This window comes from Aotus nancymaae, unplaced genomic scaffold (assembly GCF_030222135.1).
Source record: "Aotus nancymaae isolate 86718 unplaced genomic scaffold, 86718_ANA_hifiasm-v0.15.2.pri h1tg000040l, whole genome shotgun sequence".
Lineage (NCBI taxonomy): Eukaryota > Metazoa > Chordata > Mammalia > Primates > Aotidae > Aotus > Aotus nancymaae.
The window spans coordinates 128548829-128609776 of NW_026988454.1; the positions used below are offsets into that span (position 1 = coordinate 128548829).

The window sequence follows — 60948 nt, forward strand, 5'->3', positions numbered from 1 at the left end:
GCTGGTCCAGCCTCCACAGCTGGGGCACTGACAGCGATGGAATGTGGGTGGAGATGTTTGGGAAGAGGGCGAAGGGCTGTGGCTCCGGGCGAGGCCTGTTGAAGTGTTAATGGGCCCATCTCCAGGTGAGAGAATTAGCCCCACGGAGCAGCCACATGTACAAAGCCTGGGAACTGAGAAAGTGCTGCCCTGGCGGAGGCAGGACGAGAGAGCTCCGGATGCTGAGCTGAGTGGGGAGCCCTGGCGGAGGCAGGACGGGAGAGCTCTGGATGCTGAGCTGAGTGGGGAGAAGCACATTCTGGACCTTGTCTGGCACGGGCAGCAGGGAGCCCTGCCGCTGCACTCAGATGCTGGCTCTCACCGCTCCCCTCGAGGCCTTGGTGAGCTCCCAGATGGCCATCTCCGCAGACCCTGCAGGGCAGGTGGCAGGAGGGTGATACTGAGATCCGTGCCTCTTTCAGCAAGCAGCAGAGACAGGAGAAAGTTACTTCGGCTGCAGGGGCAGGGGCAGGGGCAGGTGTGAGCTGGCAGCTCCATAAGGAGACTCCAGGCAGAGAGGAGGCTGAAGGACCCACTGGGCAGTGTAGGCCGAGAGCCCACTGTGTGAGACACCGTGCTCCCTCCTCACCCGCTCCAGCCCGAGCTCTGGGAAGCCTGGTTTGCAGGAGAAGGCTGGGAGAGCCAGCCTGTGGAGCCCCAGCCCTGCAGGGCACCTGGCCAGCCCAAGCCAGCTTCATTCATTCCTCCACCCCACAAGTACCCGCTGAGTAGTTAAAGCAAACAGGCAAAAATCCCTCCTCTGAAGGAGTCTACATTCTAGTGAGGGGAGAAATACATTAAACAAAATAAACAGAATGACATTGGTGCTAAACGCCACAGAGAAAAATAAACAGAATGGGGGGTGGGGGTTGGAACGAACAGGAATACCGCTTTCTATGGCGTGGGCAGAAAAATCCCTCTGGACAGATGTGACTGGAGATGGAAGTGAAGAGAGGGCGGGAGCCTTGGGGACATCTACGGGAAGCTGCCTTCTGCTCAGCAGTGGTGCAAAGGCCCGGCCAGGATGGTCCCAGACTAACAGGCAGATCAGGGCTGGAGTAGAAGGGGGCAGTGAGCAAGAGGGAGGTGGGCGCGGGGAGGGAAGTGGTGTCCAACACACAGGGCTTTCTGGGCCATGGAAAGGACTTTGGCTTCCACTCTGAGTGGAAGAGGAACCTATAGAGGGTTTAAGCAGAAAGGTGTGACCTGTCTCCGGTTTTAACAGGAAGACAGCAGGGGCAAAGGGCAGGCGCCAGGGACGCTGTGAGAAAGCCATTGTCATCTCCAAGCAAAAGATGACAGTGGCCGGATTGTGGATATATTTAGATGGTAGAACTGATGAGATTTGCTGACAGATTGGATTCGGGATGCATTCTATTTATCTATTGCTATACAACAAACCACCCCCGGTCCTTGGTGGCTTAAAACGACCACAGGCATTTATTTTGCTCATGAATCTGCAAAATTTGGACAGGGCTCAGCGGGGAAGGCTCCTCTCTGCCCCACGTAATGTCACAGGGTGGCCTGGGAAGCCACTTGCAGGGTGGGTCCCTTACAGCTGGTGGGCGCGAGCTGATGGCTGCACCGTGGCTGGGCCTGGCCCACCCAAGGACCTCATCCACCCAAGGCCTCAGCCCTTCCTCGTGTGGGTCTCTCCTGGGGCTCCTGGGCTCCAAGAGCAAGCATCTCAGGAAGCCAAGGCAGAAGCTCCAGGGCTTCTTACCATCTAGCCTCGGAAACCCCACAACGTCACTTCCGCTGCCTTCTATTGGTCAAGTGAGTCGCCAAGGCTAACCTTGATCAAGGGGAGAGGAATAGACCCCATCTTCTCTCAGTGGGGGGAGATCAAAGAACCTGTGGCCATCACTATGCTGCCACACAGTGTGAAAGAGGTGAGGCGAGGGTGGCTCCAGGATTCTTGGCCTGAGCCACTTACGTCCTGGCATATGCCACTAGTGAGGCACCTGCTTCTTGCTCACCTTGCCCTCCTTGCCCTTGGGTGGGTGGCCAGGCAAAGCCCCGGAGCTGTGGGCCTCCTCCAAGGAGGAGGAGGTCCTTTCCCTCACAGGTCTTGTTTCTTCCTGTCAAATAAGGGGTTTGAATGGGAAGACAGCTGTCCCTTCCAGCCCCAGGACACCAGCCACAGGGCTAGGAGCAGCCTTCCCTTTGGGTCCCAGGAGACCAATGCTTTCTCCTCCCAGGAGGTGCTCTTAGAACTTCGGGTGGGAGTCCTGAGACAGGGCTGGGGTGGTTGGCTGGGAGGCACCACAGACAGGGGCCCGGCCTGCAGCCCTTCCCCTCAGTATCCTGTCTCTGCCTCTAGGCCAGAGCTACCAATGTGTCCTACTACACTCAGGAAAGAGGGGACAGGCCCTGCCCATGAATGCCAGGTTCTGGTTTCCAAGACTTTATCTCTCAGGGCATGGTCAGGAATCAGGAGACCCACAGACAATCAGCTGAGCACCTGCCCACTGTGGCCCCACTCTGAGCCAGGTAGCCTGGGTAGGGGACTCTGACATGCTTTTCTGGACACAGAAGAGGGCAGAAGACGGGGGTTGCTGCCCATGGCTGCGAGCACACAGCTCCACCCAGCTTGGCTCCATCAGGGAGATGGCTGAGGGGTATATGTCTCCCTCCTGCAGGCAAGACTAGCAGAATACAGACTCCTCACCCTGAAGAAAAGACTCTAGCATGAACTCTCATGTGCCCATGAATTTCCTGGTGGGGGCGGGGGGGGGGGGTGTTCTTAAAATACTGAAGCTGACTCAAAGGTTCTGCATTTCTACCTGGTCCCCAGGTGATGCTGACACTGCTGGGCCACAGGGCAAGGGGCTGGTCTGGCCAGACCTGCTGCTCCCCAGGGGACACACCAGGGGATTACAATACAGACAGCCTGGCTAGAGGGACCACTGTCCAGCCCCTCATCTCACAGAGCGGATGGACAGCAGCTGTGGCACGCCAAGCCAAGCCCCTACAATGCCACCGTCACCAGCTGGTCTCTGGAGCTAGAACGCCCAGGTGGATGGGCTCTGCAGCCTTGGGCAAGTTCCTTGCTCTCTCTGGGTCGCTTCGCTTATCTGCAAAATGGAAAGAAGGTGGAAAGTGGAAGAGATGCAAGGGTCGGGAGAAAGGGGTGAGGAGGGTTGGGAAGGAGTATTGTGCAGGAGACCCGGGGATCACTGAAAAGGAGAGGTGAAGGGAGGAGGGGACAGACAGAGAAGGGAGGGGAGGAGGCGGCAGGGCGAAGAGAGGCAGTCAGGGAACCTTGAAGACACGGGGACTCAGCCAGCGTCACAGCCGTGGGATGGTGGGAGAAGGAGCGACTGAGGACCAGGGAGGGGCCTGGGTGTCACGGAGGAGGTGGGCGGGGAGGGAGGGCCCGAGGGGGCTGCAGCGCTCTCTCTTCATCCCAGGCTCTCAGATATCAGACAGAAATGAGATTCTAGCTGCAACCCTTCTGGGAAACATCCTGCCTTTTCATTTATGGGGAATAAATAGAGAAATGACTGGAGGAGGTGCCACCACGTTATTATTATTATTTGGCAATTGCAGCAAAAACGTCTCCACTGGGAGCTTAAAGTCCATCAGGATGGGTATGTAATGGCCGGCCTCCTTCATCAGGCACAGTGCCCGCAAGCCTTCCTCCCTGGGGCCGTATTTCACCCTGGGGCCCTGCGGCCCAGACACGCCCGCAGCCCTGCAGTGAGCTGCAGGGTGGAGGCAAAACACCCGCCACTGGGCATCTCTCTGGCAAGCCTGGCCCTGGTTCCACCCAGCTCCACAACACAGCCCCAAGAAGAGACACTGAGGCACAGGAGACTTCTCAACCCCTCTCTGGACCACCAGATCCCTCATTTGTACTGGCTTTCCCCACCCACTCAGGGGTTTCCTGGGACCGGAGTTGACCTTGGGCTTGCGGAGTGACAGTTTCAGGGCCTCCTTGAAGAAGAGAGACATGGATATCCGTGCCTTCCTGTAGTCCACTCCCCCAATGAAAATGTTCTCTTTTGGTTTTTGTCTGAAATAGTTCTTTGGTGTCTAAGACTAGGAGGGGACAGAGGGGAGAGGGCGGTGGCAGTGGGAGGGGCCAGGGACCTTGCAGGGAACAGAGGAATGACGTCAACATGCTGCCAAGGGTAGAGGCTATCATCACTGGCCTTTACAAGGTGCACGGAAGTGAGGTGCAGGGTTACACAGGGTGCCGTTCATAAGGGCCTCCTGAGCTCAGCCCAGGGGCTGGGGTGGCCCATGCCCTCCTCCAAGGGGGAGCAGTCGCTGCCACCCTTGGCACACATGGTACCGTGACCTGGAGTGGCCTTTCCCTCCCGTGCAGTTGTGACCACTCATCCCTCAAGGCCCAGCCCAGATGCCACCTCCACTCGGAAGCCTGCTCTGAGCCTTCCAGCCCAGGTCTCCCGCCTTCCCTGCACCACCTGAAGCCCACTCAGAAACGACCTCCTGTGGTGGAAGAAGCCCTCCACGCCCTCTGACTCTGGCCTCCTTCTCCAAACACACTGGAAGCTCCTTAAGGGCAGAGCGGCCTTGTCCTGGCTCCTGTGAAGAGCCCTTGGCAGGTCCCTCTGTCCATTTCACAGGCGGAGCCTCACAACTCAGCGCTTTGCACCTGGCCTCTTGGCCCTGAGCACCCAGAGCCGCTGCCTCATTCCCCTTCTCGGCCCTTGGTCCCCCCGGCACTACATATTTTAGCTCTGTTTTGGTTTATTGTCTGTTTCTCCTGACTATAATGTAAACTCCATCGGGGTGACTATTTTTGTCTGTTTCCTTCTCTGCGGTATCCCCAGCATCTGGAACCGCGTCCAGCACAGAGTAGGTGCTTAGCAAATATTCATTACACTCAGCTCTTTACAGAGTGATTTATGCAGTAGAGTCTTTTCTTGCCTTGATCCACACACACACAGCAACCGAGGCGGGTGATTTGTTCTGCACTGGAAAGGGCAGGGGAGGAGGGAAGTCTTTCCTACCGCTTTGGGGCCTCGCCCTTTTCCTGGAAAATCTGGAAACTAGTAGCATCTCTCCGAAGAATTGTCTTTATCCAGAGCATAAGCCCTCAGAGAGCTCCAAAAACAAATATTTTTTGCTCACATCTTTTTTTGGAGAGCATTCAGAGAACACCCACCTTTCTGAGAGGAGAGAAGTAAGTAACTCCACCGATGTCACCATTCAGCAAGTCCGTGGTCCAGCCAGAGCCACCTGGGATGCCAGGCCAGGGTGCTGATGCTGGCTCTCTCTGCCACCTGCTGAGGCTGAGAGAGGCGAAAGACCAGGAAATGGGCTGACTTTGGAGTTTTGATCCAAAACTGAGGCTGGGGCTCTGAGGAAGGCCTCAGGCCCGGGAGCTTCTGCACAAATAGAACTGGTTCTCAGGCTGGAAACCAGACCACCTGGGCCAGCACTCTCACCTGGAGGCTTGTGAGCACCTCACCTCCTGGGCCCTGGGCATGGGGTTCAGTAGGAACCTGCATTCCTGACACATGCTGATGCTGCTGGGAGGAGGACCAGCTTTGAGAACCACTGGCCTAGAGAAAACACTGCCAGCTCTTCCTCGGCTCACACTGGGAATTAGACTGTGCGAGGGGCTTTGCTTTTTATTTATCCTCTTAGGCATCGTTACAAGCATTTAAAAACCTGTAGGGATTGTTTTTGTAATAGTTTTTAGAGTTTTAAAAGACAACGGACTATGCATGCATGGTGCGAATGGCAATTATCTACTCAACCTAACAAGCATTTATTATGTGCCTACTGTGTGCAGACCAAAATTTTCAGTGAATAAGAGGCAGTCCCCATTGTCCAGACACAGAGCCGTGATGGGGAGTGAGACAGATAACACAGCATTAATAGAAAGGAGAAGGAACCATGCTAGAGGTGTTTACAGATACAATGGGGACACAGGTGGCAATTAATTCCACCTGAAGAGTCAGGAAAAGCAGCCAGAGGAAACGTAGCATTTTTGCTCAGCCTTGAAGGACCCCAGCCAAGGAGAACAGCATGAACACAACCTGGAGAAAGGTGGGATCTGCATTTTTAAAGAACTGGACCAAAAACCTGGGGTGCTAGGTAGCCTCAGTGATGGGGGTTGGAAGACACTGGAGGTGGGCCAGAAAAAGCAGGTGGTAGGCAGGTGCTGAAAGTCCCTATCTAAGTGGCTGTGACTTCACAGAAAGCCCTCAAAGTCCTGAAGCAGAAAGAGGAGCCGTCAGGCATTCAGAAGCAAGGCTGAGAGTGGATGGGCTGGCAGGATGAGGATCAGGGAGGCTGGAGGCCAGGGAGAACACAGGTTTGGACATCGCAGAGAGCGGTGGGGGGTCCTGGGTTGGGGACAGTGGAGCAGCAGCACTAGGAACAGACATTATTGACTCCTGTCCTGAGGGAGGAGGAGGGGAGGCGTTGATGCGCCCTGAGCTTCCCGGCTCAGCCACAGGGACGTGCCAGCGCCAGGACCTGCATCATGTGGTCCCACCCTATTTCCCCAGCCACAGTGAGTTGGTCCATGTCCAGGCACCTAATCCAATTAGACGGCAAATGGGGGGAATGGCACTGAGATTCTGCCAGAGACCTACTCTAGAGGATTCTTTACGAAATATGTGTCACTAAGGCTTTAGCCTTGACACCTGCACCCTCTTGGTCCCAGCACAGGACTGGGGACTCAGCCTGGTAGTCAGAGGAAAGGAGGGCAGAAAGGGCTAGTGCAATCCAGGAGGACTGCCTAGAGGAGACAGCTGGATTTGGACAGGCAGAAGGAAGATCAGAAGCCATGCAGGAGCACAGGACCAGGCAGGCCCTCAAAGTCCATCTCTTCCTCTGCGGCTCTCTTGAGAGAGGAGCTCCAGTGCAGCCCAGCACCTCTGGGAAGGGGCTCCAAGTCCTTCCTCCTCACCCCTCTAGCCTGAGGTCCTGAGAGTAGCTCTGGTAGGGAGTGTGTGGCCTCTCAGCAGACGAGGAAACAAGCTCAGGGAGAGCAGTATCTTAGTTCCTTGTGTGTTGCTGTAACAGAATACCACAGACCGGGTGATTGATGAACAATAGAAGTTTATATGGATCACGGTTCTAGAGGCTGAGAAGTCCAATATCAAGGCGCTGGCATCCGATGAGGGTCTCCATGCTGTATCATCCCATAGCTGAAGATGGAAGGACGAGAGGACACAAGAGAGCAGAGTAAGGGGGGGCTGCCTTTATAACAAGCCCACTCCCAGAATCACTATACCCCTCCTTCGATAATGACATTAATCCATTCACGAGGGCAGAGCCTTTATGGCCTAAGCACCTCTTAAAGGTCCCACCTTTCAACACTGTTACACTGGTGATTAAGCTTCCAACACATGAACTTTGGGGAACACATTCAAACCCTAGCAAGCAGCAACTCACCTCAGGTCACACAGCCAGTTAGTGGTCCTGCAGGACCCCACATTCAGGTCTTTATCCTGGGGAGGTGGCCAGGCTGGGCAGATCTCCATGTGGCAAAATCTCCCAGCCTATATGGGACACAGAGGACTGGTCCAGAAACGCTGACTCAGAGCCCTGTGTGGACTTCCGCAGGCACCGAGTCTGAGAAGCCCTGCACTGCTTGTGTGCCCCTCCTAGAAACTCCTTCCGCTCCAGCCTGGGGTGGGGATCAGGAGATTAGCAGCACGGCAGTCTCAGCCTCGGACAACCTTCCTGCTCCCACATCCAGCTACCCCCCATCTGGCCTGGGGGTGGGTGAAGGTGTTCTCTAAATCCTCCTTCCAGAGTGCCAGGCACAAGCTGCCCAGAAACGTGGGGAAGAGGGAAAGTGGAGAGAAAAGAGGCTCTGCTCGTGCCAGGCCGGTGCCTGTAGACCGCTCCTTGGTGGCAGGGAGCCACGGCCGTGTCACAGTGGAAGTGACAGCGGTGACAGGGACCTAGTCTGATGCAGTGGGGTGCAGATGCATGGGAGCATGCTGCAGCAGAGGAGGACACAGATGCCCCTACAGCTGGAGTCTCCCTAGCTCAGGACCAGCCCCACTCAGTGCCTGGGTCACAGCGGGAAGCTCCATCTCCTCTGTTTCCTGCCTCCCTCTGTACCAAACTCTATTCTCCTTCCCACCACACACCTCGTCCTTCTTTATTTTCTCATCCTCCCATCTCTCTCCCACCTCCCTCAGTTCCCCTGCTTCCCTGTCCCTCCCCCGTTTCCCATGGATGTTTTTCCTTTGAGTTAAGCATTGCCCTCCCGCTGTGTCCTCTTTGTAAGTCCCCCTGGGGAAGTCCTCAGGTTGTTTCAGTAAGAAGGACACAAATGAGAACGCAAAATAGGGAGATGAGGAACATCTCCCTCCATTCTCCCATGTGGCCTCTTGAGCCCTGCCTTGGGACTGCAGCGACAGGAGAAGAAGCTAGAAAAAAGAAAGGGGAGGCTGGGAATCGGAGAAAGTGTCAGCACCTGCCCACAGGGAGGGGTGGGGACAGGCAGGGGGAAAACTGGGCTGACCCCAAATTTCAACCCAAGAAGTGCCCACAGCCCCACTCTGGCAGGGTCAGGGATCCAAAAGAGCCACCTTCCTCCACACCCCTGGCTCTCCTTGAGCCTGAAGAATATGTATCACCTGCCTAATGGGGCACAACAGGTGGAATGGGGTTACAAGGTGTCCATGGAGCCATTCCCCACCATGCACAGCAAGCAGATGTGGCAAGTCTGCGGCGGGAACTGGCCCACGATCCCTGTCACCACACCGTCCCCATCCTGGGGAGCCTGAGGCCACTGCTGTTCATTCCCCAAGGGCTGCTCTCACTGACACACCCAGCCCCAGCCGGCTCAGCTCAGAAACTGTCAAAGATCCCCTATGTCGCACGCCGGCTGAACGTGGCCTGCAGACTGTACGTACTGTCCCACACACTCGCACTGCCATTTTTCAGATGTCTAAAAATGCTCTTGTGATTAATAAACGCAAATGCATCCGAAACGTTGCTGAACCCATAGTGGATTTTTGTCATTGTGAATTTCCTACACAGTGACTGGTACTGAAAGCACAGTTCAAAGTTTTTATTTTCCAATAAAGTGATGCTGGGTTTTATTCTTCTTTGATTTGCTTTTTAACGTTTTATTCTGGAGAATTTAAACACACACACTCACAAACAAGAACAGAGAATTGGGGAGCCCCAGATACCCCTCGCCCAGCATCAGCAGCCCTCAGCTCCCGGCCGGTCTCTACACCCCAGCCACATCCTCTCCCTGGTTATTTTGAAGCAAACCCTGGACACCATGTCATTTCCTATTTCAATCTTCTACTGTACATCTCTAAAAGATAAAGACTTTATTTATTATTATTTTTAGATGGAGTTTCGCTCTTGTTGCCCAGGCTGGAGTGCAATGGCATGATCTCGGCTCACCGCAACCTCCGCCTCCCGGGTTTTAAGTGATTCTCCTGCCTTAGCCTCCCGAGTAGCTGGGATTAGGACATAGGCCACCACGCCTGGCTAATTTTTGTATTTTTGGTAGAGACAGGGTTTCTCCATGTTGGTCAGGCTGGTCTTGAACGCCTGACCTCAGGTGATCCACCTGCCTAGGCTTCCCAAAGTGCTGGGATTACTTTGGGAATCCCAAGGTGAGCCATTGCGCCTGGCCAGGACTTTATTTTTAAACAGAGTCAAAATACCATTATCCCACTTCAAAAAAAAAAATGCTTAATGGTAATTCTTTCACATCCAGTCAGTGTTCAAAGCGGTTGAGACTTTTTTGTCAACCATGGATGTTCATGCTTGAAAAGGCGGGAGCCACTGGCCTGTGTGTCCCTCTCATTTGGTTGTAACTGTGCCTGCCTCTGATTCCTCACCCAACCTTCTCCCATCGTGGGGTGTAGGAACAATCTTGGGCCAGAATCCGGGTCAGAATCCTCTTCCCTTCCAAACCCCCAGGACAGATGCGAGTCAGGGCCGCTGCAGTGGGTTCCACAGGGCTGTTCCATAAACGTGTTCCGTCTAATTGAGCTGCACTTTGATGCTGCAACACAGGTGTTGATCGAAGGCCTCAGCCCAGAGCACGGTGAACAGCAGTGAGCAACCCATTCCCAGCAGGAGCAGACACACAGGGAGAGAGGGTCCAGGTCCAGCCCCGGGGGTGGGGGCAGTCAGCTTCTCCCTCTAACTGTCCAGAACAAAGCCCACAGCCCCAGCTATTCTGCAGAAGGTCTTTGCCTGCCTGACCTCTGTGCCACTCCATCAGGTTCTGTGAAAAGCTGTGCCTAAACACCCTCTTCTCCACTCTGCATATAAATGCCACCTCCTCCAGGGAGCCCTCCTGGAGCCCATCTACCATGAAAGGCCCACTGACCTTTATCTTCTGTGGCCTGTGGACTTTGTCTGGCCCACCCTTTACTGAGGTTGTGAATCATTTGCTTCCCCTCTAATGTAACTACGAGCCCCTGAAGGGCAGGGACGGTGCCTTGTCCATCTCCATATTCCCCATGGAAAGCTCTCAGCAACTGCTTACAGCTGAACAAACAGCAGACCATCTTTCTACCTGGGGATGTGTCTTCCTTGCTGAGGTATTTCCACCCTTATTGATTTTTTCTACCCCTTTGATCATTTTCTTCCTTTTCAAGCCAGAGCTTCTCATCCACAAATCCATTTATTTTGCAAGCTCTTATTAAGCATCATCGTGTCCTAGGTGCAGGGCTACGCAGTCACTCCACTATTGATGAGGCCGGCAGGGGTGCGGTGATACGAACAGCGTCACACATGTGTAGTTATGGGTGCAGGCGGCTTCTCCAGACCCTCCACACATGGATTGGGTCCTGCAAAACCCTGGGTGCACACAACCCCAGGCCTGGCTCTGCTTCCCATCCAGGTGTTGGCAACTCAAACCTGAATCAGATGTGTGGTCCCATCCTTGGTGGAGATGACATTTAGGCTGAAGAAAGATTTTCACATCCATGTCTCACTCAATTCTCAGGTCAACCCAGGAAGTGAGGGATTGAGCGAGACTAACATGCCCGGTCATCAGAAGGTGAAAGTGAAACACAGAGAGGTTGTGCCTTGTCCAAGGGGCATACAGCGCCACAGGGAGCGAGAGCTCCTGGACCTGAATCCAGCTTCAACATATTTCAGGGTCCACGAAGCTGGCCTCCAGGAGACCCCATGTCCACAATGCTTGGTCTGGTCCCCTCCCAAGCCCTTTGTCATCACTCAGAAAACTCCCTCCTCCCTGTGTCTGGTGCTAAGAGAGTTGGGAGGGGCTTCCAAAGCTCCCAGAGTGGCCTACCCTTTCCTTATATTAATATTACAGTTGAGGTAACTGAGTCAAGATGGGGAAACAATCACCTGAGGTTGGGAGTTTGAGACCAGCCTGACCAACATGGAGAAACCCTGTCTCTATGTAAAATACAAAATTAGCTGGGCATGGTGGCACATGCCTATAATCCCAGCTACTCGGGAGGCTGAGGCAGGAGAATCGCTGGAAGCCGGGAAGTGGAGGTTGCGGTGAGCCGAGATCGCGCCATTGCACTCCAGCCTGGGTAACAAGAGCGAGACTCCGTCTCAAAAAAAAAAAAAAAAAAAAAAAAAAAAAAAAAAAAAAGATGGGGAAATGCCTCAGCATGAATTGAGCACCTACTAGACACACCGGGCTCTTGGCATCCATTGTTTATTTAATGCTCACCGTGCCCCAGCAAGGCAGACTTTGGCCCCATGATCTACATGAAAAGGGGCTCCTGCCAAGCCGAGTCCTAATATTTTTGCAACCTCATTGACCAGAAATGGGAACAGACTTCTGTGTCAAAGCTGTCAGCACTTCTCTGATTCGTTTTGTGGAAAGACAGCTCTTCTGTTCTGAGAAAAATAATTTAGCAGATTTTTTTGTGTAAACGTGCAGCTAAACTCCTCTTTTGGACTGGAGAGGGTGGATTTGATGAGAAGCACATGATTTTGGAGGCAATGTGGCCTCTCTCTCTCTCAGCTCAGCAGAGGTTGGGGATCTGGACCCTGGCTCACAGGGTTAGGGCCAAAGGCACTCTCACTATAGGTGTAAGTGGCCCTTTGGTATCGGTCCAACAGAAGGTGAGAGCCACCCAGCAGGAGAAGTGTTGGAGACGTGCCTGTGGAGGCAGGATCAGGGCACCTGCCAGCCAACATTTCTTTACACTGACTAAGCCCTAAGTAAAGCTTGTTTAAATCCCAGAGCCTGGTCTTTGCCAGGCTTTCCAAATTAAGGGAGTTAGGCTGTGTCCCAGCATGGAAGGAAGGGGTTGAGGAAGAAGGAATTGACCTGAAAATGCCCACAGTGAAGAGGTGGCAGACAGAGACCAGGAGCAGCTGTCAGTGGGAGCAAGATGCTGGCAGAGCTGCGACCACGGATTTTGGGAGACGTGCAAGAACTCCTTGGGGATCCCCAGAACTGCTTTGGAAAAGAACCTGGAAAAGACTGGACTTGCCACACAGCAGTAACGGGAGGAGCTCAGAGTATCATTGACCTGAAAATCGAAGCCCCCATAGACTGGAGAAGCTGGACACATCTGGGTCACTACTGATGAGAAAACTGAGGCCCCTGAGGCCAGATGCATTGCCCAAGACTCTCCCAAAGCCCTTGCTCTTTTGGTTGGAATAAGAAGGCAGCTCTCCTGCCTCAGCCCTGCCATTTCCTCAGGAGAACCAGTTTCCCCCAGGCTGAGTGGCTGGTTGGCCCAGTTCCCTTGGTCACCATCTCCTTGCTTCTCAATCAGAGGCTCCTCCACCAAAGGAAGGCATGGAGTTCTTAGCGGGGCAGCCCACCCTGACACGTGTGTTTGCCCTCCACCTTGGCTCTGATTGACTTTTTACTTCCCTGCCTGTCCAAGCAATAATTAGAAGTCCTTTTTCCATATTAAGCAGCTGCTGTCATCACCACTTCACAGCCCTCCTAATCACATTTCTTCTTCCTCTCTTCATCCTAGAGGCAGGTTTCTGACAAGTCCTGTTTCCATTCCCTGCAAAAAAAAAAAAAAAAAATTTAGAAGGATGTTGGAGATGGAGCCTGAAAAGGTGGGGATGGAGGTCGCAGATCTGGGGGTGGCTTTCTTAGAATATGAACAAGTCCAGCTCTGACTTCCAAGGCAGACTCAGCCTGAATGGAACAAAAGTCACATCCTGCAGAGGAACTAGGAGGGACCCTCATGACCCCATGGCCCCCAAACTTGCCTGTTCCGGATACCTGAATCTCCTCATTATAGATTTATCCTTTTGAATAGGGATTGTTAGAAATACAGATATTTTGGGGCCAGGCATGGTGGCTCACGCCTGTAACCCCAGCACTTTGGGAGGCTGAGGTAGGCAGATTTACCTGAGGTCAGGAGTTCAAAACCAGCCTGGCCAACATGGTGAAACCCCATCTCCACTAAAAATACAAAAATTAGCTGGGTATAGTAGCACACACCTGTAGTCCCAGCTACTAGGGAGGCTGAGTCAAGAGAATCACTTGAACCCAGGAGGTGGAGGTTGCAGTGAGCCAAGATTGTGCCACTACACTTCAGCCTGTTTGACAGAGCTGGATTCTGTCTCAAAAACAAAAATAAAAAATACAGATACTCCTGGAGGGAGACTCGTCAAACTTAGAATGATTTCTGGTGGCCCCTGTGCGGATCCTGTGTCCTTGCCCGCTTCACTGCTCTGCAATGGATCACAGGGGCACTGCCCCCACAAACTACATTTCCCAGACTCCCTGCCTGCTGGCTTCCTGTCAGATTAGACCAATGGAAGCCACAGGCTGGAGGCTGGTGGGAGGGAGAAGAGAAGAAGCCAGGATATTTCTTCCCCACTTCTCTGATCTGTGGTGTCTCTGCTAGTGGCTGTTTATTGGCTTTCAGAGTTTGTCCCTCCACAGTTCCAGTTCCAGTTCCACTCTGGAAGGCCCCTGGGCAGCCCCTTCTCTGCGTCCCAGCTCCCACTGGGCAGCCCAGCTCCCAGGCCATCCCTGTTCCTCCAACCTCGGGTGGAACAGGTTGCTGCCATTAGCAATCTTCAGGTCCTTCCCATCTCCTGCTCAGCTCCTCCAGCACCTCTGTAATTCTTTTTGCATATTATATTCCCTGGTTGAACTGCCTGGTGAAAGCTCTGTTTTCCTGCTTGGACTGTCACTGATAGAGCTTCTCACCATTAAAATATTCATCACGGAACTGTTGATGCTACCTCCCCTAACACGTGTCTCTTCCTCCGTTTTCTCCAGCTCAGTAAACACCACCACCATCCACACCACACTCAAGTAGAAACCTACACATCACCCTTGATTCTTTCATTACCAAATCTGCTTCCAAGTATATATTCTGAATCTTGGGTTTCCCTCATCACCATCCTCCCTCCCCTGGCCTGCAGCCCCCTGACGGGGGTCCCTGCTTCTCTTGTTTCCTCCCACAATCTGCTTTCCACGTGGTACCCCGACCCAGACCATGTCCTCTCCTCCCATCTAACGTCCCTGAGTGGCATCCCCTTCAAACTATCCAGGGTTAATCAGGATGTGTGCCCCCTGTGGAACACCCCCTGTTCCTGGCTATCTTAAGAAATGGGGGGGCTCAGAAGTGATGACAGGCGACTCTAGATTTGGAAAACAGTTAAGAGGCATTTATTGGTGGGAACAGCCTGAGCAGAACACCCCCAAAGTCTCCCCCATTACCACTGAGAAGGAACCTAACTTTTTTCCCATCTTTGGCCATTTGAGACTCAAAGTCCAGGGCAGCAGTGAGCAGTTGCCAAGCCAGGTTATATGGCAAATCCTAGCTGAGAGAGAGAGAAAGGATGAGTCCAGCCTCTCTGGCTCTCTCCTTCTCCCCCCAGCTGGGAGGAAGGGAGGCTGCAGATGGTCGGGGCATGGTAAGTGTCCTCATGTGGCCCTTGGGGCCTTGTGGGATCGCTTCTCTCTCTCCTCCCCACAGCTCATCCACCCACCCCACCCCTACCCCGGGCCCACTCCACACCACAAGGAATGTCAGTTTCTAGAACATGGCCAAACTCTTTCCTGCCTGTAGCTTCCCAGCAGGGCTGCTCCTGGTGGAGGAGTGGCGCCCGTGGCCCTGGCTGCCCACAGTCCTCTTGCTCACTCCACTGTCCCTGCTGGAGAGAGCAGTAGGGAGAGTGGGAGGGGCAGGACTTGCCGCAGTTGGCTGTGTGGGGTGACCCTGATCCAGCCTTCGGGCTAGCACACATGAGAACCCTCAGTGTTGTCAGGGCAGGTTAGGGCTCTGGCTGCCCCCGTCAAGAGAGTGTCCTCTGGTGCCAGCCACCTTTCCCCCAGGCCTGGGATCTATGGTCAGGGGGCTTCTCCCAGAGCAGCGCTCACCTCACTGAGTGTGAAAACCCTGTCCCTGTGTGTCCCATCTCCCAAACGCATCCTTTCCTGCCTCCCCCAACCTTCTTTACCACCAACAACTGCAGAATTTCAGCAGAGAGCATAAGAAACAGGTGCTTGTCTTTGCCTTTGTTCTTTTAAGAAGAAAAACAATGAAGAGACAAACCCTAGGAAATCAAGTGGGGGAAAAAATCCAATCCTGCCTTCTGAGGAAATGTTAAATCAGCGAATTGAAATGCTGACATGAAAGCAGGAAGGCCAGGGGAGCCTGTCACACCTGAGCCAGTGGGTGGGTGGTGGTGGGGTGGGGTGCAGCTGAGGAAGGGACTTCCAGCAGAACAGGCTGAGGCCCCAGAGTTCGTACTCCGTGGCATCCCTTTGGCTCTCTCTGGCCCCTGGGCTCTCATAGTCTCTCCTCTTCCAGCAGTACCGTGTGGTTTAGGGAGAACACTCTTGCTTCAGCCTCTCCCATCGCCAAAGTATACTCAAGTTCCCTGCCCGGCCCATCATGGAGGAGAGCGCTCCCTCCTGGTGGCCTCAGTGAGTTTGGCCTCCTTGGCCCCCCAGGATTGACCCCTCAGGCTGCACCTCCTGAGGGGAAGTGGCCCTGTTGCTCTCCGTCCCGTCCCCTCCACCCCCGCTGGAGAGTTAGCCCTTGAGGAGGGACTGCATTCCTGTTTCCTGGGCACCCACCGATGCTCAGCACCCTGGTCAGCACCTTTGGACCTTGGACCTGTTGGGCACAGGAGGGTTCTGAGTGAAGCACACAGCAGGCAGTGAGAAAGGAAAAAGTGGCTGGGGTCTGCAAAGAGGGCCCATCGGGGTAGCCACTCAGTACTAGGCTGTGGGATGGGGTGTGAAGGAGAGCAAAGGACACTTGGAGAGGAGAATAGCAACCAGGGAGGCAGCTCTGAGATGGAGCAGGAGCCTTGGGACGAAGAGGAGGCCAGGGCCTCCTCCCTGGTACCTGAGCTGGGCCCAGGCCTGAAGAGAGCATACAGAACCTCAGGGAGGGCAGCTTGGGGGCGGGAGGGTGAAGGGAAGCCCTGCTGCCCACTCTGGGTGGTTACTGCCATGCCCAGGCTGTTCAGTCCTCCAATGAGTCATCTCCTCCCCATGCAGCATTGGTCCATGTGGTTCTGTGTAGAGCCAGCCTCTGTGGGAGCCTCCACACACTAAACTAGCTGGGGGTCTTTTAGGAGTCCTTGGCCCTATCATCACGAGCTTTTTGGAAAAATACTGGGGGAACAAACTGGATCCCTGTACCAACCTGACAAGGCCAGTGGCTCAGGGGAGGGCTGGGTTTGCCTTTTCAGAGCCCCTCTCCCTAGGGAGCTAATAGCAAGCCCTCACTCACTGCCAGAGGCTGAGCCCGCCTACACTCCTCTCTCCAGCTTCCTGAATCTCTTGTTTTCCTGAGTACCCTTGAATGAGGGGTAATCATTCCAGAGACTTAGCAGGCAATGTTTGTCTGCCCTTAAGGAAAAGAGAAATATGTCCAAGTCTATTTGTTTAAATTATTCAGCCCTCGACGTTTCAAAGCTGAGTGAAGAGTGGCCAGGGCCATCAGCACCACGGACAGCGCACTCAGGCCCAAGTGGCCACCAGGTGCCTGTAGGCTGGAAGCTGGGGAGGGGCTGGCTTCTAGATCTAAGAAAACCTCACTCTCAAGGCCCTGAGAACATGTCCCTTTGACTGCAGCTTGAAGGGACATCGGATAAGGAATGTCACCGCCGGGCCCAGTTGCCTGGTAATCAACCATTTTCAGTGCCCTGCATGGAAAGGCAATTAAGGCAAGAATTAAAAAGCCATCGCATCATTTAAAATCCAATAACACGGCTGGCCTGAAATGTGTCCCCAGTCTCCAGGGAGGGTGGAGGTGGGGTGTGAGAGTTGCTGAGGGCAGAAGGATGCGACAGCGAGGGAAGAGAGAGGCGGAAGGGGAGAAGAGGATGGCATGGGCATGGAAGTTCCTGAGGCTGCACACCTTCCCACCACACGGCTGAAGTCTGCTCATCCACCCCTTCTTAAGAGCCTTTCTCGATGACTCTAGTCTTAAGGCTATTCTCTTCTCTGGGGTCCTTCAGAGTTGGCCGCCCATGCTAAGTGCCATCTCCTGGTATTCAGCATTGATTCCTAGCTGTTCATCTTTCCTTCTTGAGCAGAACAAGTGCTCCTGCAGGGCTGAGCTGTGCTTACACCATCCGTGTGCACATCCCAACCCAGTGCCAAGCACAGAGCTCAATACTAGGTAGTAATTACTCACCACTCACCAGTGGGTCCACTGCTGTGCCTTTTACGTACGGCTCTGAACTGAATGTAGTCCTACCCCACTCTGCATTACCTCTCTACAACCCAGCAAGGCCATCCCCCAAATGAAAATAATAAAACTTGTGGTCCTCACAAGTCTGTGTGTTAAACACGAAGTGAGTATGGCCATTTTCCCCTTTCATTTCCAGTGTCTAGAAAGGGTTCATGCACATTCCTTCACGTAAAAGCTCTGAATTCACTTCTCCCTCCTGAGAGAGCCAGAGAATTCTTAATCTACTAAGATGATGTTAACCCTTTTCACATCAAATAAAGCCCTCCTGCAAGTAATCTTCCTGTCACAAGCTGACTGCCTTGATGTGACTTAGAAGTGAGTAGGGATACTCCATTCCCTTTCATTTTCCATCCTCCCTAGTAAAACCTGAAAGCAGGAGGATTCAGGTTTGATTGGAGCTGTTCTTGCAATTTATGCCTTCTGTCCCTTGAGGGCTTACACGTGTCTATTTTAAATAAACTCCCCCTTTTTTCTCTCCTTTTTACAAAGAACAACTCAAATCTTCTCTGAGGAGAGCTTTACTTTCGGGTGGATTTCAGTTCTGACAGTCAAACATTCATGAGATAGGCCCTGGGTGAATAATGATTAAATGAATGATCTTTGTGATAGAGTCTTGCTTGAGAGCTGGGGATATTCTCTCAAAGTCCTGCAGTGTTTTTGGCTGTAATTTCCTAATAACTTGGTTGCTCCTTCAAGAAAAATCTTATTCTAAGAAGTGGAGAAGGAAGAAAAGGGGTGGCTGCTGTCAGGGGAGGGAAAGGTGAGCTCTCATGCCCCCTGTCTTCAGAACTGCTTTGGGCAGCTCTTTCTCATTCTAGATCTAGGTAAGAGGAGCTGAGGCTTGCCACTATCTAAACTGCCCTCTCCAAATTCATCCTGCCTGTGTCCTGGACACTGATGTGTGAACACAGGATCATGCCTCTGGCTCACCCTACTATCCTGCCTGAGATTTCGGGACCTGCCCATTTGGTGTGTATCTTAGTTAGATGTGGCACACCAGATACCACAGGGATTAGGAACGGAGGATTGTGGTCATTTATGGTGGCGGACCTGGTCTCTACTTAGCCAGACATCTGTGAAGGGCCTGGGGCCTGAGCTCCCCAGGGAATGGAAGGTGTGACTGGCCCCTTACACCAGATCTGACCAGCAAACAATTTCCCGCTCAATTCCTGGGCTAACTCACCCTCCTCCACCAGACTCTTACACTTCCCCAGATCTCACCCAGCCACCCAGCCCTATCCCTGGAACCCAGAGAAAACAGAATCCTCCCCTTTCTCCTGCCACTCCACAGTGGGCTGATGGAAGGAGACCCGTGTGACTGCCACCCACAGCTGTCAATGGTAGAGGCTGCATGAGGCCTGCTGTTTCCATTTGCAGCTGCTGGCAGCCCCCCAGATCCAAAAGCCATCAGCCCTGCAGATGTGGGGAAGTCAACAACTGAGGTTTGCTGATGCAATGGAAGAAAAAAAAATTGGACAGTTTGCGTCTTTTACCTGAATCCACCCTGAATAAGGCTGACATTTGAAGCAACTTTGGCTCCCGTCCCCCTGGCATAAAACCTCTACCAAGACTTCTTTCCTTCTTAAACATGAAAGTGCAAACTTTTCTCAGCCACAGACTTCAGACTTCCTTAATCATTTATGAAAATGTGTCAGCTGTCCCTGCCTCCTGTTCTAGTGCCTGGTGCTCTCAGGTCAGGGAGCCAGGAGCTGCCTGCCCTGCAGGGGTTGAAGAGAAAGAAGAGGCTTTGGCTTACAAGAGGCCAACCCTTCCTTAGAATTAATTCATCGCTTCCAAAGTGATCTGCTTTCTCCTCACACACATCTATTGTTGCCATAAAAATATAAGTATATATATATTTAAAACTCAATTAAAAGGAGATCTGGTACCACAAGCTCGATTCACAGAAGAAACAGGAAAAAAAAACAAATCCCACAGAAGTCCAGAGCATAGACCCTGCCGTTAGCACCCACATCTCGTCCTTGGAAAAAAAGTTATGTGAGCTCTTCTTGAAGTTTTATAGCAGCAGCTTTGGCAATAAACCCCCATAAATAGAAAGGAAACCCAGAAGCAAGTTGGTGACAGGGACATTTCTGGGAGTATTTTAACCCCCCGGAGAAATATTGACCAGGAAATCAGCAGGGATGCTATTATAAAACCTGGCCAAATCCCCAAGTTGTGTGCACACTGTCAATAGTCCATGAAGCTGAACCGAAAAGAAAAGCATTTTATTGGATTGTTTCGGGTCCAGGTTGTCAGTGTGCATTGAATGGACTCAACAGGAAATTGGAGATGCAGGAATGCTAATTCAAGTAGCAGATGTAACACACAAACAAGAAGCTTGGCACATTGGAAATTAATTCTGGCCGGACCCTCTCTGTCAGTGTTTTCCTCTCCACTTGCACTATGTCTGTATCAAGGGGTTCTTGGCGTATGGTTTCTGTTGTGTATCATTTCTCAGTAAATCATTTGTGAGTTCTGAAAAAAAGACCCTGACCCATAGAAGGAAAAGAATAAAAATACCCTGCAGATCACCAACGCCTGTGTCCCCTGGGCCAGGGCACAGTTGTTGCCCAAAATACATCTCTCAGTGTTTTGCTTGGCCCGGTTTTAAACGTCCTCACCGTCCACTCGTATTTTTGCTTGTGAGTCCAGTCGCATACCTCTGGCTCTGTAAGGGGCATTGAGGACTTTAGATGCACAGGCTGGGAAGCAACTCTCTCTCCTCCTGCCCTCCCTCCTGCACCTGAGTTCTTTACCTCACCTTGGCCTTTGCTTAACATGAACGATGCACATTTAATTCTTACCAGCGTTCTGGGCAAGCCAACCTTTTGAAACCTTTCATTTTTCATTATTATTCCTTCAACTTTGGCACTCCTGCAATCCTTAGGCTGTGTAGGCTCCTCTGAACTCTGCCTTGGTCTGGCCACTGTCCTCTGGCTCTCTGAGGAACCCATCTGGAGAACAAGGCAGTGTTCAAGCTGCCGCGCCCCCAGGAGCCCCCAGGAACCTCCAGGAGCACCTTTTCTTCTTGGCTGGTCCCTCCCTCTCACCCATATCCTCCATCCTGTGTCCTCAAGGCCTTGGTGACATTTGTCCAGCAGCCCACTGGGCCATTTCCAGCACGCGGTTCTAGCTCCCGACGTCTTCTGGTATCAGATCCCTGTCCTCCCTGATGTTTGCTACATCTCCCAATTTAGTATCATCTGCAAATTTAATTAACATGCCGTTGCTTCCCTGTTCCAGACCATTAATGAAGATGTTACGGCAGTACCCGGCTAACAATATTTTCAAGGTCACGAGGAGAGGAGAGCTAAACTGCTAATACCTCTGCCCGCTGTGGGAGAAAAAGGCAATCAAGTGCTCATGTGTGGTTTGAGCCATTTCCTCTGAGTTTTGTCAACTTCCTTTCCCAGACTTGGGTTAGGTTTCTACACCTCCCCTCTGCCTGGGTTGCTGCATATCCGTGGCAATTCCCACTTGGAAAATGAAGAACATCAGATCACGCCTTCCTTTTATTTTTGTCCAGTTTCTAGCAGGAGAGAAACAGCCACTAATTGAGCATTTGTAGGGAGAGCCAAGGTACATGGTAAAGACAAAGTTGTGCTTATTAGGCTTGTTATCCACCCAGCTCCATTTCCAAAGCACTAACCGTGGCAGTGGAAAATGCCCAGTGAGGACCAACGCACAAAGGGGAGAGAAGGCATATTCTGGGCAAGACAGTTCCCAAAGGGCTGGCCCACATTGTCTGCAGCCCAGAGGAGTGTGTGGGGAGGCCACTGCCTCCTAGCAGCTTGAGACCCCAAAGGAGACCCAGAGCCCCCTGTGAGTCTACATTCCCCTTGTGCATCAGCAGGCGTAGCTCATTGTGAACCCTGGTTTGCCTTCCACACCAACCGCAGATGTCACACTGTAATACTGCAAATTACTTGGGTCAGAAACACTGAATCATGGGAGAGATCCATGTTAGTGCTATTCACACCCAGAAAATTGATCCTGGGTTATTTACTGTCCCCGGCACTTCCCTTCTCCCCATCTCTCACTACAGGCCTGTCTCGGGCTTGGAGGCTCCTAATCATTTCTCAGACAGAATGCCTTGGAGGCGTCTCTGGACCAGAGCCCAGACTGGCCCAGCAGAGGCAGGGCACGGATCTCAGAGCCCTACTGTGGAGGGGCCCTGGGGAAGTGGCCTCAGATGTCTCCTGTGCTCAGTGGATAGGCCTGCTCTGCCATCTGCAGTCCTCCTCCCAGCCCAGGCCTGGCCTCTCCAAACCCAAGAACACACAAGCACAATGGTCAGCTCGGACTGCACCATGCCCAGAGACCTCATGGGGACGGCTGGAGGAGAGACTGGCAGGTTTGCAGAACTGCACCAGGCCACTATTTTGTGTCTTCCCCGGCTATAAACATCCTTATGTGTACTCACCAAACAATGAGGGGCAGAAGAGCACAGCAACATAAAAAAATCAATAAATAAACAAAAATAAAAAAAACTAAGCTTGATTCTGAAGCCAGACTCCCTGAGTTTGAATCCTGGCCTGGCCATTTGAATAGCTGTGTGACCTTGGGTCCGTTGTTCCACCTCAGTTTCCCCACATGTAGTTTGGGATAATAACCACACCAACCTCAGGGCTGTATGAGCTTTAAAAAAGCAGATACGTGTAACATCTGGCTGTTATTTATCACATGCTCCAGACACTGTCGAGGTCAGGCACTAGCAAGCACTTTCTATAAAGGTCCATATAATAAACATGTTCAGCTTTGTGAGCCATAGGTCTCTGCCACAGCTACTTCAACTCTGCTGTTATAGCCCAAAAGCAGCCATAGGTAACACATAAATGAATAATGGCTCTGTTCCAATAAAACTGTATTTATGAGCATGGAAATTAAATTCATATGTCACTAAATATCATTCTTTTGATATTTTAATTATTAAAAAATGTGCCGGGCGTGGTGGCTCATGCCTGTAATCCCAGCACTTTGGGAGGCAGAGGCAGGCAGATCACCTGAGGTTGTGAGTTCAAGACCAGTCTGACCAACATGGAGAAGTCTCGTCTCTACTAAAAATACAAAATTAGCTAGGCCTGGTGGCGCATGCCTATAATCCCAGCTACTTGAGAGGCTGAGGCAGGAGAATTGCTTGAACCCGGGAGGCGGAGGTTGCGGTGAGCTCAGATAGCGCCACTACACTCCAGCCTGGGTAACAAGAGCAAAACTCTGTCTCAAAAAAAAAAAAAAAATTAATAGAAATAAATTTAAAATGTGAAAACTGTTTTTAGCTCACAGGTTTTACAAAAAAAAAAAAAAAAAAAAAAAAAAAATGAGTGGCAGGCTGGTTTGGTCCGTGAGCTTTATGCTGCCTATCCCGGTCTAGATGCTAGAGAGGCAGGTGTGATGTCACCACAGCAGCCCTTGCTTGTGGATGGAGCCCCCCAGGGCATCCCCGAGCCTAAGAAGCTGACAGATTACTTCCAGATCCTCAAGGGATTACTCTGCCCCCACCAAGGTCTGTGACTTTGTCTTTTGGTTTTGTTTTGTTTTAAGAGACAGGGTCTCACTCTGTTGCCCATGCTGGAGAGCAGTGGGATAATCGTGCTCACTCTATCTTCCACCTCAGCCTGCCGAGTAGCTGAGACCACAGTGCATGCCACTGTATCTAGCTAATTGTTTTTATTTCTTGTAGAGATGAGGTCTTGCTATGTTTCCCAAATTGGTCTTGAACTCCCGGGCTTCAAGCAGTCCTCCTGCCTCAGCCTCCCAAATGCTGGGATTACAGGTGTCAGCTGCCTCGCCTGGCCCAGTGACCTCTTCCTAAAAGCCCCTCTTGAAACAGGGACAGTAAAACTCCAACAAGGCCCGAGGTTAAGGGCTGGCAACTCTGCTGCAAACTCCAGCATTTGGAACTCTCATTCCTGAGATAAGTCTCAGACTTCAGAGCCACACTGTGCATCTCACAGCAGCCGCTGATCCAGTGTGCTGAGTTCTAACCATGGGTGCAGAGTGGACTACTGCACAGAGAGGCCCTGCTGGCGGGAAGCACGGAGGTCAGGACACCAGCTGCCATCTGTTTTCATTAACCCTCGCTGAGCGGGTAAGGTACAAGTTATCTATGTCAGGTTTAAAGCACTGCAAACATTTGTTTCTGAGTGGAAGAGCCAGAGCAGACCCAAGGACCAGCTGCGCAGGGGCTCTTGGACAACAAGCAGTGCCCCCCTGGATGTGCGGAGCAGCCTCTCTGCAAGGCGCTACTGGCCAGTGTAGGTCTCCTGGGAAAATGACCATTGCCCACCCAGACCCTCGGGATCCCACACCAAGACTGTACCCTGCCTCAGCCTCTGCCTGGTCCAGTGCAGGTACCCGGAAAAGTAGAGGTCTTCCAGAGTGATGTTTTCAAGGTATCATGAGGACCCCCAATACTCCATTCACGGTATCATGAGGACCCCCAATACTCCATTCACAGTAGCATGAGGACCCCCAATACTCCATTCCCTCCATCAAATCTACATCCTTCTGCTTGGTTGCTAAGGGCCCTCACACTCAGACCTGACCGAGCAGCTCCCAGCCCACACAGGGGACCTCCTGTGACAATACCGCACCATTCTAAGCCTGTGCATGCCCCAGATCCCCAGAGGCCCTCACTCCCGCCCTCTGCTGCACCTGGCCACGTCTGGCCTTGCCCCTCGTATGAAGAAACCTTGCAGGGGAGTCACAGATGAGCTATCTAACAGTGCCTGGGTGTCCTTATCTACTGAATAGGCGAAATAAACACACCCACCTCACGGGGTTGCTGTGTTTAGTCAGAACGCTCGTGTCAAGCATTTTCTGAGTGACGCTGCACTCCGGAAATGGCCCCGGCCAGCCCCAGCAGCAGCAAGCCAGGTCTGACCCCAGATCATAGTCACCTCTTCCCTCTTCCCGCTTTGAATCTTTATACGTACTGTTGGAATTGCATGATTCTCATGAAACATTGCCCAGTAGGTGTCCATCTCCCCGTTTAGGCTGCAGCGTCCAGACCTTCCATGTCATCACCCCTATGCATTTCCTCGGCTTCTTCGCAGCATCTGGCCCCATACAGCCCTGGGTCTGGACTCAGTCGTTTTCTTTTCATTAATCCACTGAAATGCTGTCACAAACTCCTAAACACTTTCTTTCACGAGGGGCTTCAGGGGGAAGACTGAAGAGAAGTTATCTTTCAAATATAGAGCTCTGACAGGCTAGCAGAAAATCTAATCACTAGAGCGTTGGCCTGCAGACGCTCACCAATGTCATATATTTAAGGCACAAAAAAAGAAAAGACTTTTGTTAAAATGACCTCTGAGAGACAGCTGAGTTGTCAGTGAACAAGAGAATGCAGGGCTGGCTTCCACTGAACTCCGGCTGTTGCTGTTCCTTCCAGGAAAGCCCTGGAAACCCTTAGCGTGACTGGCCCTGCCTGGGGTTTCCACGAGCTTCAAGAATCCAGGTTCCCCCACCGAGGGCCCCCAAAGCTGTGGTCAAAGGTTAATGGGCTCCAAGCCTAGCTCCCAGGGTTGCGAGGTATATAAGAGCCCGTCAGACCAGCCCCAACACCAGAAGACAAGCAGAGAGAGACTCCTCCAGACCCACTCAGACCACACGCGAGGCCGTAAGTAGCCCTCGGAGAAAGTGGGCGGGGAGTGGTCAGCATCAGCCCTAAAGCAGAATGGTGGGGCTAGCCAGAGCCAGCCTGGTCCAGGGCCCTTCTGCCACCTTCCAATGCCCAGCTAGGCTTCACACTGAGTGCTGGAGCTGATTCCCAGAGCCTCAGTGAGCAGAGACAGGGCCGAGGCAAGGAGGCTGGAGGGAAGCAGGTGGGTGCAACTCCTGGCAAGGCAGAGACTGTCGTGAGTGGGTCTGGCACATCCACGGTGGGCCGAGAACCCAAGCCAGAGCTCATCATGGGCATAGGGCCCCTCTTGGCATGGCGGCTTTGCTCTGGAAAGGTAAGAAAAAGCTGGTCCCAAGGGAGAGCACATGGGGAGGCCAGGCTAGTCCAGCCAGGACTGCTGCAGGGGAGGGTGGCCAGGCACAGCCTTCTGCAGAGTTGAGCACTTGAAGGCTGAAGCCCCGACCTCTAATGATGGGAAAGGAAAGTTAGCTTCTCACTGTGCAATGATAAGCTCCCTCTCCCACCCCCAGCACACCAGAACACATGAGAACGTAGGTGACATGCTGACTGCCAGGTGGATCAAGAAAATGAGCAGCAATTGGATTTTGCCTTTTTTTATTTAAAGTTTTTATTGATTCCTATAGAGTGAATTAAATACAAACAACAGAATGAAACAGGATCTATGTAGCATCTCTGCAAAGGAAATGGGACGCCATAAATGTGACACATCCATCTCCGCTGGGGGGAAGAGTGGGCCCCGGAGACTCTTCAGGGAAAGGACAGGAACGAGAAGGGAGGAAAAGTGTTGGGGCCCACGCCACCCACCCCCACCCATTCTCTGTTCAGCTCAAGCTCCTCTCGGGCTCTGCACAGGGCCTCTGCTTCCTGGGAAGTGGTCTTGAGTGGGTGGGTGGTCCTTTCAGCCTGCTGAGAATTTGCATACAGCTGGGGTGGGAGGCTTCGGCTGTCTGAGCTCTCTTGTTCTTGTTCATGGAGTTTGAACAAAATGGAGAGAAAATAGGAAGTGGGAGGAAGAGAGGGCAGGAACAGCAAGAAGGTAAAGGGAGCATCCGGCTTGGTAGGGGTGGTTTCAGATGACTGAGGAGACAGGTCCTGGCTGAGAGGCAGGAGGCAAGCCTACAGCCTTGGAAGGTTCTGTTCAAAGGGGGAGCCAGGCTGAGACCTGCCGAGGAGCCCAGAGGCCTTTCTGGAGCAGACTCTGTCCTGTCGACAGAAGCCAGGCTGCCCAAGGACTGAGGGAGCGCTTTATCTGAAGCTGTGTAATCGCTTCTGCCCCTAGGGGCTGTCCCGCTCTCCCCTCCCTGCTCGGAGGCTTGGTCCCTGCACTCAGCAGCCCACCCAGCACAGGAAAGTGGTGCCCACAATGCATTCCACAGGCCTGCCCCTGTGCTTTCCTCTGCCTTCTTACGGGCAGAGGCAACGTGGAGTGGGGTATTGGGAAAAGCACTGGGCTTCAAAAGGCCAAGGTTCCAGCCCCTGCTGCCTTTGAATGAGTCAACTGAGGCTGGCACTCAGCCAGGCTGCACCACTCCCACCCCAGGACCACCCTGTCCCTGCCTGAAGTCTGCCCAGTGGACCTTTTCTCAAGGCTCCGCACCCCTGCAGTCACCATGCCCCACCTGCTCCCCGGCAGGACCTGAGCTCCAAAAGCCCACCACAGCCCAATGTCCTGCCAGCCATTCCACACATTCCCGCTTCCCGGTCTTCTTTAGTCATTCTAATAGGCACTGGAGCAGGGAGGTATCCCTGGGTCTTGGGGCACAGTTCTGCTGATAATCTAGGAGTTCCTTCTCTGAAAGATGAGGTTGCTCCTGCCCTATGAGCCCAGCTGACCCCAGAAGCCCTCACTTGTAACAAAGGGAAGAGTGGACAAGTGAAATGATTCCTCCCTGGTGTGTGGCAGGGGGCTGGATGACCTTTCCCCCGAGCTTGGTCAGCTGCCCCAGCTCTGGGGCAGAAAGGTGCTCGAGCTTGTCTGCTAAAGCTCTGCTACCAGGCCCACATCCAGAGAGGCTGAGCTCTGGCTCAAGATCACACAGCTAGAGGTGGAGCATGGGCCAGAACTGAGGGCCCCTGCCTCGGATGCAGCAGTCTGCACCCCAAACTTGGTGACAAGAGCTCCTTATCGTTGTCCAGCTCCAAGATGGTATCCCGTAAGGCTGTGGCTGCTCTGCTGGTGATGCACGCAGCTGCCATGCTGGCCACCCAGACGGAAGCCTTCGTCCCCATCTTCACCTATGGTGAACTCCAGAGGATGCAGGTAAGAGCCCACTGCTGCCCGCCTTGCTAGCAAGGCTGAGGTCACTCGCAGTCCTGCCCAGCCCTGAAGTGGTGCTTGTCTCCCTGAAGCACTGTGCTCCTTTGGTAAACCATGGCTAATGATCTATGCCAGTGATACCAAGGAAAGTATGCAGGATCAGGACCCAAGGTAACCCCCAATCCCAGCCGCCTCTCTGGCCACCTTCGCTCCTGCATTGGCATCACTCAGAGATGTCAGTGGCTCGAATGAGCAACATCTTTCCCACCCCTGCCTGTCCTTTGGAGGAAATTTTAAATTAACAAGCCAATAAATATTTACTGAGCTGCTCTGCAGTACAAGAGGCCACCCTGGGCAATGGGCCCGAGCATGCAAAAGAATCTCAGCACCTCCCCGTCTCCAGGGAGCAGGCTGGGGTGCCAAGACACGAACATATGAAAAATTAACTAACAGTTGAAGACAAAAGAGAGATGTCACAGGCAGGACATGATGAATTGCCCGTCAGCGGTGCTGATGCTAAGTGCTCAGATTCAGAGGAGGGAGAATCACCAAGGACTGCAGGGCTTGGAAGCCTGCCGGGGGGGCAGGGGGGAAGGTGGAACTCAGCAGGGGGCTTTGAGAGATCAGGAGTGAGGGACCAATGGGAGCCGGCGCCCAGAGGTGGGAAGCACGGCTTCGGTCCGTGTAGCAGTGGCCTAAGCCTCCTCCTCTTTAGGGCCCAGAAGAGAGCCAGGCAGGCCTCATGGAACTCAGGCAGCGGAGCCTGAGGAAAACGGAACTGCTGGCTCTGCCTCCCTGCTGCCTTTACTTTAGTCCACTGGGGATGCTGAGTGTCTATGCAGACATTTGGTTCCCTTTAACCCAAGGAGATGAAGAGAGGACTTTCATGCTCCACCCTGTCTGAGACTGAGACTCCAACAGGGATGAATACAGGAGTCAGTGCCCAGAGGGGTCTTGAGGCTCTGGGGCACGGCCTGTCTGCAACTGTACACTCTGTGCGGGGAAGTGTTGGGGGAGGTGAGGGAGAGGTGTGGGGGCAGGTGAGGGGGAAGTGTGGGGGGAGGTGTGAAGGGAGTGTGGGGGGAGTGTGGGGGGATCCACATTCCCAGTGGGCAGGGCTCTTTTCAGAGGCAAGGCTGAATCCAGCCCCCTCTTCAAGCAGACATGGGAAACTGGTAGGTGCAGCAGCAGTCCCCAACACACCTTCCGCTACACAGGCACGCTCTCCCCAGGATGACCCTGTGTTCTAGAATCACCACGTCTCAGGGCAGGTCAACAGCAGAGTCCCGAGAGTGTCGTTAGAGAAAGCCAAGGAATGCAGATATCAGCACTTGGGGACCCGGCCAGCAGTACGATGGGCAAGACTGGGGGCTGGACAGGAACAGTCAGACCCAGTGGAACATAAAGTAGCAAAATGGCAACAAAGGACACTGTGCATTAATCTGCTCCATGGTTTTTCTCCCCATAATTGTCAGGCACCAGGACTTTTATGAAGAAGCTGCAAACTCTCCTCCATAATTTATACCCTGCCTTGCCTCTTATAAATCACCTCCCAGGGACTCTGAGTTCCTAGGCCACCCCATGGCGCCCTCCCAGGCTAGGCTGTCTCGCTACCTTTTTTATAGGCTCTCTGCTAAGAAAGACACATTTTCCCACTTAATATGCATGAAGGGCAGCCATTATTTCCAGCTTTTTAAGTTAATTAACAGTAACAATCTGGGTGCAATGTTTTAACTACAAAGGAATGGATTCCTCTTCAAGTTGACCTGGGGGTGGACAACCTCAGGGGCCATCCATGAGCCACCTAGTTAGTATCTGAGATTCCTCATGCAGGACGCTCCTGGGGGAAGGGGTTCTTTCCTCTGTAGGAGCCTGGGGCAGTTAGCACCCTGGGCAGAAGGAGACAGGCGAGGGGCCATCAGGGTGGATTGAGGGAGGGTGGTTTTGTGCAATTTTCTGCTCTGCTCCTAGGAAAGGGAACGGAATAAAGGGCAAAAGAAATCCCTGAGTATATGGCAGAGGTCTGGGGAGGAAGGTCCCATAGACCCCACGGAGCCCATCGAGGAAGAAGAAAACAAAATGATCAAGGTGAGCAGACAATGGGGATGATGGAGAGAAGCTCAGAGCAGGCATGCCTTCCCCTGCCTGGCGAGGAGGCAGGGCCCACGAGCCACAGTGAGCCACAGAATGTCCCAGGATGCAGCAGTGAACAAGACATCTATCCTCATAGGGAGAGACGGACTCCAAAAACTAAATGAGATAAATCAACCATTTTAGGCACCAGATAAGGAAGTAGGAGGGAGAGTGACTGAGTAGGGTTTGGGGGGCTGCTTTGTCCCTGAGATGGGTCAGGGAAGGCCTCCTGGAGGAGATGACGTTTGATTTGAAATCTGAATGAAGGGAAGGAGCCACTTGTGCAAAGAGCTGGAGCAAGGGCCTCCCAGAAGAAGGAACAGCGAGTGCAAAGGCTGAGGAGCGCTGGTGGGCTCCAAGCCCTTGTGGCAGGGGTGAGCCGAGAGGGCCAGAGGGCAGCGCAGCCCGCCCAAGCAGGGCCTGCATGCAGCGCCACTGGGGATTCAACGCAGGGAAGTCACCAGAGCCCACTTAGAGCCAGGGCAGCACAAGTGGAGGCCGGTGGCCAGCGGGAGGCGCTACAGTCCTCGGGAGAGAGGTGATGAGGGTTCCAGTTCCTCCCCCTCCCAGGCAGAAACCCAGGAGCCAGCCCTGGGCCTCAACACCCAGGTCCGATTGTGGGGGTTGTTGAGTTTGTCCTGTGAGCTATTTTATTTGAGACTCGTTTATTTGGGTGATCAAGAAATGAGCCCCAATAAATAAATAAATAAATAAGAAAAATGAGCCCCTACTAGGTTTGAGGCACTGTTCTAGGCACTGGCGACAGGGTAGTGAACAGAAAAAATCCCCGCCCTTCGGAACTCACACTCCGTAGGGAGGCAGAAACAAGATCCTAGGACGACTGAAACAGACCACAACCAGGTAAAGACAGGAAGCAAACTCAGGAGTGTGGCAGGCAGCGACACGTGCCACGGAGGGAAACAGAGCTGCCAGGAGATGCTGCGGGTTATGAGTTCGTGGGCAACAGCAGGCTTCTTAGGAGAGGGTAGCAGCACAAAGACCGAAGAGAGCAAGGCAGCAACCACAGGGATTTCTGGGGAAAGAGCCTTCCGGGCAGAAGGAGCAGCCAGTACAAAGGTCCTGAGGCAGGAAAGGGCCCGGTGCATTAAGGAAGAGTGAGGAGGCCAGACAGAGAGACTGGTGTGGGGGGAGGGGGGGACGACTGTGGACTTCACAGGCCATTGGACCCTCCATTCACTCTGCTGAAGTGGAAGCCCTGGGGGGCTTTGGAGCAGAGGAGGGACGGGATCTGATTTACATTTTAAAGGGGTCTCTCCAGCTGCGGAGAACAGGCTGAAGGGACAGGACAAAGGCAGAATTAGGGAGGCCACTGAGGAGGCTGCTATAGTATAAGAGAGACAGAGAAAAGGAGAGGGAGAGTTCGGCCTCGGGTGGTCTAGGTGAAGGCAGGGCAAAGAGGTTGGATTTTGGAAATTTTTTTTTTTTGAGACAGAGTTTTTTACTGTTGTTGCCAGGCTGGAGCAATGGCACAACCTCGGCTCACCGACACCTCTGCCTCCTGGGTTCAAGAAATTCTCCTGCCTCAGCCTCCCTAGTAGCTGGGATTATAGGCACGCACCACCACGCCCGGCGAATTTTGTATTTTTAGTAGAGATGGGGTTTCTTCATGTTGGTTTGGCTGGTTTCGAAATCCTGACCTCAGGTGATCCACCTGCCTCCACCTCCCAAAGTACTGAGATTACAGGCGTGAGCCACTGTGCCCGGCTGGGTTTTAGAAATATTTTAGAGGTAGAAGCCCACAGGATTTGCTGAAAGAATAGATATAGGATGTAAAGAAAAAGTGAAAACTGACTTCAAGGGTTTGGGCCAGAATAACTGAAAGGCAGATTTGCCAGTCACGGAGACAGTGAAGTCTGCGGTTGGCTGCAGGATGGCAGGAGGAAGGTCAGGAAGTCAGACTGAGCCTGAAAACTCTGAGAAGCTCTCGGGCATCCAAGCAGCGACACTGCCCAGGCAAGGGGACATACAAGTTTGCAGTTCAGGAGTGAGGTGAGGGCTGGAGGCACACAATGCAGGAGTCATCCATGGCTAGAGGGCATTTCAGGCTAGGTGTGGGTGAGCCATTTGAGGGGCAGGTGTGGATGGAGGAGGAGAGGCCCAGGCCTGAGGGTGGGTCGCTTCCACATAAAGGGGCCTGAGCGGGAGAAGACTGAGATCCAGAGAGAGCAGGGGCCTTGTCACCGCCACACAGGAGTCAGGGCAGAACCCAGCTGGACTCCCACCTCCTACTAGACACAGGCCAGCGACCTTTCCAGGTGCTGTCGGGCCCAGAAAACAACCTGGTGCTATCATCACACTCGGCACTCAGTGAGTGGGGCTCCTTTCCCCATATCCACTCCCAACTCCTTGGGCTCCGGCAGAGGGAGCTGGGAGGGAGTCCAGCAGCTGGTGAGCGGGCAGCACACTCAGAATCGCCTCCTGCACCTGAGTCAGAGTTTGAGGCCAAGGATAGCTAGAGATATGGTATGTCCATGAAGACTTCCTCGGAGGTTTGGGTGAGGCACCTCTCACCTCTTTCCATCTCCCAGAACCATGACATACAGAGCTGGGAGGGCCCTTTGGGATTGCCCAGTCCAGGCTCCTCATGCTCAAGTGAGGACCCTGTGAGAGGGTCTAGAGGGAGAGGCAGAGCCACAGCCAGGGACAGCACAGGCAGGACCCACTGGAGCCCTTCAGATGCCCTTCAGGCACCCTGAGCCCCCAGGGGTCTAGGAGGCCCATTCCTCCACCCCAGGGAGCCCGGTGGGAGGCAGGAGGCAGGGGAAGGGGTGCTGGGGCTCCTCCAGGGCAACTCTCCTGAGAGGCCAGGAGTCTCCCAGTCTGCCTGCTACTTTGTGCAGCAAAGCCATTGACCCGGGAAGATCCATCAGCACCCTAGGCTCTGCCTCGAGGCTGCAACTGCCCCTTTGGTGGAGAGCCTCCAGACAGCAGGAGGAAAGGGAACTGGAGATCCTGGGCGCAGCCCCTGGAGCCAGGCCCCTTGGGTGTAACGTCTTCGTCCTCTGCTCCTTACCACTTGTGTGGCCTTGAGCACATTACTCAACCTCATTGTCCTCAGTTTCCTCATCTGCAAAATGGGAACACTAACCATCCCTGCCCCACAGAGCTATTGAGAGGTTAATATATATAAAGCGCTTAGAATGGCAGATGGGTGAGGCTTCATGATGTTGGCTATTATTGTTGAGGGGGGAGTGAATTCCCTCCCCCTGAGAAAAGCCTGCTGGGATTCCTGCTGACCCTCCTGTCCCAACTTCCCCATTAGGGAAGGTGTGATGATCCTCTCAGCAGGACTCAGCGACCTTCAGGATCCAACCCTCTGGTTAGAATTAGGGGAAGGTGGCAGAACTCCCAGCCATCCTTAGAGGGGGTCCACAGGGTGGCGTGGCTCCCATGCGTCCCTCCTGCCACCTGTAGGACACCCAGGGGTTAAGGGCCCTCTCCACACCTCTCCCTTGTTGTTAACACTGCCTTATTTCACAGCTGACTGCTCCTGTGGAAACTGGAATAAGGATGAACTCCAGGCAGCTGGAAAAGTACCAGGCCACCCTGGAAGGGCTGCTGAGAGAGATGCGGCCCCAGCACGGTACAGGGAGGGTGGGCGTCTCTGCGGCTAGGCCAGCCTCTGCCCGCCCTGGCATTAATACTCCAGAGGGAGGGTTTCAGGGCAGGATTTGTTTGGCTGCTTTGCACTTGAAAATGTGAAGCTGTCTTCTCCCTGGGTTATGCTGGGATACCTGCTGGTGGCTATGGAGTTATCCCAGTTCTCCAGGGAGGGGGTTCTCAGGCGGGGTTCCCATTAACCCACCCCACTCCCTGCTCCAGATATTTTCACTCCCTCCCAAAATACCACCACAGGGTGATTGCTCCGAAGGAAACCTTGGTGCGGTTTTACCCCGCCCATTCGTTCTGCAAATTAAAGTCCTGAGCCCCATTTGGCCTTGCCCAGTTCAAGGTCTGCCCAAGTTACTTGAGCTAGATCTCCTCTGACAAACAGCCACTAATTATTTCTCATAGTCCCCAGGAGGAGAGAAGAGACTCGAGGAAGTGCTGTTAGAGATGGAGAAATTGGGAGGTTAAATGACTTGCCCCAGGCTACAGACAGCTTCCAGGCTCCCTGCAAAACCTCCCACCTTCCTGCCCAGCCTGCCCTGGTGCCCCCTCCTCCCTCCAGCCTGCAGCCAGGTTTTAAAGGGCGGTTTCATAAGCGGACCTGCTGACGGTACTGAGCTGCAAACCTCTGCTCTTCCCCAGCAACCAAGTGACGGCCACGCTGGGAAGAAGGTGGACAGATTTGGGAGGCCCCTCTCACCTGAGTGAGGCACTGGGAATTTGCACAGCCTGCCAGCTGGGCTTGGAAGGAAAACACCCTTTCCAAAGCAAATCCCTCTCCAGCAAATAAAGCATGAAATATACAGAAATGACTCTTATTTAATATTTTAATTTCCAAAGGGCAAACTCAGGTCTCGAGAATAAGGGGGGAAAAGTAAAGCTCAGAGAAAGCTGGCCATAAATGATGCTTTGCATTAGCATTCTGTGCCTTTTGTGAGTTCTAAGTTCAAATATTGACTCAGATCCAAACAATTGGAAGATTCTCACTGGCCCTTCCATGATAGGTGAGGAAACTGATCATTTTTTGCCCACACATGGAGTCAGTGACAGAGTGAGGACTGGAATTCAGGTCTCCCAGGTCTCGGTCCATTTGTAGTTTACTGACACGCTCAAGGTCTAATGGGTCAGAGAATTTTAGGGCCTCTGCACTCAACCCCTTGCTGAGTAACTTCCAGCCAGCCCTTTAACCTCAATGAGCCTGTGCAAAACCAACATGGTAATATCTGCCTTGCGATCTGGGACGGAGGCACGAGCAAAGAACAAATTACTATTATTATTATCACCTTGTGACTACCAGCTCCAGCATCCGCAGCAAAATTACACAGCCAACCCACTTATTTCTGCCTTCTCAACAAAACTGGATGGGAAATTTCATTCTAATTTAATTTTACATTAATGAATGTTCATTTATTTATAAACTGGGGCCACATCAGAACTGCAGCTCCCTCCATCCATAGGTTATCAGCAATTAGACATAGTGTCCATTCTGCATTTCTACCCGGGCTTAGCCACAGAAAGTAGTTACCAGAAGAACTCCAGTGCTAAACAACGGACCCTTGTTTGAGGTACTCTGAATTCTCTTGAGAAACATCCAAACCTTGCATGGGCTCCCGCCCTGGTCGCACTGCACATTCACACACACTTCCAGCACATATCCTGATCAACCCCGGAGCAGCCGCCCGTTCCCAGGAAATGCTGCCAAGACGCCCTGTAATAGAGAGAGAGAGAGAGGGCTGCGGCAGGAGGGCATGCAGGGGGCGGGGGGGGGGGGAGACACGGAAATCTACAAAGCCTGCTGCCGGGAAGTTCTGGATCCAAGACTCCTCCCTGCCTTTCTGAGCTCCACCATGCCAGTTCACCCCATTTTCTGTAACACACTCCAAGACACAGAGAAACGAGATGCTCACGGTGGTCCCTTTCCCTGGGGAAAACCTCACCCTTGGCTGGAATCTGTCCCTGTAGCAAGACCACCTTCCCCCATCACCAGCACGGGGTGCCCATTTCTGGGGCGGAGCCCCAACACCGGCTGGAAAATTTTCCCTGAGATTCTGGGTGTGGAAGAGCCTCTCGTTGAAATAGACACCCACCACGGAGGGACATGGAGCCCCCAGGAGACTTTGCCCAGGCGATCTGCACTGTTTAGGTGGGAACTGGTTCCACAGCTACAGCACCGGGGAAGGGAGAGGGTACTGTCCTTTCTGCAGAAAAACCCCGTTCAAAGCTTAGCTCTGCCTCCCAACAGCCCCGACCCTCCCCCGCGGCCTCTGATGTGCTTCTTGGTAATGAGCTGCAACAGGACCCCGCTACCACCTACATCTGTATGCACAGTGCCCTGGCCGCTTGTTTAGATGTGTCGGCTCCTTTCTTCTCTCGTTTTCCTCCTCCTGCCACTGTTCGATTTCTCGAAATCGGCTCAAATAATTCTTTTTTCACCAAGAAGCCCTCCAGTTTCCAGGACAGCCGACTCGATTGCTTATGGGATATCCACAGCCTTGGAAGAAATTTAAACTGGGAGTAGATTGGGGAGGATTCTGTGAGCTGAGTGAAAAGAAAATGACCATGTTTTCAGAAAACAGAAGAAAAGAGACATGCTCCTGGTTAAAGCAAGAGAATAAGTAGGACTGGAGACCAGCCAGGATCAGAGACAGGGAGGGTACCCAGAGTAACCAGGAGGGCAAAGATGCCATTCCTCTTCACACCTCACTCAGGCTTCTCCAGCAGCATCTGCAAGAATCTCTCCGGATACCTAGCAATTACAGGGAGGTAGGGATTAGCCCGTGTTCATCTGAAACGTACCTTACACTTAACAGGACCACAGGTCATTACAGCACAACTCAAACCTAGCTTCACAAAATGGAGATGATGAGGTATTTTCTGAGTAACCACATCAGTGTGATTTTAGCATTACTGAGCTATGTGGATTCGCCATGAAATTGAATAGTTAAAAGCAAAGAGTAGGCTGGGCGCTGTGGCTCATGTCTGTAATCCCAGCACTTTGGGAGGCTGAGGCGGGCAGATCACCTGAGGTCAGGAGTTCGAGACCAGCCTGGCCAACAAGGTGAAACCCTTTCTCTACTAAAAATACAAAAATTAGCCAGGTCTAGGGGCTCATACCTGTAATCCCAGCTACTCAGGAGGCTGAGACAGGAGAATCGCTTGAACTGGGGAGGCGGAGGTTGCAGTGAGCTGAGATTGCTCCACTGTACTCCAGCCTGGGCAACAAAGAATGAAACTCCATCTAAAGAAAAAAAAGTAAAAAAAGCAAAGAGTAATTGCCTGCTATCTGTACGCTGTAATTTAGTGTAATCTAATCATGGACAAAGCCCCAAAGAAAATATTCTCAAAGCATTACATTTTTCTTCATACACAATTTGTTATTGACATTGGGTAATGTATTCCATGCCTTTAAAGGAACTCTTACTCATGGATATCAAAGTGTGAGAGCAGTCAAAAGAGTGAGAGATTTGTTTAATTTTCAACAGCGTATGAAATACCATTCTGGCAATGCTCTGTGACTCCTTTTTCCCCCTTAGCTAACGCACCCCCAGACCTAGAGAGAGATGAAAAGAGTACCCTCCTCTTCCATAAGGCACTGAGATGGAGCAACAAGAAGCTGAGTGCTCCTGGGGTCATTCCAGTCCAAATCTGAGACCCAGATGGCCTCCCCTTTCCAACCACAGTCTCCCAGTGCCCTGCCCCCACCGTAATGCCACCTATGATATAGTTTGAAGGAAACCCTGAGTAGCTGAGGCGATATATGAGGCCCTTGATGAGGTGGATCAAGGACGAGTCCCTGGTCCCTGAGTATCTTTGAGGACCTGATAAATGTGTGCTGGGCTTTTTGCAGGAGGAGGAGAATGGAACCCACTAAAAGATTTATAGCTGTGATTATTATAAGGCTCTGCCAAGACAGAGAGAGGTCAGCGGGACGGAAGGGAGCGTGGCAGCCCTCCGGGAATCCAGAGCGTGCTCCGAGCAGCCCTTCGCCTCTGCTAAATGTGTGGATGTGGTTACTAAGTAGATTTAGACATTGGAGCTTGTTTTTCCTCCTCTGCCTTTAATACATCAGGAAGACCGACCACAGCCTGAGCCGCTGCTCACCTTAAAAAAAAACACCCCACAGCAAAATGACGAAAAAGGAGGGCATGCAGAGCAGCCTCTGACTTTGCAATACTGCCCTCTTCTTTACAATATACCTTCCCGTGGTGGACAGGCCCAGCAGGAAAGCCAGGCTGAAGGCACAGAAAGGCTGGCTCCTAGAAGCCCAGGCGGGCTTCGTGGGCAGCTCCTGAAGGGGCAGCGGTGGCAAAGAAGAGCTGAGGTCGAGCCCTTCCAAGCAGAGGGGAGCGTGTGGATGGTTGTGCAGAGGAAAGGAAAAAGCAATATGCCAACTTCACTAAACCAAAGAGGCTATAAATCTAAGCAGGAACGTGACTGGAGCTGCGAGTTCAGGATGAACTGGGAGGAACGCCTGGCTAACTTGCGAGGTTCCTTCTCAGACAGGGCAGGGAAGGGGAGCATTGATCAGCAAATTCACTGTTAAGTGGCCACTGGGTGCCCCTTGGTGCACACCCAAACGCCTGTCTGTAAGATTCTGCCAGACAAGGCCATCGACAGCCAGAAGCCACCATGGAGGTAGGAGAGCTGGCCATGGGTGGTCAAGGCTCACAACTGTAAGCACAGTGGTTCTGCGCCAGAAGGAAGACAACAGCGTTCTGGGGGAGGGACTGTGGGCCACCTGACCCTGGATGTGTGGAGTGACAGCAGTGTCCCCAAACACAAGGAAGCTGAAAAAGCCCACACTGCGTGCCACCACTGGGGGTGGCTCCAGCTCAGTCCATATTTTTAAATCACCCTGAGATCCATTGTGATAAAATAGACCATAACTCTGTGAAATGCTGTAACGATAACTTTAAGCATTAGTTTCAAGCCCTCTTAGAATACATGGGGCCAGTACTGATGCCGAAAGGCTCATTCTTTATATATTGAACTGCACAGCTGCCAGGAGTTGCACAAATGTTACCAACTCATTTGTCATGCAAACAGTGCTTCAGAAAGAAATAAAATACTATTACGTGGTATATGTGTTAGGCAATCACTATATCAAATTCATGGCATTCCGTGCAAACACAGGCAGAAAAAAGGAAAACAACACTTGGTGAGAGAAATCACACCACATGGGAGCAGCTAAGTCGGGGGAGATGGGGAGGCTAACAGCAGAAGCTGACCAAGCCGAGGCTGTAATTTTCCCAGCAATTGTGGCCGGTGTTGAATACCCTTGAGGTGGAGCAAGTGGCAGGAATACAAAACCTGGACAGAAGAGCATAGCGGTGCCCAGGGTGCCAGGGAGGGGAGGGACCTAGTGGGGAGTGGGCAAGGGGGCTGTTGGGACAGCTACGGGGATTCCAGGAAGGAGGGGCCTGGGGGAAAGGGAGAATGGAACCCAGGGGTAGAAATGGATGGAACCTATTGGGCCAGCAATAAATGTTTGGGAATGGGAGTTGAGGGATGTGGAAGGAAGATTATAAACTGGCTCTATTTCCAGTTGCCACAGCTTCCCTTGCTTCCCTTAGGGGATTCCTGCTAAGAGCCTTCATGTAACCAAATCACCTGCCCTGTGGGAGGCTCTACACAACACCGGAGACTGCAAAGATGTGGGTTCAGTATAAACACGCACGAGCGGTGCCAGGCACTGTCCCAAGCACCTTAGCCAAACTACCTGTTCTAATCCTCACAGCGACTCATTGAGGTTTACCGGAAAACAGGTAGCAATGTTAACTGAGTATGCTCACACATCTAATAGTTGTGAGTGGGGATTTGAAATCAAAGTGTCTGGCTCCAAAACCCACATCCTAAACCATCAGTGAGGCTACAAGACCGTGAATCTCTGGAGTCTTCTACCACCCACTTCTCCTTGTGAAAATCTCATTACGCAGACACAGGCCTGCGCAAAGAAGCCTCAACTGCCCACTAGAGCCCAAAGGCATTTGGCTCCTCTGCCTCCACCATGGAAGCTGCGTCCTCTCCAGGCTGGCACTCCTCAGGGGCGAGTGTCTGTCCTAAGGCAGGGATCGCACCTACTTGGTGCTCAGTGTCGCCCAGTTAACACACCCGAAGTCGGGATAGGGGCTCGGAGCATGCCTGGAGTGTACTCTATGGCCCAAATAAAACCGGATCGCACATCAGTCCCGAAGCCCAGAGAGAGGCGCATGATCCTGTCTCTCCATTCGTGGCAGTGGCTTCTTTCACCATTAAGCAATTCATCCATTAAATCAACACGACTTTATTGAATGCTTACCACGTGCCAGAGGCAAAGCTAGGGTCGGAGGGCTCAGAGATTAATACTGCTTGATCTAACAAACAAAGGGAAGTGGGAGAGCGGAGAGGGAAAAACAAAACAAAACAAAACAAAACAAAACAAAAATTTAATCCCTCTTGGACCTTCCCACCATGGCGGCTCCGAAAGCCACGTCAGACCTCCTTATCATGGCCGACACACGGACAGACCCGACCTTCCCAACATGGCGACCGACCTTCCCAATATGGCGCGGGGCCCCGCCCGCTCCGCCGCGGCTGCGGGAGGGAGCAGTTCCGGGTGCGGTGCGCGCTGGGGGCGGGCGGGGGGCGGCGTCCTGGCCATGGCCGGCCTGTCGGACCTGGAACTGCGGCGGGAGCTGCAGGCCCTGGGCTTCCAGCCAGGACCTATCACCGACACCACCCGGGATGTCTACCGCAACAAGCTGCGCCGCTTGCGGGGCGAGGCCCGGCTGCGTGACGAGGAGCGGCTGCGGGAGGAGGCCCGGCCGCGGGGCGAGGAGCGGCTGCGGGAAGAGGCCCGGCTACGCGAGGATGGGCCGCTACGCGCCCGGCCCGCCGCGGCGTCTCTGCGGGCGGAGCCCTGGTTCTCCCAGCCGATCTCCGGCTCGGCCTACGCGACTCCTGGGGCCTACGGCGATATCCGGCCCTCCGCGGCTTCCTGGGTAGGGAGCCGCGGCCTCGCCTATCCTGCCCGTCCGGCGCACCTCAGGCGCCGCGCCTCGGTCCGGGGCAGCTCCGAGGAGGACGAAGACGCCCGGACGCCCGACAGGGCCGCGCAGGGCCCGGGTCTCGCGGCCCGCCGCTGGTGGGCAGCGTCTCCGGCCCCGGCGCGGCTGCCTTCCGCCCTCCTCGGCCCCGACCCGCGCCCGGGCCTGAGGGCTACTCGAGCGGGCCCTGCTGGCGCGGCGCGGGCCCGGCCCGAGGTGGGGCGCCGGCTGGAGCGCTGGCTGTCTCGGCTGCTGCTCTGGGCCAGCCTGGGGCTGCTGCTCGTCTTCCTGGGCATCCTCTGGGTGAAGATGGGCAAGCCCTCGGCGCCGCAGGAGGCGGAGGACAACAGTACGTCCCGGGCCGGCGCAGGGGAGGGCCCTGGGGGCGCGTGTGTCTGCCAGACGACCACCCGTTCCTGTCGGCGCCAGGCCGCGCACTCCCCGCCTTGTCAGCTGCCTCTGTCTTCTCATTTCCAGGCCTTCTTTTTTCCAGCTGTGGGAAGAGAGAGCCAAGGCTTCTCTGCATCTGCAATAATTTCTGCCTTCACTTTCTCCTGTTCCCCTTTTCTGCCCCAGCCCTCCCTTCTAACGTCTCCCTTTCAGTCACAAGCTGGGAGTACTCATTTGTAGTCACTGCTCCTCCAGCCTCTGGTTTTCTCCCTGGAGAGGAAGCAACACCCTCCTCTGACAGATTCACTTCATCCTTTTGGGTTCTTCCCTTTTGACCTCTGGCTTACTCACACATTTAGTGCATATTTGAAGGCACTCCAGATTTCACTGGCCCACAGATGGGATCTGGTTGGGGGTCCCAGCTTTGCAGCACCAAAAAATCCACTCTCCACTTCTTTGAACCACAGGGAACCCCTTTGTCAACTGATAGCAGCGGGAGGCGCTTACCATTGCTTGTAGCACCCTCATGAAGTGTGTGAAGAGAGAGACTGACTTAAGGATGCTCGCCGCCATCCTTCTGTCCACACTTAAGTTACGTGATTAGACATGCCAGTGAGAGGTCTGCAGGATACAGGCTCAGAATAGCTGAGGATTGTGTTTCTTGAAATGAAACATAGAGATCATTTCATTATACATTTAGGTATAAAGGGCCACCGTAGTTCACCAACTTTTAATACTTTTTTTTTTTTTGAGACGGAGTCTTGCTCTGTCAGCCAGACTGGAATGCAGTGGCACAGTCTCGGCTCACTGCAGCATCTGTCTCCTGGGTTCCAGCGATTCTCCTGCCTCAGCCTCCTGGGTAGCTGGGATTACAGGTGCATGCCAACATGCCCAGCTAATTTTTGTATTTTTAGTAGAGACAGAGTTTCACCATGTTGGTCAGGCTGGTCTCAAACTCCTGACCTTGTGATCCGCCCGCCTCGGGCTCCCAAAGTGTTGGGATTACAGGCGTGAGCCACCAGGCCCGGCCAACTTTTAATACTCTTTACAAAGCATAAATGTGACTAATACTGTTGCCAGCTTCCAGCCAAGACCACATCCTTCCATGCCTAGCAGGAACTGCCGAAATACAGGAAAAAGCTGCAGTATGTCTTAGTTGATGTGGCGCACGGATGTTTGGGAGTGTGCAGGTCTGTGGGCAAGGGTATCACAGACTTGTGTGCAGACACCCAAATGATTTCCCCACTACCAGAGCAGTTTATCAACTATGTGAATAGTCTGTCGACCTGCTAGAGAAGTTAAGCAGACTTGGGGGTGTCATGGTACTGTAACTACACTGGTGATGTCAAACAGTATCATGCAGCTACTCACTGCTGAGATGCTTAAGACAGCAGCGCTAGAATATATGCTGGTATTTACCCGGACTTCCCCTCCCGTTATGGTGTTAATCTCTGTTTAATATATCATTGTTTACAGCTTACAAAACTGTCCTGTATTTTGTTTTGTTTGGGCCTAACTCGGCCCATTTGATCCCATTTTACAGGTGAGGAAACAGAAGTTTAGAGTGACTGAGTTGCCCAAGAACCTTTAGCTGGTCATTTTCAGCTGGGACAAGGACCCTGCTATCTTAATTCTTAATCCAGGATTTGGATACCCTTACATTTTACTGTCTGCATTTTCAAAGTGCCTTCCTTAGATGGCATCTTTCTAATCCCCACCCTTGGTTTGGTGATGCTTCCCACCCCCTGAATGTTTTAAGTAGTCTCTTTTTGTATTCCTTTCTCAACCCACACTTAATTTCCTTTGTGTTTCTTTTCTTGGTCTCAGTGAAGTTATTGCCAGTGGACTGTGAGAGAAAAACAGATGAGGTGAGTTTGAGTTTCTCTGGCTTTTATTATTCCTCCTGAGGATATTAGCCTCCATCAGGAGGTAAACTTCCCCAGAAAAAGAATAGGACCATTTTCAGGGAGCGCTTCCTGTAATGTACCAGAATCACATTGTGTTCTGTGATGTTTGCGTCAGGCTCAATTGTGGCAGTGAAGGAATACTTGAAATAGAACTGAGCTCCCAAAATCCAACCCTGTGCTTGTTATGGACGCTTTCCCATCAAATGTGGTATCGGGGACTTTGATCTTCTGCCTGAGTCAATCTAGGGGGATGTAGTAGGTTGCTGTTAAGGACCTCTCAAGCTCCCTGGCGCTGGGAGGAACGGCTGGCATTTCTAAGCATCAGGAGGCCAGGTTCTCAATTCCACATTCTCTCTGGTGGTGCAGCTGTGGCTCTGAAAATGCTGTTCTGATTTGAAACATAGGGAGTTTGTTTGAAACACATCTTTAGTGGAATTAGCCCTCTTAGTCTACATATAAATTTGTTTTATGAAGCTCTAATATTCCCTACAAATAATATTTGGGAAAGGCGAGCAGCCCCTTCATTATGAATCATGAAAGCAGCGTTATCAAGGAGCTGGGATGCTGGTTCTGGTGACAGTCTGGGGAAGATATGGGGCAATAAATTTTCAGGTCATAAATCTTACCAGGAGTCGTCTTGTGCTGCCAGAGGGCATGACTTAGTAGTCTAATTATTAAGCGTTCAATGCCCGGCCTCCCAAGCCCTTAGTTAACATCTCTGGAAGCCCAGGGGCTGGGAAAGAAAATGACGCGTGGTCCTCTGGCCGCCCCTGCATTGACTGTCTTACCCATGTTAATGAGGGGCATCCTGGTGCAGATAACCGTTTTTATTTCTCTTTGGCTTCTGGTGTGTCATAGTTGGGGGTGTTTTATTACATCCATTTATTGCATTTATCCACCAAATATCTTTGCTTCCCAATTGTTTTGTAAAAACAGAATCATAACAAGTTTAATCAGCCTTCTATCATTAAAACTATAGTTGATGATGAGAGGAAGTAGCCCAGAAACACAGGCAGCCAGAGGGAAGCTGGAATTTGAAAACTTAAAAACAGGAAAAAATAACTTTCTGTAAGACTTCTCAATGCTGTTAGTTTTGTTTGTCTTTTAATGAAGAAAAGGTTCCATGGTTTCTATTTCTTGGTCGTTCACATCTCTAAATGAATCAGACCCACAAGTGAATGGCACATTTGTTCCCTGGCCGCCTCTGATCTGGACACACTCACGCCCCACTTGAGTGAGCCCAGACAGGCACCCTCTAGGTCCTCGCTACAGATGTGCTTTGTGGGCCGACGGCATTCCACACCTGCCAGCGAGGGCTTCAGATGCAGATATTCCATGTTTGTAACCATTCAAATCTTCATCAGAGCATCAAAAAGCAGGGGCTGGGCCATCTCAGTGTAGGCTTTGTGGAGCTAAGATTTCATGGGGCACCTTTCTGGAGGGTGGACACAAGAACAAGCAGGTTGGGACGTGTTTCTTGGCTTTGGTGAGGCTCTTGCTGAAAGTTTTATTCTTTGCATAGCTCCAGGCTCACCGAGATTGCAGACGGGCATTTGAATTTCAGATTCGTGTTCTTTCCCTTTTGGGCCGTTGAAGACTGTGACACTTTGTGTTTTTCTTTCTGCCTTTGTGCTGTCGAATACGTGGGGACAGGCTGGGAGTGGGTGTGTTGTCTTCATCAGGCCGTCTCATTGTCTGGTACCGTCTGTCCTCCTGTTTCCTTTAGGTGGTAGCAGCCTCTGCTGAGTAGTTTGAGTTCTCACTGAATCCTACCACAATCCTTACTCAGATGAGGGCCCTGAGATTCCACCTAAAGGGAAACGAAATGGCAGCTGCTGACATTCTGCCCTGTCCCCGCCCAGCTCGGCAGTTGCTCTTCCGTCTCAGGCAGCCGAGCGACTGCATCATACCCCCACCACGTTGCCTCTGCTCAGCCCTCTTGCTGGTCATCATTCCAAGGGGAAAGCAGGAGCCAGGAGCCTCTGGGATGCAGCTCCTTGGTTACAGTGTCTGCTTTTCAGCTCTGCCTCTGCTTCTCCAGGGTCTTTCTCAGGCAGTTGACCCAATATTTATCAACTCTCTCCCTGGCCCCAGCACTTGGCAGAATTTGTTTCTATTTTGTAAAAGTAATAGACGTTCCTTGCTGCTTAGTATTTGACAGTGTGGCTGGAGAGGTAAAGATGGACAGACAGACCCCTCCCACCCACCCCTCCTTGTTGACCACTTGTCCCGTGCCTTTTCAGTTCTGTCAGGCCAAGCAGAAGGCAGCCTTGCTGGAGCTGCTGCATGAACTCTACAACTTCCTGGCCATCCAAGCCGGTGAGTAAGTCACGTAAGTCCTGAGATTTCTCTTGTGAGAGCTACGGGCTGCTGTCCTGGTTCGCCAGGTTGATTAGCTACACTGAGGCTGGCTGGGGAAGACACTCCCTGGTTGTCTCCCAGAAGGCATATTCAGAAGCTGAGTCTCATCTTCTCGCCTCCCCACTCAGGCACATCTTTTATAAGCCTTGTGTTTGAACAAAACAGTTTTGATTCTTGCTCCTCTTTAAGGGAGGTCCTGGCACGTGCACAGGCCTTCCTGCAGATGCCCAGTACCTAATGCTTTGGGGGATCTGTTTGGCATTGGAAGGGACCAGGCCCCAGGTGTTGTCAGAATCTGTATCCTCCACTCTAGAGGGACCCTCTGAACCAGATGGTTGGCTGGGCCGGGGAGAGGCCTCTTGCCTGTGCAGGTAGCAGTCAGTCTGTGTGGTGGGCCCCGGTGTCACATCTGGTCCTGACAACCATCTGGCTGTGGGACCTTGGAGAGAGTCCCTGGTCCTCTCAGGGTCTTTGTTTCCCTGTCCCACCAAGGGCTCTTGGGTCAATCTGTTCTCTACAAATGAGAGTCAAGTGCTATCCTCTAAAGAGGGGCATTCTCAGCACCTCTTTGAAATGCCCCTGAAAATGCATCCCCTACTGTTTTATTTGGTGAACTTACTCCTTGAGGCCAGAGACGTCACCTGCATTATTGTGTCCTCCCCAACACCTGGCATCCAGGAGGCTCTCAGAATCACTCGCAGCTGACATAGGTGAATATCAGCGCATGCGCCTTGTGTTACATATGCTGGACAGAAGAACCAGACAGAGCAGTTCCATCTTAAGGGTTATTCAAGAGGCACCTCTTACCTGTGGGGTCAGAGGACAGGTCTTAGGATTGTGAGGTCAACCCTTGTCTAAGGTTTCACTGGGAAATTGGGGTCGGGTAGACTTGACCTGGGCCCTCAGTCGTCAAGGTCAATCTCATGAGCATCAGCTCTTCTGCCTCCTCTCTCTTGAAAGTGGGAGATTGAGATGGTAGGGGAGGCATCTGTGAGCACCTGGAGGAGAGACAGGTACTGGGGCTCCTGCTCATAGCATCACAGTCATCATAGGACTTCCTCTATATGGCCCAGGTGCTTGGGATGTCAATTCTGGCCTAAGAGGGTATTCCAAACCTTTATGTCTCAATTGTGGTCCAAGGACCTCATAGCATCCGCATCATGTGGGAGCTCACTGGAAATTCAGAATCTCAGGTCTCATGCCAAACCCAGTGAATCAGAGTCTGTATCTTCAGATCCCTAGGGGATTTGAGTGCACCTTAAAGTTGAGAAGCTCTGCTCAAAATTGGGTCCTAGTAGATATTTCTCTTCCATCCCACCCTCCCTGTGTGGTCCTGCCTTACGCCCTCAAGAGCACTGCCACCTGTTGCCCTCTGACAAGCCTGGGGGGCCGCCTTGAAGGTACATATCTCACTGAGACAGGAGTGTGCCATGCCTGGCAGAGGCTCTCTAGTAGTCTTCAGCCCCTACCCACCTCTCCTGTAGGGATCTGCCGTGGGCCGGGCAGTGTGCTCGCCCTTGCAGGATGTGAGATAACTCAGCTCCAGGTCCTGCCTTTAAGGTGCTTGGGGTCTAGAAGAAGAGACAGGCCACCTACTTCCCTGACCACTAGGTAACTTAAAATGTAATTAGACAAGAACCAAGAGGCCGGAAGTTCTAGGAGGCACAACGCCTTTTAGCTGGAGCAGTCAGGAGAGCGTCACAGGGAGGTAGCATCTGTGCCAGGCCCTGAAGCCCAGGTAAGACTGTTATGTGTATGTGGGGAAGGGCAAGCCAAAGTGGCAGGGAATGACGTGTCGCATGGGAAGCAGCACCTTCATGGAGGAAGGGGAGAATGAGGGAATGAAGTTTGGAAGTGTTGGTTGCACCCCCCAATAGATGGCCTTGGATGCCAGGCCACCAGAGCTTGATCTGGCAGGCAGTGAGGGTCAGAGAGGCTTTGAGTGAGGGAGTATCATGCTGAGAGCCAGGTGCCAGGAAGGCAAATGCGGCAGCAGCTTGAGTGGTGCAGTGTTATTTAAGCAGAATCATTTTCAAGCGTTATCGACAAAACAACTGGATTGGAAAGGGGAGAGGAGGAACCGAATTGGGAAGCCATCTGGGTGGTCCAGGCAGGCCTGGCAAGGGCAGGAAGAGTCCTGGTGGGAACAGGAGGATGCTAGACACCAACTCCATCTCAGGGGACCCCTGGGGTCAAGATCAACTTTGAAGTAGGAGGATTTGGCTGTGTTGGGGGTGGGGGACAGATTCAGTTCAGTTTCAAGATTTTAAAATATGACCTTCAGCTGCTCACTCCCCTCAGCATGCAGACAAACAGACACTGGCCACCCGTAAGCCCCCCAGGCTGTGCTGGGTCAAGGCAGTCAGGCCACGCACATGCATTAAGGAGAGTGTGCGTGCTTGGCCCTGTGCCCTCCCTGCTCTCGGGGAGTCAGGCAAACCACAGCATGGGAGCGAGGGCTGAGGACTGTGGCAGGCCACCATGCCTGGGATCATTTCACCAAACGAAAGGCCTCCTAGGGCTGAGGGCTTCCCAGAGGAGATAACCCCTGGGTTGGACCAGAGAGATTGGGCAGGACTAAGCAGGAGGCTGCCAGCTCCATCCTATGGGAGCAGGCCTCCAAAGCCGCTCAGGGGAGCTGCCCCTTGGCGTGCTACGCTGAGGCCCCACTACCCAGCACACAGACATCCTCTTCCTCCAAGAGGCCCCTCAAGACTAGAGGCCTGGCATTCTAGGTTGCCTACCTGTGTCATGAGTCAGAATCCCCGTAGTGCCCACACCCTCCCTGCCTTTCTTTTTTCTGAGGCTCTGTTTATTTATAGTGCCATTGCAGTACCTTCCAAAGCTATCTGTCTGATCCTTTTAGGGATCAATTGCAAAGAGACCTTGGTATTGGGCAGCTTTTTAGTCATTTAATGCAAATCGCCACACTGCTTTGCAGGTCAGGTTTTAATGATCTGGAATCGATCCAAGCTAAGTGGCTTTTGATCTTGCTGCAGAGTGAAGATGCCCCACAGAAGCCAGGGAGCCGCCGGGCCACATGCTCCTTATTAGAGCTGATGGCTTGATTCTTGCTGCATTTTTTAGTCTGTTTCAGAGTGATTTTTTTTCACCTCCTCTTTGTGTTTGAATGTGTGGGGTTTTTTTTTCCTAGGTAATTTTGAGTGTGGAAATCCAGAGAAGCTAAAAAGCAAATGTATTCCTGTTATGGAAGCCCAGGAATATATAGCCGTAAGTAGGCTTCAGTGCTTATCCATTCCTGGGGGGGCCTGGTGCTTTCCTATTGCTCTTTTAAGCCCTGCAGGGGTTTTTGGTTTTTGTTTGCTTTGTGGCTTTTGTACTAGGCTAACTTAAGTTAAGGTTGCTTTATGGCTTTTTGTGCCTTAAGTTAAGGCAGCTGTGGTAGTGACTGCCCCAGAGCCAGGCTGCCATGCGCAGGGGCGGCTCACGCCTGCTGCACTGTAGGTGGGCCTGTTACCTGCTTCTCCCTTGGTTCACATTGCTCCCCTTGCCCTCTCCTTTCAGGAGAAACATGCTGTCCGTTCTCTCCCTTATGATTACCATTCAGACTGCCCAGGGGCCGTTTGATTTCCTGTGTGGCCTCAGGATGATAGATTATAGAACCATGGAGCTGGCATTCCAGGTCGCCTGCCTGTCCAGGAACTTAGGGGTCATCTGGTTCCATTTACATTTCACAGATGAAGAAACTGAGGCCTGGAGAGGTTCAGGGACTTGCCTGAGATCAGACAGGTTGTACCGGCCACTGGGCTCACCCACCCTCAACCCCCAAAACCGTTTTATTCACTTTACCCCAAGATGAGCTGCCAGCTCTCTGGCCTAATGCTTCTGTCCTCAAGAGAATCATATTCTTTTGGCCGCCTCAGAACAGAACTGTTTTCCTTTGTGTGCTTCCGTATCACCTCCTCTGGTTATAGCCTCTTCCTTGGCTTTCATCAACCCCAAATTTCCTTCTTGCCAGTCTGCTGTGCTTTTAGCAGAACAGGGTTTTCAGGCTGTGGAGGACACGGGAGAGGGCTTCCTTAATCCAGCAGCAGAATAATGGTCCAGCTGCTCTGCCCAGACACAGAACTAATCTTCTCCCGCGCTCTCCCACAGAATGTGACCAGCAGCTCCTCTGCCAAGTTTGAAGCCGCACTGACCTGGATACTGAGCAGTAACAAGGACGTTGGCATCTGGTGAGTGTGGGCAGGGTGGTGGCGCAGCATGGGTGCCTGCAGCCACTGTCCTCGCTCATCAGCTGACACCTGTGCTCCGACAGAGCTGTCTCAGGTCTGAAGCTGAAGGCTGGGTCTCCCAGCTGAGTCGTGTGGGCTAGGATGGAAGTGGGGCAACAGAAGCAAGCAGCATTTGGAATGCAGTGTAAGGAGTATCTTCAAGATGAGACACAAAATCCAGGTGTTAGGATGTTAGCCTGGTGTTCCAGCTAAATCCTATCTCAAGTAACTCAGTCTGTGCCTTTCTCATTCACCAACCCCACATGGTTTGCTGGGGAAGGCGTTTTTCTGCACTTCCTCTCCTCAGGAGCTAGTTTTTATTTGTAGATGAAATGATTCTTCCTATATATTGGTTTTTTTCATTATGAAAATCGCATAAGGAAATACTGGATTTTATTCTGACTAGGCAGTTTCTGCTTCATTTTTATCACTGGTGAGCACTGTTAGGAAAGATAGCAAACCCTTTCATGAGGCTGAAAGGCTCTATCTGGCGGCTCAGCCCAGGGGGAGGGCTGTGCCAGCCAAACAGCTGGGCAGCCTTGAGAGACCCGTCCCCTTCTGGAAGAGCTGCATCACCTACCCGATTCCCACTCTCTGTGTTTGTGGGGGTCTCTGTTTAGGTTTCAACTCTTGATGTTAAAAACGCCCTCTAGAGTTTTGTTCTCTTCCTCTCTAATCCACCCAAATTACTAATTCCATCAGCACTGCATCCAGCAGAAGACCCTCGGGCAGCTCAGCCTCAAGCTGGATAACTGGATGCATGGCACGATTAAAATTTGTTGACTTAAAAAAAAAAAGCTGCCCTGAGTAGCTGAGCAATTTTCCTGTGTTAGAAAAGGTGGAGAAGAATACGGATTTTATCCTCAGCAGCAGTGCTCACTGAAGCTGCTAACACAGAAGAATGATGACACTCACCTTTTCGTGTTGGGGAAGGCAGCCTGGAGGGCGGCTGAGCCGCTCAGGATGAGCATGTTGAAAGTGGGTCCTGAGAAATCAGGACACTTGGGATGCCAGCCCTTCCAGCGTGCAACATCACGAGCATGATATTCTCACCCTGGGCCACCTAGCTGGAAGAAGGCTTTCGTGTCCACATCTCTGCAGGTCCTGACACCATCTGGCCAGAGACCATGGTGGCGCTGCGGCTGGGGTCTGGCCTCGGAGAGGCTGATGGTTTTCATTCCCCATGAGCCTCACGGATGCCCCGTGATCTTTACACTTAAACAGCTTCTGTGCCTCCTCGTCACGGAGGAAAAGTGCAACCTCCCAGATTCTTTCAGTTCTTGCCATGCGATTGCAAAGCTAGTGATTCAGTAAACATTTCCATTTCTCTATGCTGGGAGGTGGGAATCCAATTTAGAGTTTAATCTCCTGCACGCTGAGAGAGGCTGTCAAAGACCCCACAGAGGGGGGCGTCACTTTAGCGGTAGGGGTTCAAACCTGCTGCCATCTTTAAAGCTTTATTCATTCTAAGTAGCCAATGTGGGAAATTTCTAGAAAGAGTGCAGCCAGGATACCAAGACTATTCTATAAGCAAGTAGAGGCCTTGCGTCCCCTCCTTCCTCTGTTCCTCCTGTTTGAAGTGCTCTCTTTGGAGCTTTTGAACATATTTAGAGCCCTGTGTCCTTCGCAGGTTGAAAGGAGAAGACCAGTCTGAATTGGTGACGACCGTGGACAAGGTGGTCTGCCTGGAATCTGCCCGTCCCCGCATGGGTGTCGGCTGCCGTCTGAGCCGCGCCCTGCTCACTGCTGTTACCAACGTGCTCATCTTCTTCTGGTGTAAGTCTTCGGTTGCTTTCCCTCCCCTCTGTGCAGTCAGGTGCACTCCTGGGCATGAGTGATGAGCTATAGAAATTCCAGGCCCGGAGGGTTCATTTCTGTCTAGTGAACCTGAGGTCTGTCTCATAAAACAGAGGAGATGAACAAGACAGCCTCTGCCCTAGGTTGTCTTTACCTTTGGAGATTGGTGGCAGGAACATGAGGATAAGTAGAAAATGTCCTTGATTCAGGGCAGGGGACTGTCAGATTTCCTGAGTGGGAGCCGGGCCTGGGCAGGAGCCGGGCCCCACCCCTTCTGGACTCTGCAGGAATCCCAGCATGAACCAGCTTCCAGCAGGACGCACAGTGGGGGCTTGGCCTAATTTTACTCCTTGAAAAATGTAAACATCTCCTGGAGAGCTACAGATACCTGATGAAAGGAAGAAGTACTCAGGGTGCTGAGCTGAAAGGAGAGCACCAGTCTTATCTCCTGACATCAGGGGCCGCCTTTGAGCAGAGACCTCAGGGTGTCTCTGAAGGCGAAAGGCCAAGTCACAGAAACCACTGCTCTCCAGAGCTAGTCGGAGCTGCAAATCACAGACCGCCTCAGTGTACACACAGCTCCCTCCCCCACGCCATCAGGCACAGAAATCATTATCGGCAGCAGCATCTCGGAATACAAAGGGCCCCGGCATGTATATATGTATGAAACACCGTGTTCTGGTTCACAAGGGAGGAGATGAAAGCTCCGGAATGAGGCTGGGAGGAGCCGAGATCTGGACGGCTGGGGATGCTGCTGTGGTGACAGCCGGCGGGAGGAAGATGATCACTTAATAGTCTGTCCTCCTTCTGCATTTCTGCATCCTTTGTTTCCTGCATGCTGGCCCTGAGCCTGACACGTAGTAGGCACCCAAATCCATGTGGCAGATCCCCGATGGCCTCCATCACAGCGTCTTGTCCATGGTGAGACCCACTGCCAAAGGAGGTGTGAGGGAGTAATGGTGTTTTGTTCCCTCACAGGCTTGGCTTTTTTGTGGGGGCTCTTAATTCTCCTGAAATATCGGTGGCGGAAGTTAGAAGAAGAGGAGCAGGCCATGTATGAGATGGTGAAGAAGATTATAGGTGCGTGGCCCCCTAGTGATAAAAGGGCTGCCAGTGCCAGCTGGAAGGTCCTTGCCCTAAACGGTATGCTCTCTCATGTAGACGTGGTCCAAGACCATTATGTGGACTGGGAGCAGGACATGGAGCGCTACCCATACGTAGGCATCCTGCATGTGCGTGACACCCTGATCCCTCCACAGAGCCGGTGAGTCCCTGGCTGGGGCACTGGGTGTGGGGTGAGGCGGGGTCTGACCCCAGTGAGCGCTACAGAAGGAAGCCCAGAGCCTCGCATCAGATGTCAACCAACGGCAGCACATCCCCCAGGGCCAAGAGTGGCACTCCTCCCCCTCCTGCTGCTCCCCAGTGTGCTCAGCTCTTTACGGCAGGATGAGCTAGAGAAGACGTATGAAAGCACAGTCCCGCACCTCTGTAGACAGAACGCTGGCAGTGGTGATACCAGTTGGGAGGCCTTGGGCTCCAAGTAGTAGCAGCACCCTCCCCCCAGGGCGCAAGTAGTGAAGGATCTCCCAGGTCTCTGCAAGTGGAAGCTCAGAGCTGCATGGGCTCCAGACACAGAACCAGTCAGGTCTCCGGTTCCACTGCTCTGTGATTCTCATGGTCCCACATTCCTCCGTGGATATTATCAGCAGGCTGGGGTCCCTCATGGTTGCAGATAGTGGCCAACAGCAGTTAGGGCACTGTCTGCCTTGTCACAGCCAGCAGGGGAGAAGTAGGCCTCCTGTTGCTCTCCTAGGAGCAGAGAAAATGTTCCCAGTAGCCTCCAGTGACACACTCCTTGAGGCTCTGTTGACCAGAATTAGTTACTTGTCTGTTTATGAGTCAGTCACTGGCAAGGAGGAGGAGATTGTTTTTCAGACTTTTTAAACCATGACCCTCGGTCAGAAACACCTGGTACCTGCAACTTCGTGGTCCAGTTCCCACACACACATGCACACACTCATGCATATACATGTAATTGAAAGCAAAGTTTCACACCAGTGAATGGGGTCAGCTTCCAGGGCACATGGCTTCATGGGAAAGGGTGGCAGGGCCATTGTCATGCACAGCTGCAGGGCACCTTCCACAAGGGCTGTGACTGCCAGAGTTGTACACTGGGGTCTGACAAAACCAGGGTGGAGAAGGGGACAGAGTCCCAGGAGATAGCCAGCAGGGCCCCCAGTGTTAGCTCTGGTTGGGGTCCCTCCCCAGCAGACTCTGCTGTGTTTTCTGGCCAGATGCTGTTATCTGCTGGGTGATGCTGAGAGCTCACCCTTGCTGAGTGCTCGCTGGGAGCCAGGCCCTGCTCGGAGCTCTCCACAGCTGCAGACTCACTCATGTGGTCCTCACCATGGCTCACGCACATAACAACAGGAGTGCCCCAATTTGATATATAAGGAAACTGAGGCACAGGGAAGTGAAAGAACGTGCTCAAGAGTCCCATGGCTAGCGGTGTTTCTGTGCTCCCACCACCAGGCTCTACTGTCAACATCATCCCTACCTGCAACCCGCGAGGTCAGAAAAATAGAGCCGTTAGCAGTCCATGTTAAGTCAGGCCCAGAGGCTCACGCATGTAATCCCAGCACTTTGGGAGGCCAAGGTCAGAGGATTGCTTGAGCCCAGGAGTTCAAGACCAGCCTGAACAACATAGTGAAACCCCATCACTACAAAAAATAAAAATTTAGTGGAGCATGGTGACACATGCCTGTAGTCCCAGCTACTCAGGAGGCCAAGGCAGGAGGATCACTTGAGCCCAGGAGGTCAAGGCTACAGTGAGCTGTAACTGTGCTGCTGTATATCAGCCTAGACAACAGAGCAAGACCCTGTCTCTTACAAAAATAAAAAGGGTCCATCTTGAGCATGAAGGTGCTTGGTGCCTGTCATGCTCACCCCACCCCTGGAAAGGTGGCAGGCAGGAAGTGTAGGGTGAGCAGACTCAGCAGCATGGGCTGTGCTTGCTCTGAGGAGCACTTGCTGTTGGTCCCAGCTCCTCTATCTCCCAGGAAAGGCCACTTAGGGTACTCAAACTCCCACCTAATTCCTGGACCTGGGAGGAGTAGCATGTGATCATGAGCGTCTCGGTCACCCTGTGCCACAGTTTTCTCATTCTAAAATGCAGGTGATCCTGCTGCCTTGCAGAGGGCTGTGATGAAGAGAGACTGTTACTCATTCATTCACTTTCTCCACAAATGTTTATTGAGCACCTACTACATGCCAGATATTCTACTGGGTCACAGGGAGATAGCAGGAAGTGGAAGAAACGAAAATCCCTGCCCAGCTGGATCATTTGTTCTCAGGAAGGAGACAGATGAGTAGATGCATAAGGAAAAGATGTGATATTAGGTAGTGACAAGCCCTAAGGGAAAGAGGGTTGGTACCAGGGAGGTGGCCTCAAAGTTCATTAAGTCAGTGCCTAGCAGCCGGGTGCGGTGGCTCGCGTCTGTAATCCCAGTACTTTGGGAGGCCGAGATAGGTGGATCACATGAGGCTAGGAGTTCAAGACCAGCCTGGGAAACGTGGTGAAACCCTGTCTTTACTAAAAATACAAAAATTAGCCAGGCATGGTGGTATGTGCCTGTAATCCTAGCTACTTGGGAGGCCAAGACATGAGAATCGCTTGAACCCGGGAGGCAGAGGTTGTAGTGAGCCGAGATCGTGCCATTGCATTCCAGCCTGGTGACAGAGTGAGACCCTGTCTCAAAAAAAAAAAAGTCAGTGTCTAGCACGTGGGCATCATCCAAGGGCATCCATTATGGCTTGGGCTTAAATGATATTCCACACACACATTCACTTAAATAAGAGCATGAGATGGCGTTGCAGCTTGCCTGCAGCCAGAGCCACCACCCAAGCCTTTGTGCATTAGCATAGATGCCCAGAGCTGCTGCCACTCAAGTAGCTGGCCCTCAGGGCCAGAGCCCCGTGAACCCCAGACACCCATGCCCTGTTTGCTCTGTCTCTTGACTCACCTCCCAAGCCACCCAGTCGATCCAGGCCAAGCTACCCATGTCAGAAGACATTGGCTAGCCAGTCAGGTCTGCCCTGTAGATGAGGGCCTGTTTGGGAATGACTGAGGGAGATGGGAAGAGCTGGTTCCTTGGGAAAAGCGTGCAGCTGATTGGAGCAGCTGGCTTGGGAAGGAGGGGCTGGAGTGAGGCACCGCCCACTCAGTGCAGGCCACCTGCTCAGGGAGCCAGTACCCTGGAGCTGTCTCCAGGGAGTGTGTGGCCTCAGCTAGACCAGCCAAGTGGGGGCTGCTGAATAAGCCCATGGGGTTTGGTTGACGGCAGGGCCTGACCCCTGGGGAAGCCCTAGCCCCTGCCCTGCCTCCTGACTCACTGGCCACCTCCATTTGTCCTCCCCTTCTGCTCCATGCGTACACACTCACATTCACGCTCTCTCCACATGTGGGGTTGTGGGCTGTGCAGTACCATGCTTCACAAAAGGAAGAGATCAAAGTGACCTTCCCTCATGGCTTTGGAACCTTCCTGTCTAGTCTGGAAGGAGCGAAGAAGGGATGAGGGAGAGGCTGTCCAGCAGGGTACAAGGCCCTAGAGACCCACTAGAGAACGGACTCTGGCCACTGAAGGGGCCTTCCCTGTGGCTCTGGTTCCCTAGAGCAGCTCCAGCTTCTTGGCCTCCCCTGTCTGGTGCTTAGCTCATCCCATCCCCTGGTGTGCTGTGGAGTGTAGATGCAGCAGCCCAGTGCTCACTCTCTCTTTAATGAGTCTACCTGGAGCACCCAGATGCAGTGGTGGTGGTAGTGGCACTGGCCTGGCAAGGAGCCCTGCACAGCTGGAGACCTGGGGGTGCTCTAGACACCGCGGCCCTTTAGCTCCCTTCAATTGAATGTGTTTGGATCAGCGAAGGTTGAGGAATCATTTCTTCATAGCCCAAGATGTTTTTTTCCTCTGCAGTTGTCATGTTAGTACCTGACAGCTTTTCCTTCCTTCCATAAATTCCATGCTGGAGCTTAGAAATGGGTCCCCTTTGTAGGAAGGGCATCCACAGGCCGGCTTACGTCGGCAGTGCCAGGCAGAGCCCCGTCCCTGTCGTTGCAGGAGGCGCATGAAGCGTGTCTGGGATCGAGCTGTAGAGTTCCTGGCCTCCAACGAATCCCGGATCCAGACGGAGTCCCACCGCGTGGCTGGAGAGGACATGTTGGTGTGGAGATGGACTAAGCCCTCTTCCTTCTCCGACTCAGAGCGATAAGCCCCGGGCAGGGACTTGTTCCCAGTCAGCCTATCCCAGGACAGTCCACTCCAGGGATGCGAGAGGGTCACCAGGCCTGCTGGTGCTGAATTCACACTTGCCTTGACTTTCGGCCTCGTCCTGACATGATTCCAAAGGTCTGCTAAACTCCTAAAGGAGCTTGGCTTGCTAGGAAAATGTGGGCTTCCTTTAAAGGGAGGGGGAGAAGCCAGGGTGATGGCCCAGACTCTCTGCCCTGTTTTGCTGGCAGAAGAGGGGAGAAGGGTTTGCTTTTGGTGAATAGAAAACAAGCAGCAGCTGGCAGGCCCAGCAGACAAGCGTGGGGCTGGTGGGCTGGGGCGTGGCCATGCCCGGCTTGTCGCCTGGGAGGCGGACAGGGGATGGAGAGCAGCTTGGTCCATGTGCCTTCAGGGGATGTTACCTGGGAGCTCAAGGGTGAAGGGAGAAAGTCTGTGCTCTGGCTGACCTCTTTATCCTGAAGGGGGAAGGTGCTAGAAATTAGAACAGTGACTGTAGGGGTACCATCTAGAAATACCACGCCCTGACACAGGGCCCTCAGGTTAGGAGGAGTGAGCAGCCGGTGCAGCCTCCTGGGAGGAACCCTTCGTATGGACAGGGGCTGAGAGCCAAGAGGAGGGCCGGGTAGCCGTGCAGCTGCGGTCTCCAGGGCAGCCCCAGGGTGGGCGTGCCTCAGTGTTGCTTCTCACAGAAGCTGCGACTCTAGACCAGGTCTGCAACCAGAACTCCGATTCAGGGAGCTTGGGAGCCCTGCGTCAGGGCCAAGAGCCTCGCACGTGCTGTGTGCAAAGATCGCCTTGCTTTACTGTGACCACAGTCCTGACTTGGGGCTGTTTAACCAGAACTTCAGCAGCGCAGCCGGCATTTCTGTTACCCCGGCCGCAGCTCCTTGTGCGGGTGAGACGCAGTGGCTGCAGGCTGCCCCCTGCCGGCCACACGGGAGCAGCGCCCGCACCACCACCCACCGGCCCTCCCGCCAGCTCCTCAGCCCTCTCCCTGGGAGGCAGACTCTAGAAACACCCCGGCAGGGGGCCTTATTAGTTAAGTGCGAGAAGCCTCTCCAGCGAGTCTCTTCCCCGTGTGTCGTCATCTGCAGGAAGCAGGAGAGGGGGAGAAACAGGAGATGCCACAGCTGCCTCCAGAAACATTAACCACCCCCTCTCTGGTCGTATTGGTATTTTTTGTTTCTTTAATAAAGCGCCAGTCTCCCTCATTTGAGCAATACTCTCTCATTTTCTCTGATGTCTGGATGATCGGCAGGGCTGGAATCTGAGCACCGGCCCCGTGGTGAGGCCATGTTCTCATAATCAGGCTCCAGCCAGAAAAATAAGAAACACCGCAACAGGCTTCAGTATCAGGGCTGAAACTGCTGGATGAATAAACTATTTATTAAAAATGGATGTTTCTCGTTCATGGTTGTTTCCCTTCCCCCTCAAAGCTAGGTCGAAGAAATGGCAATGTGTGGACTTCTTAAGCACCAGCTCCGGGAGAGATGGCTGGAAGGGAAGGTGGGAGAGGCAGCAGGATGTGGGCTCTGCAGTTCCTCGGGGACCTCTGGCCTCTGCCACTCAGTGACTAGTTCTCCAGCAGGCTGCATAACTCTCACAGCCTCAGTTTCCACATTTGTAACACAGTGTAATGACCCTGCCCTACAGAGTGGCTTTGAGGATTGCAACAACAGGGCAGGGTGCCTTCCTGGTCTCAGTGGGTGGCCAGAAGTGGGTGCCTTTTTCCTGTGGCTCCATTTCTGCCTCCCCTCAAGACCCAGAGGTTCCCCTCGAGCACCCACCACCACCACTGGAAGGAGGAGGAAGAAAGAGCGGGGTGAGGTTGGATGGGGCTTCCCAGCAGCTGGTAGCATCCCTTAATGAGGCCGACATCCTGTCTCCTCTGAAGCCCAACCATTGGGAAGACCACTCGTTGCCCACCCATGCGGTCTGGCAGGCACGTGGGGGCTCCTTTGCCTGGGCTGCTGAGTGTGCTTCGGGATCCCACTGCTCTTCCTTTTGCAGAGGCCCCAAGGTCAGTCACTCTGAGAAGGCAGCCAGTCCTGCCATGCCCCATAGGGCTTGCAGCCTGCGGTGGTCACCTTTCCTGTTCACAGTGAGCACCCGGCTGTTACCCTCATTGCTAGAGTCAAACAGTTGGGTCCATAGTCAAACAAAGGACCTGGAGGCGCAACTCGGGAAAAAGTGAGCCTGTCTTTCCCTTTTCTGTTCTTCATGACAGACTTTCCCTCTGCCACGTTTTGTCTTAAGCCAAGAAGGGAGCTAATGCAGGACTCTATTTCTGTGAAGCTGTTTGGAGAGCAGGAGTGAGATCAAAATAAACTAAATAACAAAAGGCCCCCGCCAGCCCAGCTCCTTCCTTTCTGGAACATGGAGCGCCTTGGCACAGAGGCCCCGAGGTGTGTCCTTGGCTTCGCTCAGGCTGCAGACATTTCAGAGCAGGCTCTCCACCTTCCTCAGCTTCTCAGGGCCAAGTCCCCCTTTCAAGCAGCTCTTATTTCACAAAGGACAGTGCGGAGCAGTTCCCAGGTGGGGTTCCCAGGGCATCTTTGGGCTGGAGCAATTGCTGAGAAGTCCCAGTTGCTCTGCCCAGATCCCTTCTGAGCGCTCCCTGGGCTGCAGACCTGTCTTTCCTTGGTGACAAACAGCCCTCTCCGGCCACAGTGGACACCGATAAAGAAGCTTCAGGGCCAGGAAAGGGGAGGCTGTACCCCACAAATCTCAGCCATGGACATCCACCCAGGAGCTCCCGGCCACCTTCCGGAGTCTCGACTCAGGAAGATGGTAAACACGGCCATTTGTCACTGACTTATCATAAGAACTGCGGTAGCAGCTGTTCCCCTTTAATTAATACACCATTGACTTTGAGCCTCAAAAAAAAAATCCCTTTGTTGAGGCAGGTGTGTGGACTCAAATCCATTATCCTGTCGGCCTCCCCCAAAAGGAAGGCACAGGAGAGTGGTTATACAGTAAGTCACCCAGCTGTTCCAAAACAGTCCTCCTGGGCAGCCAGGCCAGCCTCTCCACCCGTCCCCAGAGAAAGTTCTAGAGACAAGCAGAGAGTCTGAACAGAGGGTCCCATGATGTTCAGGGACAGAGAGGCAGGGGATGAGGGCAGGCAGGAGGACTCTGTGGGCACCGTGCCACCTGGCATCCCCATGTTTTCCCAGGGGTGACGCTGCACTCGGGTGGGGGTGGAGGCCTGGGGCTCAGCATCCTCAGCTCTGTCCCTCAGTGGCTGGGGATCTTGGGCAAACCACTTTATCCCTGTATCTAGGCAAGTTACTACATGAGGCTTTGTCTGGCTCATTCACCACTGTGTCCCCAGCAATCAGAACACTGCTAGGCCCACAGGAGGCACTCAATAAATCTTCAAGGAATAGATGAATGGAAACCTCGATCCCAGAAGGACGAGAGCCTGGTACTGAGGTTTTCTCTTTTGTTTTTGAGACAGACTTGCTCTGTTGCCCAGGCTGGAGTGCAATGGTGCAGTCACAGCTCACTGCAGCTTCCACTCCATGGCTCAAGTGATCCTCCCACCCACCTCAGCTGCCTGGATAGCTGGGACCCCAGGCACACGCCACCTGCCTGACTAATGTCTTTTTGTAGAGACGGGGTTTCACCACACTTCCCAGTCTGGTCTCGACTCTGGGGCTCAAGCAATCCTCCTGCCTTGGCCTCCCAAAGTGCTAGAATTGCAGAAGTGAGCCACCATGCCCGGCCTGGCACTGGGTTTCTAAGGTCTGGATTCTTCCTGTTTCCTTTCAGGCTGGTTTTGTTTGCTCATGTTTCTTTTTCCAATCTGAGTGACTCTGATCTGCCACAGCCCCAGCCCTCCGACTGCCTTGCAGCACGCACCCCCCCTGCAGGCTGTCTCTGGGAAAGCAGCCTTTTTCTGGCCACAGAGGGGACCAGGCTGAACTGTCTGATATGGGACGAGGCTCCCAGACTGGCCAGACAAATCGGCCAGGAGCAGCTGTGTTTACTTGCATTTCCTCGAGTGGGACAACCAGGGGAGCACCGAGGACCTGCCCAGCCCCCAGCATCACACAACAGAAGCAGCCGTGAAGATGATCTAGAGGCCGGGCGGAAGATGCCCCTCTGCCAGGCACAGAACCACACAAACCCCAGGGTTTGTATAAGATGCTGGCCAGGAGGCCCTCCAAAACATGACTTCTCATCAACCCCGTGAGTGAGAGCTGGAGGCAGGTTTAACTTGGTTTCTAAAGAAAGTGATGGGATGTTTCTTCCTGCCAAGAGTGTGGTCCAGTTCATCACCGAGGCTCCTCCATGAAGTCAGGGTGACTGTCTCAGCATCGCAAGTGTGTGGTGAGACTCCAGGTAAGGATGGCTACTTTGCAAACCATGAAAGTGCTGCCCACTAAGGGACCAGGACTGGGCTGCCCCGGCTGGGCAGATAAGCAGGAACAGTCCCGAGCAGAGTCTCAGAATGGGGAAAGAACTGAACAATAAGCTCTAAGAAAAGGTAGGGGAGGTGTCACTGCTGATTACAGCCCAATTTCTAAGCTGCTTCTGTTTAGTAAGGAGACAGGGGAAAGTACAGTAATTTTCTTCAATGAAAACAGGCAACAGAATTCCCTTTGCCTCGTTCCCCTTGCAATTAAG

General features: G+C 52.9%; 2 protein-coding genes across 2 annotated transcripts; both read left to right on the plus strand.

Annotated features, from left to right (window-relative positions):
* The first annotated feature begins 25218 nt into the window (after nt 1-25218).
* Nucleotides 25219-34121, plus strand: MLN (motilin). The gene is made up of 5 exons (XM_012461554.2): nt 25219-25272; nt 27433-27556; nt 29525-29641; nt 33188-33290; nt 33959-34121. The coding sequence occupies exons 2-5, from the start codon at nt 27440-27442 to the stop codon at nt 33967-33969; spliced, it is 348 nt and encodes a 115-aa protein (XP_012316977.2). The 5' UTR covers nt 25219-25272; nt 27433-27439; the 3' UTR covers nt 33970-34121.
* A 5819-nt stretch (nt 34122-39940) lies between these two features.
* Nucleotides 39941-57714, plus strand: LEMD2 (LEM domain nuclear envelope protein 2). Its single transcript, XM_012461655.2, has 9 exons — nt 39941-40690; nt 42559-42599; nt 44882-44957; nt 48154-48230; nt 49116-49195; nt 50865-51010; nt 52010-52111; nt 52193-52295; nt 56146-57714. The coding sequence occupies exons 1-9, from the start codon at nt 39955-39957 to the stop codon at nt 56294-56296; spliced, it is 1512 nt and encodes a 503-aa protein (XP_012317078.1). The 5' UTR covers nt 39941-39954; the 3' UTR covers nt 56297-57714.
* Nucleotides 57715-60948: the final 3234 nt, after the last annotated feature.

Coding starts and splice junctions, on each gene's coding strand:
- MLN (XM_012461554.2), top strand. CDS start 27,440: ATGGTATCCCGTAAGGCTGTGGCTGCTCTGCTGGTGATGCACGCAGCT. Junction 27,557..29,524: donor GTGAACTCCAGAGGATGCAG/GTAAGAGCCCAC, acceptor CTCTGCTCCTAG/GAAAGGGAACGGAATAAAGG. Junction 29,642..33,187: donor AAGAAAACAAAATGATCAAG/GTGAGCAGACAA, acceptor CTTATTTCACAG/CTGACTGCTCCTGTGGAAAC.
- LEMD2 (XM_012461655.2), top strand. CDS start 39,955: ATGGCCGGCCTGTCGGACCTGGAACTGCGGCGGGAGCTGCAGGCCCTG. Junction 49,196..50,864: donor AACAAGGACGTTGGCATCTG/GTGAGTGTGGGC, acceptor TGTCCTTCGCAG/GTTGAAAGGAGAAGACCAGT. Junction 52,296..56,145: donor CTGATCCCTCCACAGAGCCG/GTGAGTCCCTGG, acceptor CTGTCGTTGCAG/GAGGCGCATGAAGCGTGTCT.